Genomic DNA, 69,760 nt, shown 5'->3' with positions numbered 1-69,760 from the left:
AGCAAAGTGGCTGCAAATAAGAGCTGAGGCAGGCAGATCACGAGGTCAGGAGTTCAAGACCAGCCTGGCCAACATGGTGAAACCCTGTCTCTACTAAAAATACAAAACAAAATAACTGAGTGTAGTGCCATGTGCCTGTAATCCCAGCTACTCGGGAGGCTGAGGCAGGAGAATTGCTTGAACTTAGGAGACAGAGGTTGCTGTGAGCTGAGATTACACCATTGCACTCCAGCCTGGGTGACAGAGCAAGGCTCTGTCTCAGGGGAAAAAAAAAAATCAATATACAAACATCAATTGTATTTTTATACACAGGAAACAAATGGAAATATTATTTTTGCCTAATCCCACATCAAGACTTACAATGAAATTATGGTAAGTAAAACAGTATGATATTGATGCAGTTACAGACATAATAATCAATGCAACCAGACTAGACCCCCAATTATTTGCAAACCTAATACATGAAGGGGAGATATATCAATTCCATGAGTAAAGGATATACTATGGAACTAATCTTGAGATAACTGGTTAGCCACCTGGGGTGGGGATGGGGGTGATTGAACCCTTACCTCACACCACATACAAAACCAATTTTGAGTGGATTAACAACTTAAAAGTAGGACTCAAAAATGTAAAACTTCAGAATAAAATATGAAAGAATATTTTTATGACCTAGAGATAAGGTAAGAGTTTTTTACATGACTTAAAAGAAAAACTTGGCACTTTGAGCTACATTAAAATTAACAATTTCTGTTCATCAAAAGATACCATAAAGAAAATGAAAAACAAGCCATAAATTGGGGGTATATTTGCATACACATAACCACAAATAAGTGGCAGCATATAAAGAATATAGATATGTATTAAATTTTGACAAATCAATAATAAAAAGACAACCTAGGAACAAAATGGACAAAAGATATGAGCAGACCTTTCAAAGAGAAAATGCATATGGTGGATAAACATATGGAACAATAACCAATCTCATTAGTAGCTATACTAATTTGCATTTAGCATCCAAATGAACTATACTATTTTATACCCTCTAGGTCTGCATTGTGCAGGAATTAAGAGCACAGACTCTGGAGCCAAATCCTGGCTCCTCCATGGACTTGAGAAGGTAGCAACATCTCCATACATGCCTCAGTTTTCTCTATGGAAAAAGGAACATTAACCCAGCAAAATCCGATTGGAAGTTGGCTACCATTATTCCCCCCGCTCCTGTTTCCATTCCGTCAACTTCAAAAAGTGCTACCTAATATCTTAAACAATTGGATTTTTTGGACTTCATTTATAGGATTATGGCAGGATTTGGCTGTGATAACTAATTCATAAGTATTGTATGAAAATTAACATATAATGAAACTGTGTCACAGTCATTCTCTACCCCAGTGGGCTTCAAATTTTTATTTTGCTTACATATATTTAAAAATAATCTTGAAAAATTATATACCCTCTCTGCACACTTTAAAACTTAGATTTAAAATTCCTCAGCACGGCCAGGTGTGGTGGCTCACGCCTGTAATCCCAGCACTTTGGGAGGCCAAGGCAGGTGGATCACAAGGTCAGGAGTTGGAGACCAGCCTGGCCAATATGGTGAAACCCCATCTCTACTAAAACTACAAAAAAATTAGCCAGGAGTGGTGGCAGGCACCTGTAGTCCCAGCTACTCGGGAGGCTGAGGCAAGAGAATAGCTTGAATAGGTTGCAGTGAACCGAGATCATGCCTCCAGACTAGGCGATCATTGCACTTCAGACTAGGCGAGAGAGTAAGACTCCGTCTCCAAAAAAAAAAAAAAAAAAAAAAAAAATTCCTCAGCAGAAGTTCAAATAGTTGCACAAGATACAACTTTACACCCAGCATAGTGTAAATGTTGACCTTTTAAAATAAATGATTACGTTACTCTTTTAAATGCACCCAACAGAATCTGGAAATCTGCAATTAGTTGCCCTTCCATATTCATTTAAAAAATCATATATGATGAAAAAAATCTTTTTGTTTGTTTGTTTCTTTTTTTTGAGACGAAGTCTAGCTCTGTCGCCCAGGTTGGAGTGCGGTGTCTTGATCTTGACTCACTGCAACCACTGCCTCCCGGGTTCAAGCGATTCTTCTGCCTCAGCCTCCTGAGTAGCTGGGACTACAGGCGCCCGTCACCACGCCCAGCTAATGTTTTTGTATTTTTAGTACAAACGGGGTTTCACCATGTTGATCAGCCTGGTCTCGAACTCCTGACCTCGTGGTCCGCCCGCCTCAGCCTCCCAAAGTGGTAGGATTACAGGCTTGAGCCACCGAGCCCGGCCAAAAAAAATCTTACGTTGATGACACTATTATGTGTCTCTGCAACAAAAGTATAGCTAAAAATGGAAATGGAAGGCCGCAGTGGCGCCTGCCTGAGGAGAGGAACGCCAGCCCGGTCAGACCTCGGCGGGGCCTGCAAGCTTCGCTGGATCACTCGCTCCCGCCTCCCGCCCGGTGCCCGGCCATGGCAGAGCCCTTGTCCGCTCAGCGCCCAGTGCCTCTCGCGGACTCGGGGCTGTGCTTCCTCATCGCCCGGTACCTATCGGCGGGCTCGTGTAGGAGAGCGGCCCAGGTGCTGGTGCAGGAGCTGGAGCAATGCCAGTTGCTGCGGAAGAGGTTGGACTGGGAGGGCAACGAGCACAACAGGAACCACGAGAAATTCGTCTTGTCCAGTAAGCATGTGGCTCCTGATCATCTATTGCAAATCTGCCAAGCGCATCGGTCCTATGTTGGATAAAGAAATTCCGGCTGGGTGCGGCGGCTCACGCCTGTAATCCCAGCACTTTGGGAGGCTGAGGCGGGTGGATCACCTGAAGTCGGGAGTTCGAGACCAGCCTGACCAACATGTTAAACATATTCAACATTTAGTACAACATTTTTTTGTACTAAAAATACAAAAAAATAGACGGGCGTGGTGCCACTTGCCTGTAATCCTAGCTACTCGGGAAGCTGAGACAGGAGAATCGCTTGAACCCTGGAGGAAGAGGTTGTGGTGAGCTGAGATTGAGATCCAGCCATTGCACTCCAGCCTGAGCAACGAGAGCGAAACAACGTCTCAAAAAGAAGAGGAAACAGAAAAAAAAAAAAAAAAGAAATTCCACCCCGTATTTCAAGAGTCGCTTCTTTGTTTGGTGCAGGAAGGCAGCCTTTGCTACTTACAGCAAAAGGTGACTTAATTTGAAGAACTGTTCTGCTTTGTATTAATAGCTTAATAATGATTATAATTGTGAAATAATGTAAGCATTGTGGAAAAAAGGTGATAATGTAACTATAAATCATGCAATGTACTGTAAAATTCTCTGCATTTAGCATAGAACATTGAATTTTATTACGTAAGTGTTTAACGGGCCGTTCCATAGTAAAAAGTTGACAAAGACGTAGGTGTTAAGCTAAAAAGCTTGAATTTATTCTGAGATGTGTTTGAGGTTTTATCAATGTGAGTTCTTAATTTTCCATTTTGTAGCTCACTCATAACTTCATTGAATGTAATTGTATGTGTCTAAAAAACTCTTTAAATGCTAGAAGTATTTCATTTGATAGTTGGATTCTGAAAGCCCTTTGTTATAAAGGGAAATGATTTTTCTTTTGCAAAGTTATGTGCTAGCAAAATGTTTGAAATTGCTATTCTTTTTCTGTTAGCTTGGTATATATGATTTAGACTAAGTATATGTATGTGATATAGTCTATGCGTACATGTGGCTAAACTGCTAATGGGCAAAGATCGTTGGGTCTTCTGATGCTGAGCATACATCAAGTTCACCCCATGATTATTTTTTATTACGAGTCATTGCTGACGTGATGCTACCTCTTGGATGCACCACCAATATAAAACTTAACTGAGGCCAGGCATGGTAGCTCATGCCTGTAATCCCAGCACTTTGGGAGGCCGAGACCGGCGAATCACGAGGTCAGGAAATCGAGACCATCCTGGCCAACACAGTGAAACCCCGTCTCTACTAAATATACAAAAAATTAGCTGGGCGTGGTGGCGGGCACCTGTAGTCCCAGCTACTCCGGAGGCTGAGGCAGGAGAATGGTGTGAACCCGGGAGGCGGAGCCTGCAGTGAGCCGAGCTTGTGCCACTGCACTCCAGCCTGGGGGACAGGGCGAGACTCTGTATCAAAGAAAAAAAAAAAAGCTTAACTGAGAAAGAACAACCCTTCCTCTGGTTCCATGCTAGGCTGGTTTGTTACCTTTAGTTGTTTCTTAGTGCTCTAGCCATGCCGCCCTGTGGCACTCATCAGGACACTGTTTATATTCTTCCTATTCACTTTGTAATTATTCTATTTTAGCTGGTTCTATGGTTGTAGTTATTTGGTAGCCTGTTTTCCTTTGTTTTCTGTACTTGTGTGAAGCTCCACGTCATTGTTTTGTGATGAGCAGTGATTTAGAGCTGGCAGATCTTGGAAGGGACTTCAGCAAGCTGCCCTAGGGTAGGGACCATATTCTCTATTTGTTTTGTACTAGTGCCGCAAAAGGATGCCTTGTAACTTATAGTAGCGGCAACGAATCCATTCATGTAAAATACAACATGGCTGTTAGTTTGGGGAACCCAAGGCTCAGTAGAGGTTTAGTATGATACCTTCCCTCTCTTCTCTGAGTTGTGAAGAAACTAATTTCTGGCACAGTGTGACTGCTTCAAACCTATGTTCTGCTGTTATCTCCTATAAAGGAGAGCAGACTTTTTTTGTTTTATTTTAAGTGCATTGCTGGTAGGTCAAGCGGGGTGGACTTTGAATTAGTGTCCAGACTCACAGATCCTGCATGTGTGCTGTCCAGTAGAGGATTTTCTGTGACCGGAAAATGAAGGGACAGCTGTATAATTTATCACTACTTCGTAAAGAGAGAGACTAAAGTCATGGCAGTATTGGCCAAATTAATTTTAAAACCGAACGAGCCATGAATTTTCATAGAAATCGAAGAAATTAAATTTTCCTTATCAAAGCTTCCATTTTTGAGAAGTTGGATCAGTTGTAAGACCTTTTATTTTTAACACTGTATGGTATAATTCTGCATTGAAAACATAAACACTTATGGCTGGGCGCGGTGGCTCACGCCTGTAATCCCCACACTTTGGGAGGCCAGGGTGGACAGATCATTGGAGGTCGGGAGTTCGAGACCAGCCTGACCAACAAGGAGAAACCCCCATCTCTACTAAAAATACAAACTTAGCCAGGGGTGGTGGTGCATGCCTTTAATCCAGCTACTCAGAAGGCTGAGGCAGGAGAATTGCTTGAACCCAGGAGGCGGAGGTTGCGGTGAACCGAGATTGAGCCATTGCACTTCAGCCTGGGCGACAAGATCAAAACTCCATCTCAAAAAATAATAATAAAAAAATAAAAATAAATACTTACTTGGCATGGAATGGGACTTGGAGTCAAAAAATCTGGTTTTCTGGTCCATCTTTACCAATCATTTGCTGTGGATCTCTTTAAAGTTCCTGGAACCTCTGAGCCTCAGTTACCTCACTTGTAAATTGGCAAAAATACCTACCTCACAGAGTTGTTGTGAGGATCCAATGAGCTAATGTATGCTGAAAGCACTTCGTGAATTGTAAAGTGCTACATAAATGTTAGTTGTCCTTGCTGCTGTATCTGAGATGTCTTAATTTTTTTTTTCCTTCAGAAATAGTCTAATAAACCTCCAGGGCTTTTCTGTTACAGTATATTAGTCGGTAAAATGTTGACTAAACAAATTCGTTACAATATTAAAAAATGGAAATGAACAGTTTTTAATTGTCTAAGTTAAATTTTTTCTGGATTGAACTACTGCAATTTTTTTTTTTTTTTTTTTTTTGAGACAGAGTTTCACTCTTGTTGCCTAGGCTGGAGTACAATAGTGCAATCTCAGCTCACCGAAACCTCCACCTCCTGGGTTCAAGAGTTTCTCCTGCCTCAGCCTCCCGAGTAGCTGGGATTACAGGCATGCACCACCACGCCCGGCTAATTTTGTATTTTTAGTAGAGACAGGGTTTCTCCATGTTGGTCAGGCTGGTCTTGAACTCCTGACCTCAGGTGATCCGCCCGCTTTGGCCTCCCAAAGTGCTGGGATTACAGGCGTGAGCCACCAAGCCCAGTCAAACTATTATAGTATTATACAATTGATACACACTGATACAAATATTACCAATTTTAATAAATAATATCAATTTTAATAAATAACTATACTCTTATTATTTATGCTAATAAAAATAATAAAGCAAAAATAATAAAAGTAAAATCTTATTGGACATGTAGCACTTAATGAGATGAGTATCTCTCCCAATTAACTCATACCTATGGATGTCTATTACTCATTGCTAGAATAAGATAGGAGTCGATATTAATTTATTCCAATTTTAAAGTTTGTATGACTGTAAGTTTGAGGAACCATGTTCACATAAATACAAATATTGGAATAAAAGGAATGCTGTTATCTCACTTCCTTGAACTCATGAATTTATCAAAGATAAATTATTTATTAAAGATTAGGGCCGGGTGCAGTGGCTCATGCCTGTAATCCCAGCACTTTGGGAGGCCGAGGCTGGCGGATCACGAGGTCAGGAAATCGAGACCATCCTGGCTAACACGGTGAAACCTAGTCTCTACTAAAAATACAAAAAAATTAGCCGGGCGTGGTGGCGGCGCCTGTAGTTCCAGCTACTCGGGAGGCTGAGGTAGGAGAATGGCGTGAACCCAGGAGGTGGAGCTTGCAGTGAGCTGAGATCATGCCACTGCACTCTAGCCAGGGCAACAGAGCGAGCCTCCATCTCAAAATAAATAAATAAATAAAATAAATAAAAAATTTTAAAAAAGATTAGATGGTGATCAATCGTTAAATGACAAGTTAATGATGGCAATTGGATTAAATTTTCTTGGAGAGAAAAAGAATTGGAAACATTTTGGTTTGCAAAAAGACATATCTCTGAGTCATCTGAGTCATTTTCAGTTTCTGGAAAGCAAACCAAAAGGCCCAGCGGTCCCCTTTGATCCTCAGGGAATACACTTTGAGATTCTCCAGTAGATGTCTGAAACCTTGAATGAACCTCTGTACAGCCAGCTCCCCTTAGCTATGGGTTCTGCACCCATGGATTCAACCAACTGAGGATTGACACTATTTGGGCTGGGCTCGAGGTGGCTCACTCCTGTAATCCTAGCACTTTGTGGGGCTGAGAAGGGCGGATCCCTTGAGTTTAGGAGTTTGAGACCAGCCTGGCAAACATGGTGAGACCTTGTCTCTATTAAAAATACAGAAAAAAGGCCGCGTACGGTGGCTCATGCCTGTAATCCCAGCACTTTGGGAGGCTGAGGCAGGCGGATCATGATGGCAGGAGATTGAGACCATCCTGGCTAACACGGTGAAACCCCGCATCTACTAAAAATACAAAAAATTAGCCGGGTGTGGTGGTGGGTGCCTGTAGTCCCAGCTACTCGGGAGGCTGAGGCAGGAGAATGGTGTGAACCCGGGAGGTGGAGCTTGCAGTGAGCAGATATCGCACCACTGCACTCCACCCTGGGCGACAGAGCGAGACTCTGTCTCAAAAAAAAAAAAAAAAAAAAAAAGCTAAGCGTGGTAGTGTGCACTTGTGGTCCCATCGGGAGGCTGACATGGGAGAATCACTTGAACCCTCGGGGTGGAGGCTGTAGTGAGCAGAGATCGCGCCACTGCACTCCAGTCTGGGTGACAGAGCAAGACTATCTCAAAGAAAAAAAAATTTTGAAAAATAATTGCATCTGTACTGAACATGTACAGACTTTTTTCTTGTCATTATTCCTTAAGCAATATGGTATAACAACTATTTACATATCATTTACATTGTATGAGGTATTATAAGTAATCTAAAGATGATTTAAAGCACGTGAGAGAATGTGCATAGGTTATATGCAAATACTACACCATTTTATACCAGGGACTTGAGGATCCAAGGATTTTTGTATCCCTGGGGGTCCTGGAAGCAATCTCCCATGGATAGTGAGGGATAACTATATATGCTATGCTTATCCTATACATACATACATATGATAAAGTTTAATTTATAAATTAGGTGCCGTAAGAGATTGTTAGATATGAGTTCTAAATTCCTTTTCAAAAAATTAATATGTCAGTATGTTCAGTTCTTTGCCTTCTACTTTTAAACTTAACTTCCTTGTAAAGCATCCTTTTTCCATTACCTACTCCACCCTGACTCATTCTGATCACCTGCTCCACCCTAACTCACTCCAATTACCTGCTACCTGCTCGGCCCTCGCTCCCGCCAAAGCACTCACTCCGTCATTCTCTTTAAATTAGCCAATGGGAATTAGTTGAGCCTGTGCGGTCTAACCCTAGCCAATAGGGGGGTGACACAGCAGCAGGGACCATCTGCCTCAGGAATAAAAACCTTTCCCCTCGCTCGTCCGAATGTGCGCTCACCATCGTTCCATCTGTAAAGGCGCACCCTTCTATAGAGAAGTAACTTGCCTTGGTGAGAACTAAAAAGAAAATTTTATATTCGAGTGCTATTTCTTTTGCGGCACTGAATCTTTGTATATAACAATTTGAGGTCTCGCCCGGGATAGCATCCTCCTCCGAGGACGGACTCCGGTGCACCCGGCCCTATTGTGGCGGCCTCAGCGGTGAGAAATCAAGACCCACCCAGTGCGAGAAATAACCTGAGCTCTCAGCAACGTGGAAAAAAAAAAAAAAACTGGCCTGCAACCTAGTTTAAAGGATCCTCACATAGAGCAGCGACAACTCTGTGCAAAGACCAGGGAAGGAGAAGCCGCGAGAGCTGGTAAAGTATTTCCTTGGTGGTCAAATTCTGGAGGGCTGAACGTGTGTGTGCATGAATGATCACAAACGACCCTGCTTGCGGTGTTGTTCATGTGGATGGTGACAAGTCCTACTGCTGGGTGGGAGTGAGTGGATCCTCTCTGTGGTTCCGTAGCTACCTCATATGGCTTAGGGCGGATCCTGCCTTGGGCACCCCAACACTAAGAACGGCCTGATTCTTCCTTAGGGGAGCGGCCAGAGAGGACAGCACAAATGGGAACTCTGCAAAGGACCTTCAGAGGGGGAAAGGGGAGAAAGAGATCAATGCTCCAGGACAGGCAAGACACCCCCTGGTTTGAGGGGTTGAGCTGTCAGGCCTCTGAGCCCAAGTTAAGCCATCATATCCCCTGTGACCTGCGGGTATACATCCAGATGGCCTGAACAACAAAAGATTCACAAAATAAGTGAAAATAGCCTTAACTGATGACATTCCACCATTGTGATTTGTTCCTGCCCCACCCTAATATGATATATTCTCCTTACGAAGGTACTTCGTAATATTCCCCCCCCCACTTAAGAAGGTACTTTGTAATATTCTTCCCCCTCTCCTACCTTAAGAAGGTACTTTGTAACATTCTCCCCGCCCTTGAGAATATACTTTATACGCCTATCCCAAACCTATAAGAACTAATGATAATCTCACCGCCCTTTGCTGACTCCTTTTTCAGACTCAGCCCGCCTGCAACCAGGAGAAATAAACTGTCTTATTGCTCACACAAAGCCTGTTTGGTGGTCTCTTCACAAGGATGCGCGTGACATTTAGTGCAGAAGACCTGGGACAGGAGGACTCCTTCGGGAGACCAGTCCCTTGTCCTCACCCTCACTCCGTGAGGAGATCCACCTACCACCTTGGGTCCTCAGACCAACCAGCCCAAGGAACATCTCACCAATTTCAAATCGGGTAAGTGGTCTGGTCTTTTCACTCTCTTCTCCAGCCTCTCTCGCTACCCTTCAGTCTCCCTCTCTCAGTATACTTCAATCTCCCTGTCCTTCCTATTCCAGTTCTTTTTCCTCTTGAGTAGAGACAAAGGAGACACATTTTATCTGTGGACCCAAAACTCTGGCGCCGGTCACGGACTTGGGAAGACAGTCTTCCCTAAGTGTTTAATCACTGCAGGGACACCTGCCTGATTTTTCAACCACATTTCATTGGTGTCTGATCACCACGGGGATGCCTGCCTTGGTCATTCACCCACATTCCCTTGGTGGCAAGTCAATTGCAGGGACACCTGCTTTGGCTGCTCACCCACATTGCAGCCCAGCTGCTTACCACCCTCTTCTCCGTGTCTCTACCTTTCTCTTTAAACTTAACTCCTTCACTATGGGCAACCTTCCGCCCTCCATTCCCCCGTCTTCTCCCTTAGCCTGTGTTCTTAAAAACCCAAAACCCCTTCGACTCACACCTGACCTAAAACCTAAACGCCTTATTTTCTTCTGCAACACCACTTGGCCCCAATACAAACTCGACAGTAGTTCCCAGTGGCCAGAGAATGGCACTTTCCATTTGTCTATCCTACAAGACCTAGGTAATTTTTGTCGAAAAATGGGCAAATGGTCTGAGGTGCCTTACGTCCAGGCATTTTTCACACTTTGTTCCCTCCCTAGTCTCTGTTCCCAATGCGACTTCTCCCAAATCCTCCTTCTTTGCCTCCCGCCTGTCCCTTCAGTCCCAACCCCAAGCGTCGCTGAGTCTTGTGAATCTTCCTTTTCCACCGACCCATCTGACCTCTCTCCTCCTCCACAGACTGCTCGTCCTCAGGTCGCTCCCCGCCAGGCTGAATCAGGCTCCAACTCTTCTTCAGCCTCCACTCCCCCACCCTCTAACCCTTTTATTACATCCCCTCCTCACACCCGGTCTGGCTTACAGTTTTGTTCTGTGACTAGCTCTCCCCAACCTGCCCAAAAATTTCCTCTTAAACAGGTGGCTGTGGCTGGAGCTGAAGGCACAGTCAGAGTACACGTGCCTTTTTCTCTATCAGACCTTTCCCAAATCAGTCAGCATTTAGGCTCTTTCTCATCAGACCCCATTAAATATATACAGGAATTCCAGTATCTAACTCTGTCCTACAGTTTAACCTGGAGTGACTTAAATGTCATCCTGACTTCTACCCTCTCCCCAGACGAACGGGAAAGAGTTTTTTCTCTGGCCCAATCTCATGCTGGCAACCGCCAGCTTCATGAGCCAGATGTCCAGGAAGGCATTAGAGCAGTTCCCCGAGAGGACCCCAATGGAACATCAGGCCGATTCCCCAGGTATAGCGAGGCGAGATTACATGGTTTCCTGCCTAGTTGAAGGGCTTAAAAAGGCAGCGTACAAAGCTGTTAATTATGACAAGCTAAAGGAAACTACCCAAGGTAAAAAACCTAGCCCAGTTCATGGCCCGCTTAGCAGCAACCCTTAGACGCTTCACCGCCCTAGACCCAGAGGGGCCAGAAGGCTGTCTTATTCTCAATGTGCATTTTATTACCCAGTCTCCTCCCGACATTAGAAAAAGCTCCAAAAATTAGATTCTGGCCCTCCAACCCCACAACAGGACTTCATTAACTTCACCTTCAAGGTGTACAATAATAGAGTAGAGGCAACGTATTTCTGACTTGTAATTACTTGCCTCCACTGTGACAGAAACCCCAGCCACACCTCCGGCACACAAGAACTTCAAAACGCCTGAACCGCAGAGGCCAGGTGTTCCTCCAGGACCGCCTCCCCCAGGATCTTGCTTCAAGTGCTGGATATCTGGCCACTGGGCCAAGGAATGCCCACAGCCCGGGATTCCTCCTAAGCCATGTCCCATCTGTGCGGGACCCCACTGGAAATCAGACTGTCCAACTCACCTGGCAGCCACTCCCAAAGCCCCTGGAACTCTGGCCCAAGGCTCTCTAATTGACTCCTTCCCAGATCTTCTCAGCTTAGTGGCTGAAGACTGACACTGCTCAATCGCCGCAGAAGCCTATAAGACCATCACAGATGCTTTCGGTAACTTACAGTGGAGGGTAAGTCCATCCCCTTCTTAATCAATACGGAGGCTACCAACTCCACATTACCTTCTTTTCAACAGCCTGTTTCCCTTGCCCCCATAACTGTTGTGGGTATTGATGGCCAGGCTTCTAAACCTCTTAAAACCCCAACTCTGGTGCCAACTTGGACAATATTCTCTTATACACTCCTTTTTAGTTATCCCCACCGCTCAGTTCCCTTATTAAGCCAAGACATTTTAACCAAATTATCTGCTTCCCTGATTATTCCTGGACAACAGCCACATCTCATTGCCACCCTTCTTCCCAACCCAAAGCTCCTTCGCATCTTCCTCTTGTATCCCTCCACCTTAACCCATAGGTATGGGACACCTCTACTACCTCCCTGGTAACCGATCCCATGCTCCTTACTATCCCATTAAAACCTAATCACTCTTACCCCACTCAATGCCAGTATCCCATCCTACAGCACAATTTAAAAGGATTAAAGTGTGTTATCACTCGCCTGTTACAGCATGGCCTTTTAAAACCTATAAACTCTCCTTACAATTCCCCCATTTTACCTGTCCAAAAACCAGACAATCTTACAGGTTAGTTCAGGATCTGTGCCTTATCAACTAAATTGTCTTGCCTATCCACCCCATGGTGCCAAACCCATATACTCTCCTATCCCCAATACCTCCCTCCACAACCTATTATTCTGTTCTAGATAAACCTAGCTGACCCCATAAATCCTAAATCCTTTCCCCACTCCCCTTTCCATTCCTTAAAAAACAGCCCTAAAAGCTGCTCCCACACTAGCTCCCCCTAACTCATCCCAACCTTTTTCATTACACACAACCGAAGTGCAGGGTTGTGTGGTTGGAATTCTCACACAAGAGCCGGGACCGCACCCTGTAGCCTTTCTGTTCACAAAACATGACCTTACTCTTTTAGCCTAGCCGTCATGTTTGCGTGTGGCGGCTGCCACTGCTTTAATACTTTTAGAGGCCCTCAAAATCACAAACTATGCTCAACTCACTCTCTACAGTTCTCATAACTTCCCAAATCTATTTTCTTCCTCACACCTGACATACTTTCTGCCCTCCCCCTCCAGCTCCTTTGGCTATACTCACTCTTTGTTGAGTCTCCCACAGTTACCACTGTTCCTGGGCCAGACTTCAATCTGGCCTTCCACATTTTTCCTGATGCCATACCTGACCTCCATGACTGTATCTCTCTGATCCACCTGACATTCACTCCATTTCCCCATATTTCCTCCTTTCCTGTTCCTTACCCTGATCACACTTGGTTTATTGATGGCAGTTCCACCAGACCTAATCGCCACTCACCAGCAAAGGTAGGCTATGCTATAGTATCTTCCATGTGTATCATTGAGGCTACCACTCTGCCCCCTCTACTACCTCTCAGCAAGCTGAACTCATTGCCTTAACTCGGGCCCTCACTCTTGCAAAGGGACTACACATCAATATTTATACTGACTCTAAATATGCCTTCCATATCCTACACCACCATGCTGTTATATGGGCTGAAAGAAGTTTCCTTACTACTCAAGGGTCCTCCGTTATTAATGCCTCTTTCATAAAAACTCTTCTCAAGGCCACTTTACTTCCAAAGGAAGCTGGAGTTATTCCCTGCAAGGGCCATCAAAACTCATCAGATCCCATCGGTCAGGGCAATGCTTATGCTGATAAGGTAGCTAAAAAGCAGCTTAGCAGTTCCAACTTCTGTCCCTCACAGCCAGTTTTTCTCCTCATTGGTCACTCCTACCTACTCCCCTACTGAAACTTCTACCTGTCAATCTCTTCCCACACAAGGCAAATGGTTCTTGGACCAAGGAAAATATCTCCTTCCAGTCTCACAGGCCCATTCTATTCTGTCATTTCATAACCTCTTCCATGTATGTTACAAGCCGCTAGCCCACCTCTTAGAACCTCTCATTTCCTTTCCATCATGGAAATCTATCCTCAAAGAAATCACTTCTCAGTGTTGCATCTGCTATTCTACTACTCCTCAGGGATTGTTCAGGCCCCCACCCTTCCCTACACATCAAGCTCTGGGATTTGCCCCTGCCCAGGACTGGCAAATTGACTTTACTCACGTGCTCTGAGTCAGGAAACTAAAATACCTCTTTGTCTGGGTAGACACTTTCACTGGATGGATAGAGGCCTTTCCCACAGGGTCTGAGAAGGCCACCGTGGTCATTTCTTCCCTTCTGTCAGACATAATTCCTCGGTTTGGCCTTCCCATCTCTATACAGTCCAATAACAGACCAGCCTTTATTAGTCAAATCACCCAAGCAGTTTCTCAGCCTCTTGGTATTCAGTGGAAACTTCATACCCCTTACTGTCCTCAATCTTCAGGAAAAGTTAAAATGGACTAATGGTCTTTTAAAGACACACCTCACCAAGCTCAGCCTCCAGCTTAAAAAGGACTGGACAGTACTTTTACCTCTTGCCCTTCTCAGAATTAGAGCCTGTCCTCGAGATGCTACAGGGTATAGTCCATTTGAACTTTTATATGGACGCACTTTCTTGCTTGGCCCCAGTCCCATTCCAGACACCAGCCCTCTAGGTAATTATCTTCCAGTCCTCCAGCACGTTAGACAGGAAATTCGCCAGGCTGCTAATCTTCTCTTGCCTACTTCAGATTCCCAGCCACATGAAGACACCCTAGCTGGAAGATCAGTTCTTGTTAAGAATCTGATTCCTGGCTGGGCGCGGTGGCTCAAGCCTGTAATCCCAGCACTTTGGGAGGCCGAGACGGGCAGATCACGAGGTCAGGAGATCGAAACCATCCTGGCTAACACGGTGAAACCCCGTCTCTATTAAGAAATACAAAAAACTAGCCGGGCGAGGTGGCGGGCACCTGTAGTCCCAGCTACTCGGGAGGCTGAGGCCGGAGAATGGCGTGAACCCGGGAGGCGGAGCTTGCAGTGAGCTGAGATCCGGCCACTGCACTCCAGCCTGGGCGACAGAGCGAGACTCCGTCTCAAAAAAAAAAAAAAAAAAAGAATCTGATTCCTCAAACTCTACAACCTCGATGGACCAGACCCCACTTAGTTCTCTATAGTACCCCAACTGCCGTCCGCCTGCAGGATCCTCCCCACTGGGTTCACCGTTGCAAAATAAAGCTGTGTCCCTCAGACAGCCAACCTAATCTTTCCTCTTTCTCCTGGAAGTCGCAAGTACTCTCCCTACTTCCCTTAAACTCACTTGCATTTCTGAAGAACAGTAATAACCCTCATGAGCCTACTATGTCCCTTCATTCTATTAGGTCTGTTTGTCCTTGCCCTACTTTTTGCAACAGGGTTTTATGCAGTCATCCCCACTACTTGGACTGTGCCCCAAAAACTTGTCATCCCTACTAGCTTCTGTCTAGTTATACTACTATTCACCATTCTCAACTACTGATAAATGCCCTGCTCTTGTTTACACTGCCGGTTTAACTGTTTCTCCAAGCCATCACAACTGATATCTCCTGGTGCTAGCCCCAAACTGTCACTCTTAACTCCCTCTTAGAGTGGATGGTTGATCTTTGCTTGGCAGGGCACCCTCCAATACTTTCACCCGATAAAGTTCTATTCCTTAGTTTTATACTCATTTTTTTTTGAGACGGAGTCTCGCTCAGTCCTCCAGTCTGGAGTGCAGTGGCGTGATCTCGGCTCACTGCAATCTCCGCCTCCCGGGTTCATGCCATTCTCCTGCCTCAGCCTCCCAAGTAGCTGGGACTACAGGCGCCCACCGCCACGCCCAGCTAATTTTTTGCATTTTTAGTAGAGATGGGGTTTCACTGTGTTAGCCAGGATGGTCTCGATCTCCTTACCTCATGATCCACCCACCTCGGCCTCTCAAAGTGCTGGGATTACAGGTGTGAGCCACCGCGCCCGGCCATTTTATACTCACTCTTATTCTCATTCCCATTCTTAAGCTACCCTCTACCTCTCCCCAGCCACACTATCAATCTCACTCACTCTCTCCTAGCCATTTCTAGTCCTTCTTTAACAAACAATTGCTGGCTTTGCATTTCTCTTTCCTCCAAAATCACCAAGGCCCCAACTTACTGCTAAAAAAAAAAAAAAAAAAAAAAAAAGGCCGGGGAGGGGGGGGAGGACTCTGTATATTTTTAAATTAAGTTTTTATCTAAATCAATCTGGCCTGGTATATGATAACATAAAAAAACTCAAGGATAGAGCCCAAAAACTCACCAGCCAAGCAAATAATTATGCTGAACCCCCTTGGATACTCTCTAATTGGATGTCCTGGGTCCTCCCAATTCTTAGTCCTTTAATACCTATTTTTCTTCTTCTTTTATTCAGCCCTTGTGTCTTCCGTTTAGTTTCTCAGTTCATACAAAACCGCATCCAGGCCATCACCCATCATTCTATATGACAAATGTTCCTGCTAACAACCCCACAATATCACCCCTTATCCCAAAATCTTTCTTCAGTTTTATCTCTCCCACTCTAGGTTCCCATGCCACCCCTAATCCCACTTGAAGCAGCCCTGAGAAACATCGCCCATTATCTCTCCACACCACGGCCAAAAATTTTGACCGCCCAACACTTCATTTTGTTTTGTTTTTCTCATTAATATAAGAAGACAGGAGGCCGGATGCGGTGGCTTACACCTGTAATCCCAGCACTTTGGGAGGCCGAGGTGGGCGGATCATGAGGTCAGGAGATCGAGACCATCCTGGCTAACACGGTGAAACCCCGTCTTTAGTAAAAATACAAAAAAATTAGCCGGGAGTGTTGGCATGAGCCTGTAGTCCCAGCTACTCAGGAGGCTGAGGCAGGAGAATGGCGTGAACCCGGGAGGTAGAGGTTGCAGTGAGCCAAGATTACACCGCTGCACTCCAGCCTAGGCGACAGAGCGAGACTCCGTCTCAAAGAAAATCCTTAACCCAGTAACCTGTGGATGGCCCAAATGCATTCAATCTGTAGTGGCAATTGCTTCGCTAACAGAAGAAAGTAGAAAAATAACTTTTAGAGGAAACCTCATTGTGAGCAGCTCAGCAGTTAGGAACTATCCTAAGTCAAAAAGCAAAAAGGTAGTTTACTAACTCAAAAATCTTAAAATGTAGGGCTATTCTGTTAGAAAAAGATGATTTATCATTAACCACTGAAAATTCCCTTAACCCAGCAGGTTTCCTAACAGGGGATTTAAACCTTAATTATCATACAAAGGTCCAACCAGACCTAGGAGGAACCCCCTTCAGGTCAGGAAGATAGATGGTTCCTCCCGGGTGATTGAGGGGGGAAAAAAAAATGGGTATTCAGTAATTGATAGGGAAACTCTTGTAGAAGCTGTTAGGAAAATTGCCTAATAACTGGTCGGCTCAAATCTGGGAGCTGTTTGCCTTCAGCCAAGCCTTAAAGTACTTACAGAACCAGGAAAGAACCATCTATATCAATTCTAAGTTAATTTAGACTAAACAAGGTCTTATTAAGAGCAAAGGATAATTGAAATCCCAAACTTAGAAGGTTTTCAACAAAAGTAAAGTTTGCTAAAAGTTAACAGTGTAACATGTATTATCCTAACTTCTAAACTTATGGCCTTAGGCAGTCTAGTCCACAGAGGTGAAGGAAGTCTGCTTTAGAAAAGAATGGTTATCTTTAGGAAAAGAAAAAAGAAAAAAAGTCGGGGAGGAGAATTTATGTAAAAAGAGTGCTATATGGTAAATTCTTGTCCTAAAATAACTGGTTGTTAAAAAAAAAAAAAAAGGATGCTTGCGACAAGTCAGAAAGTTAAGGCATGTCGAAAAGTTATCTGTTAAAGTCATGGGAAAAAAACAGGTTATAAAAGGAAATTTATGGAAGAAATGTTGCATAATTTCAAAGTAATTAGGCCTCCTAAATGTAAAACTATTGAAGAAACAGTTTATGTGCAAGGTGTGTAAGGAAAGTAAAATATACTTTTGGTAAAAAGATGATAAAGGAGGCATCAGAATGTGAATTTTTATCTACATTATAAGGTTAAAATATATATATTTTGTTTTAAAAGTTTAAGCCAGTTTTAAAACGTTAATTGTAAAGGAAATTCTGTGTGTAAACATATTAGCTAAAGTTAAAGAGGTATCCAGTTTTTCTGTGAACTGGACATTAAATAAAAGCACAACAGGTTTTTCTTAAAGCACTAATCTACTCTTTAACAAAAATTATAAAAAGGTTAAAAAGAGTCTATAAAAATCTTACCTTATGGTCAGACATTAAAAATTGGATAAATATGTCTACAAGGTTTTATTAAAATTAAGTTTAACATTAATAACACTAATATAAAGGTGAAATTTAGCTTATGGTCAATTTCTTAAAAATTATATAGTTGGTTTATCTTCCACTTTCCTTTCCCTCCAAACTAAGTCTTTCAGCACAGGTACCACCCCTAGAATTTCCAGTAAACCAGCACCAGCCTGAAGATCACCTTCTCATCAAAGGGTGGAAAGAAAAAAACTCGAGCCAGCCTGGGAAGGACCCTACCTTGTGCTGCTAACCCCTGAGACTGCTGTTCGTACAGCAAAAAAGGGATGGACTCATCACACCCGAGTCAAAGCGCCACCCCTCTCCAAAGTCGTGGACCATAGTCCCAGGGGAAAACCCTACCAAACTGAAGATTAAAAAAAATTTAACTTTTTCACCTATTCTATTATTCTCTCTTTCCTTGCTCTATTTCTGACCATCTAGTTATTAACATAACCAAGTCAATTTCGCCTCAAACTATTGCTTTTTTTTTTTTTTTTTTGAGATGGAGTCGCGCTCTGTCGCCCAGGCTGGAGTGCAATGGCGCAATCTAGGCTCACTGCAAGCTCCGCCTCCCGGGCTCACGCCATTCTCCTGCCTCAGCCTCCTGAGCTGGGACTACAGGCGCCCACCATCATGCCTGGCTAATTTTTTGTATTTTTAGTAGAGATGGGGTTTTACTGTGTTAGCCAGGATGGTCTCACCATGTTAGCCAGGATGGTCTCGATCTCCTGACCTTGTGATCCACCTGCCTCGGCCTACCAAAGTGCTGGGATTACAGGCGTGAGCCATTGCGCCCGGCCCAAACTATTGCATTTAATGCTTGCCTTGTTATATCCTGTTGGGACTTGCAAAGTCAAAAACAGCTCTCTACTTCAGAAAAGTACCTCTGGCCCTGCTGACTCTCGTCAGACTGGGCATTAGTAAATTGGAACCATTTAATCCAAGGAGATTTCAATAAAGACCCCATTGTCAACCAGGAGTCTTGCCCCCGATGTAAAGCTTTTATGCCGTAGTTGGTCCAATGTTTTGTGGACCACTGAAGAGCAAGGATAGACTGCCCCAATCAGTTTTTGTAATTTCCTAAAACCATACATCCATTTTACTAAAGGGACAGCTCCCCCTGTCAGCTAAACCAGTGCAACCCTATACAGGCTATTTCAAGCCCCCAAAGTTCTCCCCTTTTCTAAGCCGGTTCCCTTCTTTCAGCCAGTTTTATGGCATGAGGGCTGAGTTTTCAAGAACAGACCCTGCTGGATTCTTTAAAATGCGTTTCATTGATTCCCCCACCGCCTGCACCTGCCTCCAAGCCTTCTCCCAAAATCTCTCACAACAGAACCATTGTTCCTCCTCCATCTAATGACAAGGCCAAGATAGCAATGGTAAAAGTTAAAGACTTAAAACACACTTTGGCAATTGAGACAGGATACCAAGATGTAAATGCCTGGTTGGAATGGATCAAATATTCCGTCCACACATGAAACAAAAGCAATTGTTATGCCTGTGCGCATGGCAGGCCAGAGGCCCAGATTGTCCCCTTTCCACTAAGGTGGTCCTCCAGTCGACCAGGCATAGGCTGCATGATACAGCCTGGAGTAATAAGTCATGCCAAGCTCTCTCTCTCTCTGCTATATCCTGAAATCTGGCACCCTGCGGGTCAGCCCCTGAGAGCCATCCAGCCTCCATCACCCACCACTAAGTTCACTCCGTATCTCTTACGACAGGGAGGAAGCTTAGCGTTCCTTGGGGACCTGAAAGGATGCAGGGAGCTGAAGAATCTTCAAAAGCTTATCAATCAGTCAGCCCTTGTTCATCCCCGAGCGGATGTGTGGTGATATTGTGGTGGACCTTTACCGAACACTGCCAAATAACTGGAGTGGCACTTGGGCTTTAGTCCAATTGGCTTTCCCTTTCACCCTGGCATTTCATCCACCAGAGGAAGGAAAAATAAGCATTGTAAAGCAAGAGAAGCCCCTTGTAGGTCTTTCAACTCTTACGTCTGTTTAGTCACCATTAAAGTCCCACAGGGAATACCAGATCAATTTAAAGCCCAAAATCAAATAGCTGCAGGATTTTAGTCAGTATTTTGGTGGGTAACAATTAATAAAAATGTAAATTGGATACACTACATCTATTACAACCAACAGCGATTTATTAACTACACTAGAGATGCTGTTAAAGGAATAGCTGAGCAATTGGGGGCCACTAGCCAGATGGCTTGGGAAAATAGGATAGCCTTAGACATGATATTAGCAGAAAGAGGAGGAGTTTGCATCATCATTAAAACTCAGTGTTACACGTTCATCCAAAACAACGCTACCCCTAATAAAAGTATAACAAAAGCATTGCAAGGTCTGACTGTTCTATCCAATGAGTTAGCTGACCTCTTTACAGGACGGCTAAAAAAAGGTAGCTAGTAAATGGAAAGGAATAATAGCCTCAATTCTTTTTTTTTTTTTTTTTTTTTTTTGAGACAGAGTCTCACTCTGTCGCCCAGGCTGGAGTGCAGTGGTGCGATCTCGGCTCACTGCAAGCTCCGCCTCCCAGGTTCATGCCATTCTTCTGCCTCAGCCTCCCGAGTAGCTGGGACTACAGGCACCTGCCACCACGCCTGGCTAATTTTTTGTATTTTTAGTAGAGATGGGGTTTCACCGTGTTAGCCAAGATGGTCTCGATCTCCTGACCTCATGATCTGACCACCTCGGCCTCCCAAAGTGCTGGGATTACAGGCGTGAACCACCACGCCCGGCCATAGCCTCAATTTTTACTTCCCTCGCAGCCATAATAGCTGTACTTATTCTTGTCAGGTGCTGTGTCACACCATGCATCAGTAAATAAATGCAGAGGCTCATAAAAACGGCACTCACTAAAACCTCCCTTAACTGTCCTCCACCTTATGCAGAGAATCTGCTCCTTTTAGAAAAGCAAGCGAAACAACTAAGCCAAAATGTGTTGTTAAAAACAAAAAAAAAAGTTTGAAAATAAAGCTGTAAGGAAATACAAGGGGAGGGATTGTTAGATGTGAGTTCTAAATTTCTTTTCAAAAAATTAATATGTCAGTGTGTTCAATTCTTTGCCTTCTACTTTTAAACTTTCTCATGACAGACTGGATGAAGAAAATGTGGCACATATACACCATGGAATACTATGCAGCCATAAAAAAGGATGAGTTTGTGCCCTTTGTAGGGACATGGATGCAGCTGGAAACCATCATTCTCAGCAAACTATCGCAAGAACAGAAAACCAAACACCGCATGTTCTCACTCATAGGTGGCAACTGAACAATGAGATCACTTGGACTCGGGAAGGGGGACATCACACACCGGGGCCTATTATGGGGAGGGGGTAGGGGGTAGGCATTGCATTGGGAGTTATACCTGATGTAAATGACGAGTTGATGGGTGCTGACGAGTTGATGGGTGCAGCACACCAACATGGCACAAGTATACATATGTAACAAACCTGCATGTTATGCACATGTACCCTAGAACTTAAAGTGTAATAATAAAAAAATATATTTTGGGGGCTTTGACATTTAGGATAATAAAAAATAAATAAATAAATAAACTTTCTTGTAAGGCAACTTTTTTCCATTACCTGCTCCACCCTGAATCATTCTGATCACCTGCTCCACCCTACATTCCAATCACCTGCCCCACCCTAACTCATTCCAATTGCCTGCTACCTGCTCTGCCCTGACTCCCACCAAAGCACTCGGTCCGCCATTCTCTTTAAATTTGCCAATCGGACTGGGCGCGGTGGCTCACGCCTGTAATCCCAGCACTTTGGGAGGCTGAGGTGGGTGGATCACGAGGTCAGGAGATCGAGACCATCCTGGCTAGTATGGTGAAACCCCGTCTCTACTAAAAATACAAAAAATTAGCCGGGCGTGGTGGCAGGTGCCTGTAGTCCCAGCTTGGAGGCTGGGGCAGGAGAGTGACCTGAACCCAGAAGGCAGAGCTTGTAGGGAGCCGAGATCACTCCACTGCACTCCAGCCTGAGTGCCAGAGCAAGACTCCGTCTCAAAAAAATAAAATAAAAAATTAGCCAGTCGGAATTAGTTTAGTCTGTGCAGTCTAACCCTAGCCAATAGGGGAATGACACAGCAGCAGGGGCCACGTGCGTCAGGAATAAGAACCTCTTCCCCTCCCTTGTCCCAGTGTACTCTCACCATTGTTTCATCTGTAAAGGCGCACCCTTCTATAGAGAGGTAACTTGCCTTGCTGAGAACTAAAAAGAAAATTTTATATTCGAGTGGCATTTCTTTTGCGGCACCGAAACTTTATATATAACAAGATTAACAATAATAATAAAATAGAACAATTAACATATCAGTATCACTACTCTTGTGCTTTGGGGGCAATTATTAAGTAAAATAAGGCTGGAACGCAAGCACTGCAATACCACGACTGTCAATCTGATCACCCAAGATGGCTACAAAGTGACTTAACAGGCAGGTAGCACTGACAATGTGAATATGCTGGACAAAGGGGTGACCTTTGAGTCCTGAGACTCAAAGACTTTGGTGTGCTGAGAGAAAGGCAGCACAATAACACAGGATTTCATCACGCTACTCAGAAAGGTGCACAACTTAAAACTTATGAGTTATTTCTGAAATTTTCTATTTTATATATATATATATATATATATATATATATATATTTTTTTTTTTTTTTTAAATTAAGACACAGTCTTGCTCTGTCACCCAGGCTGGAGTGCAGTGGTAATGGTGTAGCCTCTGCCTTCTGGACTCAAGGTATCCTCCCACCTCAGCCTTCGAAGTAGTTGGGACTACAAGCATGCACTACCACACCTGGCTAATTTTTTTTGTTTGTTTGTTTTGTATTTTTGGTGGAGACAGGGTTTTGCCATGTTTCTCAGGCTGGTCTGAAATGCCTGAGCTCAAGCTATGTGCCCACCTCGGCCTCCCAAAGTGCTGAGATTATAGGCTTGAGCCACTACACGCAGCCCTACATTTGATATTTTCAAACCGCAGTTGACTACAGGTAACTGAAACCTTGGAAAGCACAAGCGTGGATAAGTGGGGACCACTAAATCACCAGGACTTACTAGATGACTACACATTTACCTATTATTCTTTCACTTAGAGGTCCTTAGGTTAATTGAATATACTCAAAAAATGGTTGAGAAAATAAAGACATTTCTAATCTCAAGAGAACTTTGCCAATGCATTTAAATAAACTGATTTTATCTTATCACATGCTTTACATTTATTTTCTTTCTTTCTTTTTTTTATTTCAGATGGAGTTTTGCTTTTGTTGCCCAGGCTGGAGTGGCGTGATCTTGGCTCACTGCAATCTTTGCCTCCTGGGTTCAAGCGATTCTCCTGCCTCAGCCTCCCGAGCAGCTGGGATTACAGTCATGGACCACCACACCTGACTAATTTTGTATTTTTAGTAGAGATGGGGTTTCTCCATGTTGGTCAGGCTGGTCTTGAACTCCTGACCTCAGGTGATCCACCCGCCTTGGCCTCCCAAAGTGCTGGGATTACAGGTGTGAACCACCACCCCCAGCTTCTTTCTTTCTTTATATGTGTTTTAGAGATGGCCTCTCAGTATGTTGCCCAGGCTGGTCTCAAACTCTTGGCTTCAACCGACCCTTTGAGCCTCCCAAGTAGCTGGGATTACAGGTTTGAGTCATGATACCTAATTTACATTTATTTTTAAAAAACCCATAAAGCTGCAAACTTTACTTATTGAAGTAACGGCAAATCTCTCCCATGACACATAATTGTCAAAGCCAGTCTTTATCAAGTCATATTTTTTTCTGTCAAAAGTCTAACTTTGTTTTCAATTCAAAATAACTTGATTATTATTTGAGGCAAGGTCTCCTCTGTCACCCAGGTCAGTGCAGTGGCATGATCTCAGCTCACTGCAACCTCCCTCTCCTAGGCTGAAGCAATTCTCCCACCTCAGCCTCCTGAGTAGCTGGGACTACAGGTGTGCACTACCATGCTCGACTAATTTTGCATTTTTTGTAGAGACAGGATCTCACTATGCTGCCCAGGCTGGTCCCAAACTCCTGGGCTCAAGTGATCCTCCTGCCTCAGCCTCCCAAAGTGTTGGGATTACAGGCATGAACCACGGTGTCCAGCCCACAATAACTTATTATACACCTTCTTGAGAATTCTAACAGCATCTGAATTCTAATTCTAACATGGATACATGGATAAGGCTGGGAGCCTTGGCCACGAGCTTGTCTCCTGTTTGAAGTGGTTGCTGCAGCCTCCACGGTTTCTTGTCATTCTGCCTTTGCTTTGGTCTTTCAGGGCTCTCTCGGCAGCAACACATCTGAGTCAAGAGCCAGGCTTTGGAAGAGGTCAAGTCATAAAATTAAAATTGTCACCACTCTCACCGTCTGAATTCAGAATAACCCAGTGTGGGTCAAAATATCCCAAGTGTTTCACACTTAACAGAATATCCAGGCGTGTGGAAAAGAGAGAACAACGCTCTCCTGCTGGCGCCGTAGGGAACTCTGGTTAAGGGAGGCTGCGCATACACCGGTATTTCAAATTGTCTCTTAAATGCCCTTAGAAGGTTTTTGACATCCCTTAGGCAATGCACTATTCTAGGCTTAAGGAGGACTGAGAAGTTTGTCTTTTTTTTTGAGACGGAGTCTCACTCTGTTGCCCAGGCTGGAGTATGGTAGCACTATCTCGGCTTACTACAACCTCCACCTCCCAGGTTCAAGCGATTCTCCTGCCTCAGCTTCCCCAGCAGCTGGAATTACAGGCATGCGCCACCACACCCGGCTAATTTTGTATTTTTAGTAGAGATGGGGGTTTCAACATGTTGTTCAGGCTGGTCTCGAACTCTTAACCTCAGGTGATCCACCCACCTCGGCCTCCCAAAGTGCTGGGATTATAGGCGTGAGCTACCGCTTCTGGAATCTCTTGTTGAGGTCCCGAATCTGTTTTAATCAGTGTTCAGGAATCTAATTCAAATATTCAGAAGTTTGTCTTTGCATAGCAAAGTGGAAGAAGAAACAACGGGATAGGGAAGCAGATCTGTGTTGAAAAGAACACACATGTTAGAATTTGGAAACTGATGCCCTTTGAACTTTCCTGTGTGCGTATGTGTCGCCTGGGAGGGTCGCGCTGCCTTCCCGCTTGGAAGACTGCTGCTCTACTCCGTTGACTTTTATTTTTTCTCAGAACATTCAGCACAACCTCTCCTTACCTTTTTTATTTCTGCTCCTATCATCTGTCTCCCACACTGATTGCAAGAGGCTCAGAAACCAGGACCTGGATGTCTTGTTCCCTGCCACGTCCATGGAGTCTAGGACACGGTCTGGCACACAGCTGATATTCAATAGATAGTTGTCAAATAAAAGAATAAGTAATCGGTGTGGTAGCTCCCTGCTGTTGGTGCCAGTAATAAATGTGTGATCAGGCTCCTTGGCTCTGCTAAAGGAAACAGTTAAATATCCCCAGTAACATCTTCCAGAAACTCCCTAGTGTCTCTCGCCCATCTCCAGAAACTCTAAACAGGCTGCTCCCATGTAAGGAGAGTTCCGCCCTCTCCAATGCCCAATTCCCCCTCGCTAAAGGCAGCTTCGAGGCAAGGGCTCTGGAAATCGGATGCTAACACAAAAGTTGTTTTCTTCCAACTTTATTAACTTTTAAGCCTTTTCCTGTTTTCCTGTCATGGTCAAACCCACCTCTTGGCAGCCACTGAAGTCTGCATATTTGAATTAGATTCCTGAACAGTGATTAAAACAGATTCGGGACCTCAACAGGAGATTCCAAAATACCAACAAGATCCCGACTATTCCAAAGGGATTGCACCCATTGGAGGGAGGCAGAGTAGGGGCTCACCTGAGGGCCTCATGGCCTCCTCTCTGGAGAGGGCACCGTCTGTACCAGGAATAGAATTCCAGGCTGGGACGGCATGAGACTTGTGGCGGTGGTGGTTTGCTGTCATCACCTCAGCTGGCAGGATGAAGGGAGAAGCTGCTCTCATCAAGCCTCCAGCAGAGCGAGGCTCCTGGGTAGCTGTTACCAGGGACGCGTGGAGACCTTACCACCATCATTTTCACAAGCCCAGTTTCCACCCAGGGAAACTGAGCGAAAGAAAGGCTGGGACTGGGATCTGCGAGTCCACCACCCTTCCAGAGGGCAGGAAGGTAAATACCAGCCTCCCTCCTGCCCTCCCAGACTGTCCCTGAGTGACTTCCCCGTCTCCCACACTGAAACACACTCATTCAGACTATTTTCCAAGCAGAGTACTGAGTCTTCATAATCAAGGGCTCTCTGAACACACCAATGAAAGGAGCTTTCTGTGTGTATTGGTCTGAATTGTAAAAAACAACCTCCCCAATGCTTGTCTGTCCATTAAAACTCAGTATTAATCTTAAAAAAAAAAAACAAAAAACCTACTCCGACTGTGTGCTCCCAGCCCATTAAACACCTTGATGACCATCAGAGATACCTGACTCAAATTTGATGCATGAGTCCAGCCAATTTTTTTTTGTTTTGGATTGAGGGATGGGCACTTCGTAAATGAGCAATGTGTTGTTGTGAAGAAAAATTACCAATGGTCTGAGCGAGTTCCATTTTTGCATTTCTTTGGTGCAGCATGGAGCCCAGCATCAGATGTGGAGTAAATAAAATGGGGTGTCTCGCCTTCCCTACAAGGGTCACGTTCACCCCCTTGACCAGGTCGGTGCTCTTGGTTCTCCTGGAGCATGTGGTGCTCACTTTGTACACATGGCCATGTCCAGCAGCCAGGCCCAAGGCTTCCCCAGGATGACATACAACACAGGAGCCTGTTGATCTGCAGAGTTGAATGTTTTCCTTTCTGCTTCATGCAAAAGCCCCATGCTTTTAATAGACCAGTGGAAAACTAAACGTTGCACCTTGTTCCTTGTCCTGAGATGCCGCAGGGCCCCGCCACAGCCACAGAAGATGCAACTGGTGAAGACTCAACCTTTCCCTACCAAGTGAATGGGTAGAGCTGCCCACTGAGGGGTAAACCACATGTGACATCTGTCAGATAAGAGGACAGAGAGAGGGTGACTGGCTCAAGCCAGACTCAGGAGACATCACAGCCAGCAAATCCTGTTTGATCAAACTGAAGTATGAAATGGATGGGACAGGCGCAGTGGCCCAAGCCTGTATTCCCAGCACTCTGGGAGGCTGAGGTAGGCAGATCATGAGGTCAAGAGATCGAGACCATCCTGGCCAACATGGTGAAACCCTGTCTCTACTAAAAATACAAAAATTAGCTGGATGTGGTGGTATGTGCCTGTAGTCCCAGCTACTCGGGAGGCTGAGGCAGGAGAATCTCTTGAACCCAGAAGGTGGAGGTTGCAGTGAGCCGAGATCGCACCACTGCACTCCAGCCTGGCGACAGAGCGAGACTCCGTCTCAATAAATAAATAAATAAAAATAAAGTATGAAATGGGTAAAATGTGTCTTCAGCAGCCCCAGGCTTTCTATTTTTGTGCACTTACTCCTTGGCAGTATCCAAGAAACGAATACCCATGGTACCTCATCGAAACATCCTCCTGGGAAAGGGAGAGAACCCCATACACGTCAAGGTCTGCGAGACTGACTGTGCTAACTGTGTGTCCTTCCCAGGTGTACTGGCAGCCTAAAAGGGATCCTTAGCTATCAGTGAGTTTGCGAGGAGGAGGGGAAGTGTACTGAGATTTGGGGAGGTGCTGGCAGGGCTCTCTCAGCAGCCCCCCAAAACACAGAAGTCACTTACTTGTTTCGTCTTTGGCTGATTGTACATTACATGTCATTGACTCCATCTCCAGCCTCAGGCTGGGCTGAGGTTCTTTCATGGTGAAGGTCTTCCGGCAGGCTAAGGAAAATTACAAACTTGACTTTCACAAGTATTTACGGAGCAGTGGTAGAGGCAGAGGCCAGAGACAGAGAGAGAGATAACTCCCAAAGCGAAGCTCCTGGCTTTGGGAGCTTAGGATATCATCAAAGGGGGCAGACAGACAGCACAGCTGGGAACCTTTGGGCTCAATCCTTTAACTACAGTGGGGTGGGGTGAGACAGCCCTATTGTTGGGAAGAGATCCAGTTCCACAGGGTTACAGGGCAGGGGCCTTCAAATGTCAGATACACACAGATTTCCCCAGAAGAATGCCAGCAAGGGTGGGTTCAAGGGGGTCAATTTCCAATGCCTCAATGTTCTTAAGTTTTCTTCTATTTTACAATTTTTCTTTTTGGTAGAGACAGGGTCTTGCTTTGTTGCCCAAGCTGGTCTTGAACTCCTGGTCTCAAGCAATACTCTTGCCTTGGCCTCCCAAAATGCTGGGATTACAGGCATGAACCACTGCCCTGGCTCCTAAATTTTCTTTTCTTCTTTTTTTTTTTTTTTTTTTGAGACGGAGTTTCGCTCTTGTTGCCTGGGCTGGAGTGCAACGGCGCGCTCGGCTCACCGCAACGTCTGCCTCCCAGGTTCAAGTGATTCTCCTGCCTCAGCCTCCCTAGTAGCTGGGATTACAGGTATGTGCCACCACTCCTGGCTAATTTTGTGTTTTTAGTAGAGACGGGGTTTCTCCATGTTGGTCAGGCTGGTCTCGAACTCCCAATCTCAGGTGATCTGCCTGCCTCAGCCTCCCAAAGTGCTGGGATTACAGGCATGAGCCACCGCGCCCGGCCCTGGCTCCTAAGTTTTCTACTGAAACTTCTGGGAGAATGTAGCACCTTCCCAATGACCCATCCCCCAATTACAAACAAACAAACAAACAACAAAAAAAGCAGATTCTTATCCATCCCGTATCTTATTATGGAGCATTTCCTGGGGTGAAAAAAATCTCTTTCGTCCCAGGTTGGCAGCGTGAAACTGTGTTTTTCCTCGTGTCATCCAGAAAACCACCAGGATGGCTCATATTAGAAAGGCTAATATTAGTGGCGATGTCAGTTTACAAACGAGGAAGAGACTGTCTCTAGCTGGACCAAAGGTGCCCTCTTCAAACACAGCAGGTTGAGTTTTCTGCCTTCCAAGGCCTGTGTTCACATTTAGCAGGTTTGCAGGGAAGGCTGTCCGTTCACATCAGGGAGCCAAGTGCATGCACAATGGGTAAACATACTTGTAACTTACATCCCACGTTCACTTTGGAACGGGGTTTTAGTTAAAATGAGGTGGCATTTGGTTCTTTACATCAGAATGTGAACTATAGGACACAAAGACAGTTCGTACGCAGCCTCTCTTAACTGCTGAAACTGGCTTGAGGTGTGCAGTAGCTTATCAGGAGAGAATGTTTGTAAAGCTGGTCCTCCGTCCAGTCAGAGTTGTAGTGGTCTGGATTATAAATCAGAATTTTGTTCCCACTCAAACCCTTAAGTGTGTTCCTTTCTCCTGGGCCATAGAGCTGCCTTTGCTATCAGAGATTCAGTTGGGGATATCTCAGCTCTGGAACATTGCATATTGACTTTTAAAGTTATTATTATTATTATTATTATTATTGAGTTTATAGAGTAAGGGTCTTGCTCTGTTACCCCAGCAGGAATGCAGTGGCATGATCATAGCTTACTGCAGCCTCGACCTCCTGGGCTCAAGTGATCCTCCCAACTCAGCATCCTAAATAACTGGGATCACAAGTACGTGTCACCACACCTGGCTAATGTTAGTTTTATTTTTTATAGAAGCAGGGTCTTGCTGTGTTGCCCAGGCTGGTCTCAAACTCCTTGCCTCAAGTGATTCTCTTGCCTCTGACTCTCAAAGCACTGGGATCACAGGGGTGAACTACCACGGGTTGGGGGGCTGGTGTCCCATTGTGTGTTGAGAAGCATCTTCCCGGCCAGATCAGCCCAGGTATCTTGGACCAGCTCAGCCAGGTGTTCGCTGGACGATGCAGAGGCCTCGGGAAACACAGATAGCTTGAGGAGACCCTGACGTGTCATCTCCAGCATCCACCAGGGTGGAAGGTCCCAAACTGGCAGCTCTGGTTCAGCTCCTCATTCCACTGTGGATCCCCCCACTTTTGGGGGTCCTCTTGCTTCCTAAAAGCAATTTACAGACGTGCCCAGTCCTGTAAGGCACAGGCACAGTACTAATAAAAGGCTCAACTCCTGCTCTGCAATAGAAACGCATGACCGCACAGCTCCCACCTTGTAGGATCCCAGACAATTTGCACGGTGGCCTCTAAACCCACAGTCCTCAAAGCGCAGACCCAGGACCAGTAGTTTCAGCATCACCTGGGAACTTGTTGGAAATGCAAATTCTTGGACCCCACCCCTTACCTATTGAATCAGCACTTTGGCAGTGGAGCCCAGCAGCCTTGCCTTCCAGGCAAACAAGCCCTCCAGGTGAATCCACTCTCAACCTCACTTGTGTAGGAAATGGGTATCATGTTCCAAAGCCAAGGGTTGTTTTGGGGCTGAACGGAGGTAGTGCATGTTTCCTGGCAGGAAGGTAAAGGCCAGTTTGTAGCAGTTGCTGTTATCTCACCAGTAATGCATCATGGTTCACTGCTACGGCTTTCCGAGCTCAAGCTGTTTGCCAAGAATGGAGGCATATACTATCCTTTCCCTCTTCCCCTCAGCTGGGCGGGGTCTCATGCTTCCAGATCCCCTGTGTTTCACTTGAGCTCCTTTAGCTAACCAAGTCTCACTGCTCATATTCCTTCTGTCGTGACCTGCTCGCTCTATCTGGTATCCAGGAGGGCAACTTCTTTCTTACCTCTGGTCTTCAGGTTCCCCCTCCCAAGACCCAGCCTCTCTCCCTAGATTTTCAGACCAACAGCACCCAGACCGATCCACAAACTCCTTCATCCTGTCCCCTCTCCCCACCCTAGGACCCCCAGCTGAATGCAATTCCTTATTACCACCCACTCCTCCACCCTGATCAAAAGGTCATGTGACCAACCTTCTAGATTCTAGACACATCCAGGGGTGCGGGATAGAAGGCAGGTGCCCTTGAATCGTGACCTAGCCTCAGCATCCCTCTAAATTAGTTGCATGTAACCCAATCTCCCCCACCTAGGTTTCATTGTGTTTCAATCTTTTTTTTTTTTTTTTGAGACGGAGTGTGGCTCTGTTGCCCAGGGTGGAGTGCAGTGGCCGGATCTCAGCTCACTGCAAGCTCCGCCTCCCGGGGTCACGCCATTCTCCTGCCTCAGCCTCCCGAGTAGCTGGGACTACAGGCGCCCGCCACCTCGCCCGGCTAGTTTTTTTTGTATTTTTTTAGTAGAGACGGGGTTTCACCGTGTTAGCCAGGATGGTCTCGATCTCCTGACCTCGTGATCCGCCCATCTCGGCCTCCCAAAGTGCTGGGATTACAGGCCTGAGCCACCGCGCCCGGCCGTGTTTCAATCTTTTAAATAAAGCAGGCCATCTTTCTTTCTGAGTGTGACCTTGGAGTTACACATACGCAAAATAGATTTGCATCTATTCTTCATCTAACAGGCTCAACAGACAATGCACAGTTCCTCCTGTCAACAGACATTATTGACACTAGAGTCATAAAATGCATCTCCAAGATGGGGAAGTCAGTTCAAGAAAGATTATCTGTATCACTAGTTTTCTCCTTCCATTTCCAACCCCTTGGCTCTAGGGGTGTTGCCCCCACCCCTCATCTTCTTGGTTCAGGGGCTCAGCTCCTGTTTGTAGCCTCAGGACAAGATGTTACCAGGGAGATCTTTAGAAATGCAGAATCTCTCACTACCCCACAACGGAATTGCACCTGCATAACCAACGCCCCAGGTAGATCCGGCTGAGAAGCTATGATGAAGGGTAAGGTTTACCAAATGTTCCTGGGGACAAGTTCTCCTGCGACACTGGTTTAAACTAGGAATTCCCAAAAGGTCTGATTAATGAGTTTGGAGTAGAATCCAGGAAACTGGGTATTTAAAACAATCTCTCCTGCGATTCTTAGATAGTAAATTTATAATGGGGAGGAGTCAAAGATAAGCATCTGAAAACAATTTTCACCCAGTGTGGCGCTTCGAGACAGCGTTACGTTCTTTTGTTGAAAGGAATTTGTGGCATCTGGGAGTGGAGCAGAGACCACTTCCCAAACTCCTGTTCTTCTTATTTATTTATTTTTTTTAATTCCAACAATTCAGAAGGAATTAAAGTAAAAGACGTAAGTTCTCCGGTTGCTGATATCTGGTACCTGAGATCAAGGCAAGATTGCTTAAACCAGTAAAGTGAGGATTATGGGGGCAAACTCAGGAATAAAGAGGGTGAGCTCGGCCTGGAAGGGGACACAGGTTTGGCGACCAGATGGGTCACCAATTGGCCCGGCCTAATCCAACTGCGCACGCCGGTGGGCCACAGCATCGCAGGGCTGGATCTCCTGGTCGGGAGAGGCGGATGGAATTCAGCCTCTGTTTCAAAACTGCCAAAGCCACCCGCTCTGCCAAACTCCCCCACCAGCCAGCTCTGGGACAGCCCTCCGGAGCCCACCCGCTCCCGTCCCCGGGACAAGGGCGCAATTGACCAGCGCGGGCAGCCTCCGGCCCACCCAGATGACGGCCAACTTTTTTTTTTTTAAGCCATCAAATTCAATATTTACAGGCACAACCCCATGCTTGGTTCTAAAACTACTGGCCACTCAAGGAACAGTTTACTTCTCACTTCTGCCCATAATAAGAAAAACAGACTTGTGCCTTGCTCTTAAAAGAAAAAAAAAAAGAATAATAAATATAGGTTTTTAAAAATTTATATATAATTTTTTAAACCCCGTTTGTTGCATGTGGTCCCTTTCCCTCCTGTTGCTGAACAGAAGAAAAGCCTATTTTGCCAGGGCCCACAGTCCTGGCGGCCCCCGCAGCTGCGGCCCTGTAACTTTAAACCTGGCCTGAGATCATCGTTTTGGCGCCGGCCAAACAGAGCCCGAGGGCGGGCCTAGCGCGCCCGGACGGAGACCACCTTGCGGCCGACCCCGCTCCCCCGCCTCCTCGGGAGAGATAAATGCTGACTCCGCTCGGAAAAGTTCTCAACTGCAAAGTTTGCTGTCCGGCTGCCTGAGGTCTGGGAAGCTCGAGCACCCTCCCGCGCCGGGGCTCCTGCTTCCACCGCTCCGGCCCCCACCGTCGCGCTCCTCCAGGCTGGGCCTGTGGCCGCGGCGCTTTTTAATCTTCCCCCAGCGCAGAAACTTGCTGCTCGGCCCCTAGGAGAGCAACTCAACGGGAACGATGTGGAAGGTGTCAGCTCTGCTCTTCGTTTTGGGAAGCGCATCGCTCTGGGTCCTGGCAGAAGGAGGTAAGACCCAGCGCAAGTGGCTTCCTGCGGTCGCTGATGGGGACGAGCGAGCAGAGACTTGCTGGAATGCCCGGGCCTGGTATTATTCGAGGTTGTCCAGGGGAGCGCGGGGGAGCTGAGGGTGTGTGCGTGCCAGGCGGCTCAGCGCCGGAGGAGGAGAGGCAGCGGCTTAGCCGGTGCCAGGTCCCAAAGACGCAGCTGCGCGGGTGTGCAGGGAGGAGCCCCGGAATCCACAGGCTGCGAGGTGGGCAGCAGAGGGGGCCTCCCTCCGAGTCGGCAGCGCCAGAGAGATCGGGTGGAAGGTTCACAGTAGGCAGCCCCGCTTGCTGGCAGCAGTGCCTGGGGTTTCCTTACCTTGGGGCGGTGTGTTGGAGGAATACGCACGCCTCGGGAGAAGCTGGCCCCATAGAATCGGGAGGGACGTTCAGGAGGGCTGGGGCCAAGAGGAGGGTTCCCCTCTCTGCGGTGGCCCTGGTCCCCCTTGAGACTACCTAGTCTGGTGCCCTGCCTGTTGGACGCCCTCAGCACCCCATCACTGGACTGGAAGAGGCCTCCTTTATCCTCCTTAGAGAGGATGGTGTGTGTGGAAAGGATCCAAGTGGAGGCTTCCGAGCGGTATGAGTGCATGAAGATTGTTACACGTTATGAACGTTGAGGTTTAAGTGGGTTTGAGCCACGTGTTCATCTTGGGCAACAAGTACAGTGACTGAATGCCTGTTGCTGACTCCTTAGGCTTTAAATGTATTGGGTCCCATGTTGGGGTGGGGGCGTCCACAGCTTCTATTCTCCTTTGTCCGCTCCTGGAGCCTTACCTCTTCCTGCTGGGTTGCTGTGTTGGTGGTCTCCGTTGACATCTGTCAACATTTTGTTTCTTTTCTTGGGTTTTTATTTTTATGTTTCCTCAATAGAACACATGTTCCGAAGGACGCAGCTTACATGCAGCCTTGATTCCCCACAGCCGAAACAATGCCTGGCACATAGTAGTTGCTCACTAAATGTTGGTTGAAGGAATTGTAAGCTAATTCGTGATCTTTGGGGCTGGAAGTTGCTGAGCTGTGCTGTGAAAAGTAAACATTTTCCAAAAATTGAGGATCAACGTAGGCCTAGGCCCAGAGGAATACTTTTGGAGAGGGTGGTTTGCAGGAGGGGTGCTCCTAACCTGGGCTCCTACAGTTGTCCACACAGACAAAAATACCCAATCTCAGGGAAATGATAGAGTGTACTGCTCTGTGCTGGGCTGTCTGCTTCAAAGGGACAGAGCAACTCTTTTTATAGGGGCCATGGGTTATTCGTGGCAGTCCTATCTTTGGAACTTCTCTTTCCACTGGAATATATACAGTTCTGTATTTTCAGTTACATTTCCTTTCTGGCGAGACAATGTGCAAATGACACCGTTTTGTGCTCACCAGGGCAAAGTGAGGGAGTGCCCTCACTTCAGCATCTCAGCCCTGCTAAAGAAAAAGCGGCTGGGTAACATCCTTTGTTTTTGCCCAGGGAAGCTTTAGCTGTGATTCTCTTCAGCCAGCTCCTGAATGTCAAAGGTACTCCTAAAAGATGGCATTAAAACCGAAAAACCGTCGTTGGTGCTGGAAACTCCACTACTAAAGAAAGAAGTGGTATGGGGGGCTGGCTGAGTGAGGGTGGGTGCTGAGTTGCCTGGCTGCCAGAGGAGCAGAGGCCCAGTAGGCTTTTTGTCTGAGAATAATGAGCGAGGCGACTTGAATATGGATGAATAACATTACTGAGGGAGGCTATAGTTGGCTTTTGTTGGGGAGCTGGGCTGGGGGGTAATTACGGTGATGAATTTTATGATCCTTTTCATAAGATCCTGCGCCCTACTGGCTTTCCCTCCTCCAGCGTTATAATCTGGTTCAGTTTTATAATCTGGTCCCATGTGTCATCTCTTTGGGTGTTAGTGGATTCAAAGGAGGTCTGTTGTCCACACATCTGGCGTTTTCTTCCTTTGTCAGGCCCCACCCTCATGCTGAACTTTCATCGGGAAGGCACGTTTTCGGGGCCTCTTCGTTGGACAGTTTATTTTGTGAGATTCTGCAAGCTGCTGCTCGCTGCTAACCCACATGGGCTTTTCCGGGACCAATCCACCCAGGATTAATCATGCGGCCAACAAATTTCCCTGTGATTTCCCCGAAACGCTTGCCAGTTTGGAGGCCCTGAAATCCTCATGAGTTGTTAAGAGTTTTTGTTGCACTGAAGGCACTTAATAAAGATCAGGTCTGTTAGAGGCTTTGTGAGGGCGGTCTCTGCATTGCACTGGTGTATAAGATCCAAAATAGCATTGAATATAGAAAAGCACAATTTAAAAAGTGTGTCCAGGCATGAGAAGACTGAGTCTGGACGTGGCCGAAGGAACTAAACCCCTGACTTTCTTTGGCTTCTATAAAATGAGCAGCACCTGAGGGACTCTACACTGTAGAATTATAAGGACCCCAAGCCTTGGCGTGACAGTGGAGGGTCAGACCAAGAAAAAAGGACAAGACCATCCTTCCATTCCCATCGCCCGCCACGTGCTAGGAATGTTTCTAGCTACCTCTTTGGATCCTTGTAACACCTGTAAATTACATGCTCTTATCTTGGAATATACCAGAACTGGGTTTGAAAAATAGGTCTAACTTCAAACCTCAAGCTCTTTTTACTACACTACTCTGCCATTAAAAAAAAAAAAAAGAGAGAGAGAGAAAAGAAGAGCTGGGCACAGTGGCTCACGCCTGTAATCCTAGTACTTTAGGAGGCCGAGGCGGGCGGATCATGAAGTAAGGAGTTTGAGACCAGCCTGGCCAATATGGTGAAACCCCATCTTTACTAAAAATACAAAAATTAGCTGGGCATGGTGGTGTGCGCCTGTAGTCCCAGCTACAGGCTGAGGCAGAAGAATTGCTTGAACCCGGGAGGCAGAGGTTGCAGTGAGCGGAGGTTGCAGTGAGCCACTGCACTCCAGCCTGGCAACAGAGCAAGACTTCGTCTCAAAAAAATAAATAAATAAACAAAAAATAAAGAGGTTGAGCTTGAAATTAAAGGTTAACCTCACTTTAAGCCCCTTAAACATAAAAACAAAATTTTCTAAAGATACGAAAATTCTTTCCCATTAAATGTTCTCCATAATATCCTTTTAAGAATGAAATTGTCACAATACATTAAAATAGGATTGATTTATTCATTCTGCAAATAGTTATTAAGCGTTTCCTGAGTTCTTGGTGTGTTACTAGATGCAGAATTTGAACTACATGCACTTTTGAGAGAGGCACACCTCACATTCTAAAGTGTGCCCTGCAGTCCTCACCAGCAAGGCAATGAATGTGCACTTTTAAATTCCATCGGCTTATCTGAATATTTGTCATATTTCTGGCTTTGGAGAGCAGGCATGCCAGGTTATAACTTGTGGAAATACGACGGGGGGAGGAGGAGGGAGCAAGAACTGAACTACTCAGGATTACCCTGGTGAAATTCATTTGACGAATCTGAATCGAACCTGTAGGGCTCTTCCAGGAGGCCTTGCCACTCTTGATGCCCCAAAACCTCTCAGGGAAATACCCGGTGTGCACGTTTTATTGAAGAGAATCAACTGATGGAGGGTGCTGGACACTTCCAAGTAGACAGTTATTGTGATGAGTCTTAGGATTCTCATTTGCTGGGCAAGAGATAAAGCTCCGTGATTAGGCATTTTATACAGGGGCTGTGAGCTGGAGCCCCGGTAGGGAATAACTGGAATTCTGCCAGTTCCATCCAAGGCAGGAAAACAAGGTGACCGTTTCCTTCCCACATGTCTAACCACAGCGCCCGTCCACCAGCCTGTTGGCAGCCAGCCAGTTGATGGCAGGCTCCCCTGAGTGTCGGCCGAAAGAGGTAGGAGGGCTCACCCTCCTTTTCATCTGGCTGAGTGTCTTTGCCTTGAGAATTGCTCAAAGATGGATTTGTCCTTTGAGGGGAATCAAGCTAAGTCCAGGGGGAAGTACGCAGGTATGGCCAACTCGTTCATGTAGTTTTTTGAGGAGCTGAAAGCTGACATTGTGAGGCAATGCTAAATTTAATGAACCAGTTCCCCCCCTCCCCACCAAACACACACACACATCCGGAAAAAGATGTGCTCTTGACCCCTGTCCAGAGGGGCCGGGCCACAAAGTGTCCCAGGCAGTAGAGGGAGACCAACCCTGAGCCACTGGGGTAATAATCACCATTGTTAATATTTGCACATGTACAAATGCCAGTCATGCAGAGTGTAAATGGGAAGCAGGAAAGGGGCATGCGAGAATATTTTTAACATGTTGATGAGAACAGGGCACTTCCCACAGTTCATCAGGGTGTCTCCATCCAGGAGAACACAACACAACTTGTATTTAAAAAGCTGCGATACAGCAAATATTGTCCTGCCCAAAAGAGAAGGGAATCCATTTGCCTTAGAAGAGGAGAAGAAAGAGAATTTGCTGATGTTTAAACCTTCCCTGCCCAAAGAATTAACTGATTTAACAAATATTTATTATTATATCTATAATTATATATACATTCACATGTAAATATATAATATATAAATATACAATTATATAAATTCATATACGTAAATGTATATAATTATGTAAAAATTCATATGTAAATACATATATAATTATATATAAATTCACATATAAATATATATCAATTCATATATAAAAATATATATGTATATGTATATTTTTGAGACAGGGTCTCACTCTGTCACCCAGGCTGGAGTCCAGTAGCACTATCTTGGCTCACTGCAGCATTGACCTCCCGGGCTCAAGCGATCTTCCCACCTCAGCCTCCTGAGTAGCTGGGACCACAGGTGTGCACCACCACACCCGACTGTTTTTGTATTTTTAGTAGAGATGGAGTTTCACCATGTTGCCCAGGCTGGTCTCAAACTCCTGAACCTGCCTTGGCCTCAAAGAGTGCCAGGATTACAGTTGTGAGCCACCACACCCAGCCAGCAAATATTTATTGAATAGCTACAGTGTAAATCAGGCAGTGGGGAACAAGGCAAACCCTAACCCTGCTTATAGTAGGGAAGGTGTCATGTGTGGTGTCTGGGGGTATTCTGATCTCAGTCAAGGTGGTTCTATGATGAATCAGAGATCTCTGCTTTGTCACAGTCTGGAAATTTATTCCACCTAATAGCTCCATCCTTTGCTTTTGTTGTAAATACAAAAAATAGCATCTTGGAGGTATCTGATTCCTGAGAAGGGCATGCCTTGGACAACAAATATGCATACAAAGCGTTTGAAAACAATTTCCTGTTCTAAATAAACTATTTGGTTTTCTGGCCTCTTATGAGCTTGGCTAATGGGAAAGTTTGTTCTGAGCTAAATCTCCCCATAAGATTAAATGTGAATCTGTAAAGCTAAGGGATCTAGATTCTGAATGGCTGATGTTAATAGCACTAACAATATAATAACAGCTAGCGCTTAGTGTGTGTGAACCCCTTTCTAAGCCCTGTTTCATTCAGTCCTCACAACAGACTACTCGGCTGGAGCTTCTTGTATTTTATAGAGGAATTAAGAGACTCAGTGAGGTTCAGTAGCCCACACAGAGACACGGAGCTTGTAAATGGCAGCAGTGAGATGTAAACCCAGGCTGCTCAACCCTAGAGCCCACACCCCTAACCATTTAGTTGCACAATCAGCTATGCTTGGAATAGCTTGAATCCGTGCCACTGAGGACACCCAGAAAAGTGAGAGGTTGATTCCTTCCAGTACTTACTACCTTACAGCAGCAAACCACTTGAATTGATTGAATGATTGATTGATTGATTGAGATGGAGTCTTGTTCTGTCGCCCAGGCTAGAGTTGTGATCCCAGCTCACTACAACCTCTGCCCCCCAGGTTCCAGCAATTCTCTTGCCTCAGCCTCCCTAGTAGCTGGTATTACAGGCATGTGCCACCACATCTGGCTAATTTTTGTATGTTTAGTAGAGATGGGGTTTCATCATGTTGGCCAGGCTGTCCTTGAACTCCTGACCTCAAGTGATCTACCCGCCTCAGCCTCCCAAAGTGCTGGAATTACAGGCATGAGCTACTGCGCCCGACCACCACTTGTTATTTTTACAAACATTTTTTTTCCGGCTTGTATTAACTTTGTTTGTTGCATACATAATGCTGATGATGAGTATACTCAATGCTGGGAGTACCAAATCAAGGATGCTGTCCCTCTCCCCTTAAGCATTTACAGAGCACACACATTAAGTTAGAGAGGAAGCATACACTGTGATTGCAGCTTGCAGAGAGAGGCAAGACGGGTGTGTGCTTTCTACACATGTAGAAAGAACATACAAGGCAACAGATAAAGTCGTGTCCTGCATGGCACATGATGTTGTCTGTTGCTAGGGATTTAGAGATAAGAGAGAATCTTGGAGTTGGGAGGAGCTGGAAAAAGCCTTTTGGGGAAGATGCGACTTGACTTTGGCTGTGAAAAATGGTGGGGTTGGTTGGACCAGGTGGCAGGGACAGTTGGTCTAGGCAGAAGAAACAGCTTGAGCAAATGCGTGGAAATTAGATCGGTCCGGGTTTTTTGTGGGAAGAGTCGTGGGCATTGAGGGCTGGCAAGAGTGGTGAAGGCTGGGAGTTAGGAGAGTTGAGTTGGGCAACGGCAGGAAATTGGGGAGACAGATGAGTCCATGCTGAGTGGAAGGGCGGATCTTTTTCTGTAGGCAGAAATAGAGAATGGGAGTGGCTCATGAATGCTGGTTGTCAGAAGATAATTAGTGAGGAAGGAGCCATAGGAGACTGAATCTAGTTTGTGAGACCAGTCTAGGGGCAGGTGCGATGGTGGGGGTGGGGGTCAGGAGGTAAAGAGGCAAAATGTGGCGACAACAGAAAGTGGGGATAAGACCAAATTTATTTTCTTTTCTTTTTCTTTTCCCTCCCTTCCCCTCCCCTCCCCTCCCCTCCCCTCCCCGAGATGGAGGCTCACTCTGTTGCCCAGGCTGGAATGCAATGGCACGATCTTGGCTCACTGCAACCTCTGCCTCCCAGGTTCAAGCGATTCTCCTGCCTCAGCCTCCTGAGTAGCTGGGATTACAGGTACCCGCCACCACACCAGCTAATTTTTGTATTTTTAGTAGAGACGGGGTTTCATCATATTGGTCAGGCTGGTCTCGAACTCCTGACCTCGTGATCTGCCCACTTCAGCCTCCCAAAGTGCTGGGATTACAGGCATAAGCCACCGCTCCCAGTGAGACCAAATTTCTAGGAATAAGAGCCAGCAAGACTTACAGTTCAGCATTTCCTGACTTGTTACTAGTCACCTCTTCGAGCACTCATGATTATATTCACACGTTTAAATTGATATTAATTCATATACCATAAAATTAATCCATTTAAAGCAAACAATTCAGTAGTCTTCAGTATAGTCACAGAGTTACTCAACCATCACCACTATCAATTTTAGAACATTTTCTTTTTCTTTTTCTTTCTTTCTTTTTTTTTTTTGAGAGAGTCTTGCTCTGTTGCCCAGGCTGGAGTGCTGTGGCGTAATCTTGGCTCACTGCAAGCTCCGCCTCCCAGGTTCACGCCATTCTCCTGCTTCAGCCTCCAGAGTAGCTGGGACTACAGGCGCCTGCCACCACGCCCAGCTAATTTTTCTGTACTTTTAGTAGAGATGGGGTTTCATCGTGTTGGCCAGGATGGTCTTGATCTCCTGACCTCGTGATCCGCCAGCCTCGGCCTCCCAAAGTGCTGGGATTACAGGCGTGAGCCACCGCGCCGGACCAATTTTAGAACATTTTCATCACTCCCCTTTCCCGAAAGCGCCAAACCATCAGCAGTCATTCCCATTTCCTTCTCACCCTAGACCCTGACCACCATCGATCTACTTTCTGTCTCTATGGATTTGCTTATTCTAGATATTTCTTATCACTGGAATCATGCAATATGTGACCTTTTGTGCCTGGCTTCGTTTACTTAGCATGATGCTTACAAGGTTCATCCATGTTATATAGCATGCACTAGAATTTCGTTCTTTTTAAAAATATTTTTTAGAGATGAGGTCTTGCTCTGTCACCCCGGCTGAATAGCGGTGGCACAATCATAGCTCACTACAGCCTCAGATTCCTGGGCTGAAGCCATCCTCCTGCCTCCTTCTCCCAAGTAGCTGGGACTACAGGCTCATGCCACCACACCAAGTTTGTTCAACTTTTTGAGGAACTGACATTCTGTTTTCCAAAGTGGCTGCGCTATTTACAGTTCCACCAACAATGCATGGTGTTCTGGTTTCTCCATATCCTCACCAACACTGTTTTCTTTCTCTGTGTGTGTGTTTACGTTGTAGCCATTCTACTGCATATGAAATGACATCTCGTAGTTTCAATTTGCATTTTCCTAATGATTAGTGATGCTGAGCATCTTTGTATGCACTTCTTAGCCAATTGTATATCTTTGGAGATATGTTTGTTTAAATCCTTTGCTCACTAAAGTTGGGTTGCCTTTATGTTGTCGATTGAAAGCCTCCTTTATATATTCTAGATATTAAACCCTTAAATATATGAATTGCAGACCTTTCTCCCATCCTATGGACTGGGTTCTCTTTTCAATTTCTTGATAGCGACCATTGAGTAACGTTTAAAATTTTGGTGAAGTTAAACGTGTCTGTTTTTTTGCTTGTCCTGTTGGCGGTGCGTCATCTAGGAAGGTATTGCCTAGTCCAAGCTTACAGGGGTTTGCTTTTATAGTTTTAGCTCTGATATTTGGGTCTTTGATTCATTTAGAGTTCATTTTTGTGTGGGCCATGAAGTAGAGGCCCAACTCCATTCTTTTGCATGTGGGTATTGAGTTGTCAAGGTACCATTTGTTGAAAAGATGGTATTTTTTTTCTTTTTTTTTTTCTTTGAGACAGAGTTTCGCTTCTGTTGCCTAGGCTGGAGTGCAATGGCACGGTCTCGGCTCACTGCAACCTCCACTTCCCGGGTTCAAGCGATTCTCCTGCCTCAGCCTCCAAGTAGCTGGGATTACAGGCATGCACCACCACACCTGGCTAATTTTTGTATTTTTTAGTAGAGTTGGGGTTTCTCCATGTTGGTCAGGCTAGTCTCAAACTCCCGACCTCAGGTGATCTGCCCGCCTCTGCCTCCCAAAGTGCTGGGATTACAGGCATGAGCCACCGCGCCTGGTCAAAAAGGTGATTCTTTCTTCACGGAAGAATCTTGGCACCTCTGTCAAAAATCAATTACCCACAAATGTATAGGTTTAATTCTGGATTAAATTGATCTATATGTCTATGCTTCTACCAGTAGCACCGTCTTGATTACTGCAGCTTTATAGTGAGTTTTGAAATGGAAGTATGAGTCTACTTTGTCTTTACCAAGATTGCTTTGGTGAGTCTCCTCTCTATTTTAATTATTTGTGTACATATCTTGTCCCTTAGAGAAGAGAGTGCTTAAAAGAGCACATGGTAGGTACATAGTAAACATTTGGCAGGAAGAAGAGGGAGGAAACAGGATAGACGCATAGGAATGACAGAAAGCAGATAATAGAAGCATAAAAAATCAGGAGAGATGAGAGATTAGGAACCAACTTGGTAAGGAAAAGGCATTTATATGCCTGGGTCTAGATATGGTGAGTTTGAGGTAAATAGTAAGACATCCAAATTGATGTATCTGATGAATACCTGGGAAGATAGTCATCTAAAGAGTGTCAGAGCTAAGCCCTGGAGATGAAGTTTGCTGCCTGAATTTCCCGCTACATGAGAACAAAGGGAGAAAAATGGCAAGGGAAGAACAGAAGAGATCCTCTTAGCCAAAAACAACTACTTTCTAAAAATCTACCAAAGCACACTTCAAGGTCCTAAACCAGGCTTGGGATCGAGGCCAAGGGATGCTAGTGGAAACGGCCACATTCTCTACATTCCTGCAGGCCTCGTCCTCCTGGGCTCACAGCTGGGCTGTCTGAGCTGCGTGGGGTGGACGGTGAGGTCAGATGCAAAGGGGCTTCTTGTGTCACTCTTGCAAAATCAGGGCCTGCTCAGCTGACAGCCCTGAGTGAATCAGCTCAGATTTCCATTCAGTTTCCGAGCAGACAGGCAAGTGCTTCCCAAACACACCCCATTGAGAAGCTCTGCTCCAGGACAGCACTTCTAAAGCAGGTTTTTGTCATTAGGTACTAAGTGGCCCTGCCTAGAAGGGGAATGTTCATGACACCAGCCTTAGCTGAGTTCCAGAAAAGTCTATTACAGAGCTGTGATTTCAGTCTACGAAACTGTGAACTCATTTCCTCTTGGACTGCGAATGTTCTGCTTTGGTCAAGAGAGAAACGTATCCCCAGGTTGAGTAATCTTGGTTGAAGCTGTAATCAGCAGCCTCTGATGTGAACACGGAGCAGTTCTGAGCCATGTTTGTGCTTGATGAGTGTGTTGATTTCACTCCCATGAACTCTGAAAACGATGAATGTCATTCATCCATTCATTCAGGCAGCGGAGACTGTGCTAGTGGCTGGGCCGTAAACTTACAGCAGGGTGGGGCCTGGCCCTCAAGGAACTTGCAGATGCTGTTAGGGAGAAGGTAGTAAATGCCAAAATGTTATCAAATTCTACGCTAGTTTAGAGGAAATTACTTCCTCCTGGCAACGTGGAAGAGCTCTGAAGGGAAGGGGGTTTTACCTGGGCAGTGAACGAGAGGTGGGGTTTGGAAGGGCACTGATAGAGCTAAAAGATGAACCTGCAGGTGCCCTTGGCAGCCCCTCCTCAGTAATCTACAGAAGCCACCATCTAGGGCAGCTCAGTCTACTCCAGACCTTTCTTTAGGAGTAGAGAGGAATATAACTGGGAGCTTGTCAAGAGTAATTGGTGCCTGTGAAGACACAGTGGTTGGGAGCATGGGTTTGAGAGTCTGAATAGACGGTAATGTCTAATCCATGCATTGACACTTGCTCATTTCATGGGCAGTTGACTTAACCTCTCAGCCTCACCATTGTCAGCTAAAAAATGAGATGATACTAGTTTGCGAGGCTTCTGTAAAGAACAAGAGAGCGGCCGGGCGCGGTGGCTCACGCCTGTAATCCCAGCACTTTGGGAGGCCGAGGTGGGTGTCAAGACCACCCTGGCTAACACAGTGAAACCCCCGTCTCTACTAAAAATAATAAAAAAAAAAATTAGCCGGGCGTGGTGGCGGGCGCCTGTAGTCCCAGCTACTCAGGAGGCTGAGGCTGGAGAATGGTGTGAACCCGGGAGGCGGAGCTTGCAGTGAGCCGAGATCACGCCACTGCACTCCAGCCTGGGCGACAGAGCGAGACTCCGTCTCAAAAAAAAAAAAAAAAAAAGTTCAAGAGAGCATGCACCTGACACCACAGTTTGCACAGTCTCCTGTACATCCAACAAATAGCACTCGTTATTAAAACACCTTGTGGATTGCCTTAGAGGTTAAATGCAAAGATCTGTGAAAGATACACATGAGATTTAAGTTCCTTTCCCTCTTGAAAGGGGAGAGAGGATAGATCTGACTGAGAGAGAATGTCATACCTGTATTATGTCGTAAGGATCTTATATCCTGTCCGTTCTTGATGGTGTGGCTGTGAGCAAAACATCAATATTCAATTTGCCTAGTGACTTTATGTGACTCCTTGCTATTGAAAGGAAAATGGAGTCCCTCTCACTGGCCCCTCTTCTTCATTGCCCAGTTCAGCTGCAGAAACCCTGAAAATGCTGCCCTCAACTTTGGGAGGTGACCCAGAGGGGACACCCCCCAGCCCAACAAGAGCCCAAAGCAAACTCTAGGGCATAGGGTACTGTGCAGACTGCCTCCCAGCTTGAACTCAGGGAACGTGGTTTCACATCTTCACGTGCTGGGTTTCTCCTGATTTCTCCAGAGGAACTAGTGACACGCATCTGATCTCCTCAGCTTTGACATGCTTCTCTTACATTTTACGGAAGAGTCACATGCCCCCAGTGCTGATAGCACACAGTCAGTTCTCATCTCATCATTGGCCTCAGCCTGCAGGGGCCGACAGGACCTGCCACAGTGAGTGGGCATGGTTGCTGCTCGTGTGAAATCAAACGGCAGCGCAGCCAAGTTCCCCTTCGCAGGTGCTGTGCTATCTTCAGCTACGCCATCTCTTTCATTATGGGGGAAGGTGTTTAACAACTCGGGGGTGAAGCCTGGTGGACAGTGGCAGGGACATAAATACAGAAGATAATTTTAAAGAAGTGTTCCGGCCAGGTGCAGTGGCTCAGACCTGTAATCCCAGGACTTTGGGAGGCTGAGGCGGGCAGATCACCTGAGGTCAGGAGTTCGAGAGCAGCCTGGTCGTCATGATGTAATCCCATCTCTACTAAAAATAAAAAAAAAATAACCTGGTGTGGTGGCAGGTGCCTGTAATCCCAGCTACTTGAGAGGCTGAGGCAGGAGAATCGCTTGAACCCAGGAGGTGGAGGTTGCAGTGAGCCAAGATTGCGCCACTGCATTCCAGCCTGGGTGACAGAGTGAGACCCTGTCTCAGAAAAAAATGTTCTACCTGAATGTATAAATGTACTTATGCTGTCACTCAACAGGCATCTACTAAATACCTACCATGGTGCCAGACTAGCAATCTATGGGGCAGTGTGGACTTTAGTTAGCGCTATGTATGCCTGGAGGAAAATTCAGTGAGGGGACATGTCTGTGGGTACAGAGTGGCAGGCAGGCCAAAGCCTAGATTAATTCACAGTTCTCTAGATTTTCCAGGGCCAAACTTTTGGTCCAGTAAGCAATTTACCAGGCTCCATGGAAGGGGTGAAGGGGGAAGAACGTTCACTGGCCGCATCAGTGATTATGCCGATCACACCCAGTGGCCACTGGAAGTTGAGGGCCCACAGCTCTGGGTTAGGGAGTGGCTTTCTTTGTGTAAAGAAGCTTTGGGACTTCAAAAGTTAGTGGTTGCATCAGTAGTCCAGACGAGGTCAGGCGTGTTCAGGGTGGTGTGGCTGTAAGCAAAACATCAATATTCCAAAAGAAGGCTTCAACACTAGGTCAGGAGATGGGCCAGGCTATGGGACACAAGGGGCAACTCAAAAGGTGTGGTTGAGGCCGGGCGCGGTGGCTCACGCCTGTAATCCCAGCACTTTAGGAGGCCGAAACGGGCTGATCACGAGGTCAGGAGATTGAGAACATCCTGGCTAACATGGTGAAACCCCGTCTCTACTAAAAATACAAAAAAAATTAGCCGGGCGTGGTGGCGGGTGCCTGTAGTCCCAGCTGCTCAGGAGGCTGAGGCAGGAGAATGGCGTGAACTCCAGGGTTCACGCCATTCTCCTGCCTCAGCCTCCCGAGTGGCTGGGACTACAGACACCCGCCACCACGCCCAGCTAATTTTTTGTATATTTAGTAGAGATGGGGTTTCACCGTGTTGGCCAGGATGGTCTCGATCTCCTGACCTGGTGATCCGCCCGCCTCAGCCTCCCAAGTGCTGGGATTACAGGCGTGAGCCACCGCGCCCGGCCCCTTTGTGCATTTAGACACTAGGGCGGCCCAAGATGCTAGAAAACACTGAGCAACATGAAAGACTCCTTTAATCTGTTGACTAATACCCTAGGTTTCCTTTGAAAATCCCAAGGGTAACTCAGCTTGTAAATTGTTTACTTTAAAAATCAGTGTCACCAGTTCAGGATAAAATGCTGTAGAAACTGCTCCAGCAGTCAGATTAGGGAGCTGCAGGTCCGCAGAAATAGGAGTGGAAGAAACTTTTCCCTCACATCAAGATGGAAACGGCACAGGAGCTCCTTAGCTAAATTTTATGTAGACGACTTAACAAGATGAAGTCCCCATCTAAAGACTCAGCATCGCAAGGGGAGAGCCTTACTTTGTTCAGTAGATCTGTTTCTACCCTAAATGTTGTTTGTCAGTAGAGCTGTGACAGGTGGTAAAATGAATTCCCACTTTGGGAGGCCAAGGCGGAAGGATTGCTTGAGCCCAGCAGTTTGAGACCAGCCTGGACAACATAGTGAGACCCCATGGTCTACAAAAAATAAACCAAATTAGCCAGGCATGGTGGTACACACTTATAGTCTCAGCTACTTGGGAGGCTAAGGTGGGAGGATCACTTGAGCCTGGAAAAATTGAGGCTGCAGTGAGCCAAGATCGTGCCACTGCACTGTAGCCTGGGTGACAGAGGGAGACCCTGCCTCAAAAAAAAATTCTACTGGATTTGCATTTGTTTATTTCTTTTCTTTCTTTTTTTTTTGTTTGGTTTTTGAGACAGTCTTACTCTGTTACCCAGGCTGGAATGTGTGGCAGGCACTATCTCCGCTCACTGCAATCTCTGCCTCCCAGGTTCAGGTGATTCTCGTGTCTCAGCCTCCCAAGTAGCTGGGATTACAGGCACAAGCCACCACGCCCAGCTAATTTTTTGTATTTTTAGTAGAGAAAGCGTTTTGCCATGTTGGCCAGACTGGTCTCGAACCCCTGACCTCAGGTGATCTGTCCTCCTCGGCCTCCCTAAAAACTGGGATTACGGGTATGAGCCACCGCGCCTGTCCCACATTTATTTCTGATTGTCAGTGGGTGATGACTTCAAATACTTCCCAGCCATCACCTGCCCAGTTCTTTCCCTCCTCACTGCCACTGTCCTGTGTAAGCACCAACCCCTCTCCCTTGTCTTGACAACAGAAAGAATCTAAGCTTCTGTCTGCTTCAGCCTGATCCTGGCACCTTCCCTGATACACACAGTCCACTCACTCACTTGAGTTAGAGTGGCCTCTGGGACTCAACTGAGGTCACCCTGCCTCAATATCTCCTGGCTTCTCTTCACACTCCAAACGCAACTGAAACCCCGTCCTTACACACTTCTACAGAATCACCGCTCCACACCTCTCAGCCCCATCTCTGTCCTCCTCAGCCCCTCCACCCGGCCACACTGACCACCCACCCTCCCGTGCAGCGCCCCATGCTCGTTCTGGGCTTCGGGGTTAGTTAGCACCGGCTGTTCCCCTGTCTAGAACTCACCCATTCACTCAGCAGCTGCTTTCTGAGTGCCTGGTATGTGCCAGGGATTTCAGGCATTGTGGACATTGAGATGAAGCAGCCTTTATCGAGCTTATATTCCAGTAGGACGGACAAGTAGTGAGTAGGTAGCAGGGTGCGGATAAGCACTCAGGTATATGTGCTGTGGAAGAGGGGAGGGGTACTCGCTTAAATGGACAGTCCAAGAAAGTGCCCCTGCTCCTTTTTTTTTTTTTTTTGAGATGGAGTCTCCGTCTGTCACTAGCCTGGATTGCAGTACCGCAATCTCAGGCTCACTGCAACCTCCGCCTCCAGGGTTCAGGTGATTCTTGTGCCTTAGCCTCCAGGGATTCCCCTGCCTCAGCCTCCTGAGTAGCTGGGACTACGGGTGTGCGGGACTATGGGTGCGCGGGACTATGGGTGCGCACCACCACACCTGGCTAATTTTTTGTATTTTAGTAGAGACGAGGTTTCACTGTGTTAGCCAGGATGGTCTCGATCTCCTGACCTTGTGATTGCTGGTCTCAGCCTCCCAAAGTGCTAGTAGGATTACAGGCATAAGCCGCGGTGCCTGGTCAGAAAGTGCCCTTTGAACAGAGATCTGAAGGCATGAGGGAAGCTATCTTATGCGTTCAAGGAGCTATCTTTTTTTTTTTTTCTTTTTTTCAGGCAGAGTCTTGCTCTGTCACCCAGGCTGAAGTGCAGTGGCGCAGTCTCAGCTCACTGCAACCTCCACCTCCTGGGTTCAAGCGATTCTTGTGCCTCAGCCTCCTGAGTAGCTGGGATTACAGGCATGCAGCAGCACACCTGGCTAATTTTTGTATTTTTAGTAGAGACGGGGTTTCACCATGTTGGCCAGGCTGGGTTCGAACTCCTGACCTCAAGTGATCTGTCCACCTGAGCCTCCTAAAGTGCTAGGATTAATAGCTTATTTGATGTGTTGCTTATTTGTTTATGGTGACCCCACTCCACTCCAGGAGTACTCAAGTCCTTGAGAGTGGAGACCTTAGCTGTTCACGTCTGTCTCTAGTGCTGAGAACGTGGCCCAATGCATAGCAGGTGCTTGGTAAACATTTGTGGAAGGAATACAAGTGCTGGGAGCTGAGGCTGTAGAGGTGAACTCACGAAGGCTTCAGTCTTGATTTTTGCTGCTGCCTTGACTTGCACAGTTCAGAGGAGAGAGGGCTGCTGCTGCTCAAAGAAACACCTCCTTTTAGAGCAAGTCACACCTTCCTTCTAACCTGCTGTTGCTGAAAGTTTAGATTCATCCAGATTTCTCCTGGGAAGGGGACACACTGGAGGAAGTCAAGACTGTGGTCATTAAATAAGACTGGAAGATTCTAACAAGATGGGATTTCATAAGAGGCAGTGAGGTGCCAGGGGAAGCGATGGTTCCTGACTACCAGGAATTTGATTTCTGGGAAGATGAGGATGGCACGTGGGCAGAAGGGGAAGGATCTCAAAACCCAGGGAGGGAGGGAGCAGGCATTTTAGCCCAAAGCTGCCAGAGGAGCACATCACGAAAATGCACAGCTGCTTTTTCGTTGTATGTGTGAGTCCAGGGATGCGGTCATAACATTGGGCTTTGTGTCCGCTAATGAATCCCGTGAACTTGGCACATCACTGAACTTTTTTTTTTTTTTGAGACACAGTTTCGCTCTTGTCAACCAGGTTGGAGTGCAATGGCACGATCTCAGCTCACTCTGCCTCAGTTCAAGCAATTCTCCTGCCTTAGCCTCCCGAGTAGCTGGGACTACAGGCCTGTGCCACGATGCCCAGCTAATTTTTGTAATTTTAGTAGAATACAATGTTTCACCATGTTGGCCAGGCTGGTCTCCAACTCCTAACTTTAGGTCATCCACCTGCCTTGGCCTCCCAAAGTGCTGGGATTATAGGCATAAGCCACCGCGTTTGGCCACATCACTTAACTTCCAACCTTGTTAAAGAAACAATAATTCTGACACTTGTTAAAACTGTAAGGAAGGCCGGGCGCGGTGGCTCAAGCCTGTAATCCCAGCACTTTGGGAGGCCGAGACGGGCGGATCACGAGGTCAGGAGATCGAGACCATCCTGGCTAACACGGTGAAACCTCGTCTCTACTAAAAAATACAAAAAACTAGCCGGGCGAGGTGGCGGGCGCCTGTAGTCCCAGCTACTCGGGAGACTGAGGCAGGAGAATGGCGTAAACCTGGGAGGCGGAGCTTGCAGTGAGCTGAGATCCGGCCACTGTACTCCAGCCTGGGCGACAGAGCGAGACTCCGTCTCAAAAAAAAAAAAAAAAAAAAAAAAACAACTGTAAGGAAGACTTTAGTCAAGACGACTGTAATAAGGGCCATTGCAGTAGGGAAGAGAGCTCAGTTTCACTTCTGAGTAAAAGGAAAAGTGGTGGGTTTGTAGCCCATAAGCAGAATGAGGGGGTCAGTGGGTGGAAAATTCCTAAGAGATGTCCGGGTTGGGGGGATTCTTGCTAAACTGGCCTAACAGGATTCTTTCTGAAGGCAGGCCAAGGGCCTAGCCACCACAGCACTGCTGTGAAATCAAGTCAGTTGGGAGACACCATGTAAACCCTACATTGTGAGTAGTAAATGTGGGTGAGAGGGTGTTAGGACAATGAGGTATCTTCCACGTTAAGTGGAATTTCCAATGCTGTGTCAGTGCCAGATCTTGAACAACCCCAAATGCACCTGTTTGAATACTTACTTTTCCTCCTTGCCCTAGACACTGAGTTTTATTCTAGCTACTCCCTGGTCACTGATTTAACTCAGCAGCTGTCAGCTGATGTGAGGAGGAATTGGGAGCTCACAGTGAAGAGAGCACGGATTTAGAAACAGGTTCTGGAGAGTCTGCAGACAGAGGGCCACGTGGAGAGGGGACAGTTGGCAGTGTCCAGGCCACTTAACCACTTAAGCTGGGCCTTGTGCTGAGAAGTTTCTCCTGTAACTATGACATACTATTTGTTTGTTTCTTTGTTTTGAGACCATGTCTCGCTCTGTCGCCCAGGCTGGAGTGCAGTGGCACGATCTTGGCTCATTGCAACCTCCGCCTCCTGGGTTCAAAGGATTCTCCTGCCTCAGCCTCCTGAGTAACTGGGACTACAGGCATGTGCTACCATGCCTGGCTAATTTTTGTATTTTTAATAGGCACAGCATTTTGCCATGTTTTTTAGGATGGTCTCAAACTCCTGGCCTCAAGTGATCTGCCCACCTTGGCCTACGAAAGTGCTGGGATTACAGGCCTGAGCCGCTGCACCCAGCCATGACATAGTATTAGAAAGAAAAGATTTGTCTCATTGAGAGCTGGTTTTGAAGCAAAGGGGAAAAGAGAATTTATCGGGGTGATTGGCCAATCTTTTGGGGGGGAAATTATATTTCTCTTTTATTATACTTCAAAATAAATGTAAGACAAATAGAAATATTAAACATAAGAACAATACCGTAAGGAAAATATAGGTGAATATTTATGTGGTCTTGAGGAAGGGTTTGTGAGTGTGACGTCAAAGAGAAGACAAGTTTAAGAAGTTTGACTACTGATATAGCTTGGTCATTTGCAAAAGAAAGATGTAGATGCCAAGTAGGGGAAAAAAATGCCAGCAGCATTTAGGCCAAAGAGTAAATTCTTAAGGTACGAAGAGTGCTTACAAGAGGGAATGCCGTGCAGAGAAAAAACTGTCACAAAAGAAGACAAATGGATGAAACGACTCGCTCCACAAATCAAAGAAGTGTAAATAAAAACAGAAGACTGAAAACACGTATTTAAAAGATTTTTATTAAGAATTTGGACTATTACAATACAATTACAATAACAGCCTGATTGAATGTTCCATCTAAACTCTAAAGTACTTTTTTTTTTGTCTCCCAGGCGGGAGTGCAATGGCTCGATTTCGGCTCACTGCAACCTCTGCCTCCTGGGTTCAAGCGATTCTCCCGCCTCAGCCTCCCGTGTACCTAGGATTACAGGTGCGCACCACCATGCCCGGCTAATTTTTGTATTTTTAGTAGAGATGGAGTTTCATCATGTTGGCCAGGCTGGTCTTGAACTCCTGACTCAGGTGATCCACCCACCTCAGCCTCCCAAAGTGCTGGGATTATAGGCGTGAGCCACCACGCCCAGCCAACTCTGAAGTATTTTTAAAGAAATGGCAAGCCGGGCACAGTGGCTCATGCCTGTGATCCCAGCACTTTGTGAGGCTGAGGTGGGAGGACTGCTTGAACCAGGAGTTCAGGAGCAGCCTGGGCAAGGTAGTGAGACTTCTTCTTTACAAATATATATATATAAATATATATATAAATAAAATGAGACCTCATCTCTATAAATACAAAGGAAAGAAAGAGAGAGAGAGAAGAAAAGGAAGGAAGGAAAGGAAGGGAAGGGAAGGGGGAAGGGGGAAGGAAGGAAGGAGAAAGGAAGAAAGAAAGAGAAAGAAGAAGGAAAGAAAAGAAATTCTGTTTGAAAAAGAAATGCCCACTTTGGGAGGCCGAGGCAGGCGGATCACCTGAGGTCAGGAGTTGGAGACTAGCCTGGCCAACATGATGAAATGCCATCTCTACTAAAAATATAAAAATTAGCTGGGCATGGTGGTGTACACCTGTAATCCCAGCTACTTGGGAGGCTGAGGCAGGAGAATCCCTTGAACCCAGGAGGTAGAGGCTGTCATGAGCCGAAATTGTACCATTGCACTCCAGCCTGGGTGACAAGAGTGAAACTCCATCTCAAAAAAAGAAATGCCATCCTGTAATATGTGCGATCTAAAGAGTTATTAGACATGAATGCAAAGATAAAACGTATTCATGGTCAGTGATTTCATATAAATAAGCATTGCTTAAGTTTATTTTTTCTCAAAATTAAGAACCCCAAGAGACAGATGATTTATCAAATTATCTTCTCCTGGGAAATAGAAACTTCATCCTAGCTTTTTTTTTTTTTGAGACAGAGTCTCACTTTGCCGCCCAGGCTGGAGTGCAGTGGCATGATCTCAGCTCACTGCAACCTCCGCCCCCCCGGGTTCAAGTGATTCTCCTGCCTCAGCCTCCCAAGTAGTTGGGGTTACAGGTACCTGCCACTGTGCCCAGCTACTTTTTGTATTTTTAATAGAGATGGGTTTCACCATCTTGGCCAGGCTGGTCTTGAACTCCTGACCTCATGATCCACCTATCTCCACCTCCCAAAGTGCTGGGATTATAGGCGTGAGCCACCGCACCCAGCCCAGCCTAGCTTTTTAAAAGAATCACAACAACGACAAATTTCAAAATAAGTGGATCGGTTGGTTGCTGCTGCATTTGGAAACTTCCACTGAGCCGTGTTCAGCTGAGGCTGGGTGTGGCAGGAAAGGGTGTTTATATGAGCATGCGGGTACACCACTCCAGAACTGAACTTGTAAGCCAGGCTGTGGGTGCTGGTTTATGATGGCAAATTCGTCACTCTACGCTTGTAGAAACAATTGTGTGTGTGCACATATGTGCATCCTTGTATGTGTGTGTGTGCGTATGTATGCCTATGCACACATGTGTCTTGGGGAAAAGTGGATTGGAAAGTGAAGGCATCAGCACATGATCTGAATTTCACAAGGACGGGGAAAAGAACATCAGATGCTGGCTGGAAACACCCAGCTGACCTAGTAGGAACTCTTCACCCAGGGAAGCCTTCAGCCAAGATAATAAGAGGGACAACTGGGGATCTCTTGTTAAAGTTCAACTTTCCCATGGAGCAAAAAGAATGCCAGGGTGGTAAGACAAAAGACATGCATCTTAATCCTGACTGTCATTCATAAAACACCTTTTGTCCATTCAGAGTGATTTTAGTACTCCGCTCTGGGGGCCAAGAGTAGAAAAGAGCAAGAAGGAATTTTTATCAAGTTACGCTTTCAATGAACTGAGCTTTCTATGAAAGAATTCAAACTAACTTCATTGAGCACTTGATTTTTTTTAAAGCAAGGATTGTTTTAAGTTAGATACACCAAATAAGTAAGTGATTGTACTGAACAGCTCCAGAAAACATGTTTAAAATTGATGATTTGTTAACTAAGTTCAAACCAGGGGAGGGAGAAAATAAAATGGGAAGCTCTATACGTTTTGTAATAAGGACTACTTGTCTGGCAAAGGGATATTTGCCATTGAGCTCAATATAAATACACTAAATGTTTGCTTATACCGCAAGTCATGCATTTTTGTAGGAACCAATCACCAAGCCTTACCTCTACACCTACTCCTGCAAAAGGCCACAAAGAGAGGCAAACCATTTGCGTGCATGGAAATATTCAGTTATTGCTAACTAGTAAACCCCCTGCCGTATACCCCAGATTAAAAAAAAATGTTTAAAATCTTTAGATAGCTCATCCAAAGCTATCTGTACTGGATTAGGACTCTAGAATCAAAGAGCAGGCTCATAGAACAAGTGAACTTACTTCAGAGGCTTCCTCCCTCTAGGCATCAAAGAAGCTATAATCAAATATTTATTAGCTGTGCCTCTGGCTGGGCCGTCTAAGCAGTGGGGAGAATAAGGTATCTTAAGGCAAGGAATGGATTGCTAATGTAAGTGCTGCCTAGAGACAAACAAACATCTGCTCTTTAATTACACAAAGGAGTCTCCAAGCACCTCCCTCCCCTCGCTCCCGGGATGTGTATGCTTGTGTATTTTGCAACAGTGATTAGTCATGGAATTTCCAGAACCACTGGAGTCTAGGGAAGAAGCCCATGGCCAATGAGTCACATTTTTAATGCATGAAGAAGGTGGTTTGGTGATTTTTAGAGATGATGGTTGAGCATAGTCATGAGTGGTTTGGATCACTGCAACAGAAGTTGAAAAAGAGGATACTGTTGTTATCTGCTCTGTCTCTCGTTGTAGAATTCAACCTAGTAGTCCACTCCAATCCCCTGCTCCACCAGAAACCTTTTTTTTTTTCCTTTGAGATGGAGTCCCACTCCGTCGCCAGGCTGGAGTACAGTGGTGTGATCTGGGCTCACTGCAACCCCTGCCTCCCAGGTTCAAGTGATTCTCCTGCCTCAGCCTCCTGAGTAGCTGTGACTATAGGCGTGCACCCCCATGCCCAGCTAATTTTTGTACTTTTAGTAGAGACGGGGTTTCACCATATTAGCCAGGATGGTCTCGATCTCTTGACCTTGTGATCCGCCCGCCTTGGCCTCCCAGAGTGCTGGGATTACAGGCGTGAGCCACCACGCCTGGCCCAGAAACCTTTTTCATTGGCATGACACATCATTTGTCCAAATGTTAATGCAGAAAAGCCAGGGCCAGGGGCAGTTCATTAGTTTGGCTGTGGTTTTTTTTTTTTGAGATTGAGTTCAGGCTGGAGTGCAGTGATGCAATCTCAGCTCACTGAAACCTCTGCTTCCTGGGTTCAAGCAATTTTCCTGCCTTAGCCTCCCGAGTAGCTACGATTACAGGTGTTCACCACCACAAAGGGCTGATTTTTGTATTTTTAGTAGAGACAGGGTTTCACCATGTTGGCCAGGCTGGTCTCAAATTCCTGACCTCAAATGATCCACCCACCTTGGCCTCTCAAAGTGTTGTGATTATAGGCGTGAGCCACTGCACCCAGCTAGTTTGGCTCTTGGTGTTACTAAGTGTTCTATTGGCATCTTGGCGTCCCTAAGCAGATTACTGACCCTCCCCTGTAGACAGTAATCTCAACTGTAAAGTAAGAGGTAAAACTCCATGTAATCTATGAGGTCTGTGGTCAGAGCCTGTGGTTCTAATTGTCAAAATGAACAGCAGTCTCAAAATTAAATGGAGAGAGTTTGATTTTAAAAAGATGGAAGTTAGATGTGGTGGTGAGCACCTGTAGTCCCCACTGCTTTGGAGACTGAGGCGGGAGGATCGCTTGAGCCCAGGAGTTTGAGGTTATAGTGAGCTAGGATTGTGCCACTGCACTCCAGCCTCAGCAACGGAGGGGAGACCCTGTCTCTTAAAAAAAATTAATTTGAAAAGAAAGGGAAAAGAAGAACAAAATCAATAAAAAGATGGAGACCCGAGTTTTGCATGGAGTCTGCAAAGGGGTATGTTTAGAAATCTTTCCTGTTGACTCTAATTTAGAGTTTTTAGGTCTAGATGAATATGTTAATTCATCATATGAAATGACACCAGGAAGAATCAGGTTCCTTATTGAAAAGGAAAGATGTACGTCCCCCGTCCAGGCCACCTCGGTGGGGCCCCAGGGAGGGGCTGGCTGCTCTACCTTTTAATGCTTTCATTTTCCTTTGCTTTGCGACGGAGATAACCAGGGTGCTGATGGACCAGAAGTGCTGCAAGGAGAATGGTTTGGTTTCTGGCACCACAGTAAGCCAGAAAAAGGACCCCAAAAATAAAACAAAAATTTCCAAAAGAAATGGAAAAGAAAATAATCCGAATGTAGCCGGCAAGTTTGGTCTGCTTATGCGGTTTCCACCTTAAGCTCTGACTCAATCTTTCTTCTTCAGCCAGCACGGGCCAGCCAGAAGATGACGTTGAGACTACAGGTATGGAAGGCGGCGTTGCGATGCCAGGTGCCGAAGATGATGTGGTGACTCCAGGAACCAGCGAAGACCGCTATAAGTCTGGCTTGACAACTCCGGTCAGTGTCCTGGGAAGAGAGGAATTTTTTCTGTAGGCATGTGATCACATGCAGGGTTATGATGTATATTTTACTTTATATATAAATATATCTATCTGTAAAATCAGCATGAGCCACCATTCCAAGGAATAGTGATGTGGCTCATCAAAGAAGAATAAGTCCTCACTTAATGTTATTGATAGGTTCTTGGAAACTGTGACTTGAAGCAAAATGACTTATAAAGAAACAACATTATTTGAGGACATGCTACGTGTCGTTTTCCCTAAAGTCGCAGTTTCCAAGAATCTATCAACAACGTTAAGTGAGGACTTACGGTCCTTCCTAATTTCATCCACGTAGCTGGTGTGCTGATCACCGGTGGTTTGAAAGTAGAAGCCGAAGCTTCTCAAATTGGTAAGGAGTCAAGATTTTACATTTTCAATCCGTTACAGCCCAATTTTCAATACAGTGAAAGTTTTCTTGGCTGTTGTGGCAATGTCATTGCTATAAAGGGTTCTAAATATGTCTTCTCGGCCGGGCGTGGTGGCTCACACCTGTAATCCCAGCACTTTGGGAGGCTGAGGCAGGTGGATCACCTGAGGTCAGCAGTTCGAGACCAGCCTGACCAAGATGATGAAACCCCATCTCTACTAAAAATACAAAAATTAGCCAGGCATGGTGGCGTGTACCTGTGATCCCAGCTGCTCAGGAGGCTGAGACTGGAGAATAGCTTGAACCCAGGAGGTGGAGGTTGCAGTGAGCTGAGATTGCGCCACTGTACTCCAGCCTGGGCAACAAGAGTGAAACTCCTCCTCAAAAAATAAATAAATACATAAATAAATAAGTAAGTAAGTCTCCATTTCTTTTCTCACTATAGACTTGTAATAAACAGGACTAGAAAGTAAGTCAGTCTCAATTTCTTTTCTCACTAAGACTTGTAATAAACAGGACTAGAACCAGTCCACAGACCACATGATTACAGATTATTGAGCCTCTCAACCAACACATTCTTAACCTGATGAATTTTAATTAACTCATATGTGTTGCATACCTGCCATAGACAAGACAAGGTGCCAGGCACTGGGAGGGATTGAGGAGGTCAATGAGCCACATCTTCGACCTTTGAGGGACTCTGTGATTTCTTTGGTAACAGAACAGAGGTTCCTGCCTGCTTGTCTGACCTGTACACCAGCATCTCCTTCATTTTCTCCATTTCTGCCATCTTGGCCTTTCTGACCTTTGAACACACCAAGCTTGTTCCAACTTAGGCTTTTGTTTTCTCTGCCCAGAACACTGCCCAGATCTTTCCATGAGTGACTTTTTCTTATAATTCTCAAGTTTGATGCCATCTCAAACAGCCTAAAGTAATCTCACCTCCACATCTGTTGGAAGTAAAGCTCAGAGTCATAGAGAAAACGAACACTTAAAAGATTTTTCACCAAGGCAAATTTATTTCTGTAGAAGGGTGTTTCTCGCAGGACTGGTTGTCACAAGAGCACACCAAACAAAGGAGGGAAAGGGTTTTTTTATTCTTAATGCAGTTTGTCCCTACTACTATGTTCATTGGCTGGAGTTGGGGACAGCACAATTTAAACTGAACCCAACTGGCTAACTTGAAAGACAGTTTTGGCGGGAAGAGTCGTTACAGCGGGAGGAGGGGTAAATTACAGAATGGCTGACTTTTTCTTACAATTCTTTTTTTTTTTTTTTTTTTTTTTTTTTTTTTTTTTTTTGAGACGGAGTCTCGCTCTGTCGCCGGGCTGGAGTGCAGTGGCCGGACCTCAGCTCACTGCAAGCTCCGCCTCCCGGGTTCCCGCCATTCTCCTGCCTCAGCCTCCCGAGTAGCTGGGACTACAGGCGCCCGCCACCTCGCCCGGCTAGTTTTTTGTATTTTTAGTAGAGACGGGGTTTCACCGTATTAGCCAGGATGGTCTCGATCTCCTGACCTCGTGATCCGCCCGTCTCGGCCTCCCAAAGTGCTGGGATTACAGGCTTGAGCCACCGCGCCCGGCCTTTTTTTTTTTTTTTTGAGACGAAGTCTCGCTCTGTCGCCCAGGCTGGAGTGCAGTGGCGCAATCTCAGCTCACTGCAAGCTCAGCCTCCCGGGTTCACGCCATTCTCCTGCCTCAGCCTCCCGAGTAGCTGGGACTACAGGCGCCTGCCACCACGCCCGGCTAATTTTTTGTATTTTTAGTACAGACGGGGTTTCACCATGTTAGCCAGGATGGTCTCGATCTCCTGACCTCGTGATCTGCCCATCTTGGCCTCCCAAAGTGCTGGGACTACAGGCGCCGCCACCACGCCCAGCTAATTTTTTGTATTTTTAGTAGGGACAGGGTTTCACTGTGTTAGCCAGGATGGTCTCAATCTCCTGACCTCGTGATCCGCCTGCCTCGACCTCCCAAAGTGCTGGGATTACAGGCGTGAGCCACTGCGCCGGCCTTCTTACAATTCTTAAGGTTGATGCCATCTCCAACAGCCTAAAGTAGTCTCACCACCCCCCATCAGAAGTCACCCTCTAGCCCTTAGGTCAGCAAACTACCCACCAGATTTGGCCCACCCACTGTGTTTGTAAATGAAGTTTTATTGGAACACAGCAATGCCCATTCAGTTGAGAATTGTCTGGCTGCTTTCCTACTGTAAGAGTGGAGTTGATTCGTTAGGACAGAGACTGTGTGGCCTGTACAGCTGAAATATTTACCCATCTGGCCCTTTACAGAATAAGTTTTCCAAAGGCTAGTCTAAGTCTAGTCTAGACAAGGCTAGCTTATATTTCTTTCAAAGCACTCAAAATCATATCAAACCACCCTTTGTACTTGTTTACCTACTAAGTGTTTATATTCTGCTTCCCCGTCCCAGAATGCCAGCTTCAAGAGAGCAGAGAATTTATATTATTCACATTATAATCCTGGGGCTTGGAACCATGCTGGGCCCATAGGAGGTGCTCATTAACGTATGTTTTATATTGTGGTTTAAAAAATAGCATGAAATGTATCATCTCAACCATTTTTAAGTGTACAATTCAGTAGTGTTAAGTATATTCACGTCATTAAACCGATCTCCAGAACTTTCATCCTGTAAAACGGAAACTCTACCCATGAAAGAATAACTCCTCATTCTTCCCTTCCCCCAGCTCTTGGCAGCCACTATTCTACTTTCTATCTTACGAATTTGACTCCTGTAGGCACCTCATATAAGTGGAATCATTCAGTACTTGTCTTTTGTGAGTGGTTTATTTCACTTAGCATAATGTCCTCAAGGTTCATCCATGCTATGGCATGTGTCAGAATGTTTGTCCTTTTTAAAGTTGAATAGACCAGGCATGGTGGCTCACGCCTGTAATCCCAGCACTTTGGGAGGCCGAGGTGGGCAGATCACGTGAGGTCAGGAGTTCGAGACCAGCCTGACCAACATGGAGAAACCCCATCTCTACTAAATATACAAAATTAGCCAGGTGTGGTGGCGCATGCCTGTAATCCCAGCTACTCAGGAGGCTGAGGCAGGAGAATTGCATGAACCTGGGAGGTGGAGTTTGCGGTGAGCCAAGATTGCACCATAGCTCTCCAGCCTGGGCAATGAGCGAAACTACATCTTAAAAAAAATAAAAATTAAAAATAAAAAAATAAAGCTGAATCATGTTCTGTTGCATATATAGACCATATTGTAGACACTTGGGTTGCTACCACTTTCTGGCTATTGTGAGTAATACTGCTATGAACATGTGTGTACAACTGTCTCTTCAAGACCTAATTGTTTCTGTTCATGTTCTTGTTTCTACTTGCAATTCATGCCATCATACGTTCTATATTTTTATGCCACCTTAACTCCTTTTATCTTATAAGGCGGGCGGTATATTTTAAGACAGCAGGCTTTATTTCCTGTTTTTTCTCATTTACACCTACAATAGGTAGCAACAAGTGTCAACAGTGTAACAGACATTCACATCGAGGATCTGCCAACCCCAGAAAGCACAGTCCACGCCCAAGAACAAAGTCCGAGCACCACAGCCTCAAATGTGGCAACCAGTCACTCCACAGGTAAGAAAACCAGCCACCTCCACAGGGGCTGATCTACTTTTACATAATCGGTGCATTCCAAAGTCCACCAGCAAATATAATAATCAACAGGGGACATACTGGTCTGCAAGAATGACTTCTGAACCAAGTTTTATATGGTAGGTTCAGAATTCGATTTGAGTCGATACATTTGGTTTAGTGCGTTGCTGAACATATCTCTTTACCTGGAATAACTAGTGATAACACCTGCACAGGGTGAGTTAAGTAACTACTGAGGTTGCACGGCGGACCCCAAGCTGATAGAATGTGACGCGAAGAACTTTGTGTTGACGCCCAAGGGCACGACACTCAGCCACCCTCTGTAAATCTTCATAGATTCTCTAGGAAGACTTACCACCTTACATTGAGTTCATGTCTGTATGCGTGGTGCAAGAATCTGTTCCCAACCCGTCTTGCCAGGATTTGGGTTGTACTTGTGGCTCACAGTTGGCACCTGCAGCCCCGTGACTGGAACACCTTGGAGAAAAATGGAGGAGTTTTCTGAGTCTTTGCTATTATTCTATCTAGACCGTCACTGATGAGAAGGAGGAAAAATGATTGTCCATTTAAGAAATAGAAAGAGATCACTTCCTATTTCTAGAGATTTCTTGAGAAATTCAGTGGTTTGGGGTTTTAAAAAAATGCCTTATTTTATAGTGGATAAGGGTGGGAGAGAAAATGAATGAATCCTGTGAAAACCTCAGTGAGTGCTGGCTAACTTGAGAAATTTTACGTGAATCATTTAATCTAGATAGGTCTTACATAGAAAGATGACGTCTAAACCAGTGGTTTCCCAAACTAGTCGCAATTCAGAACACCTAGAAAGCTCTTCTTTACTGTCCCTTTTACATTTCCAGGATCAATCACCAATCTGGTTTTAAAAACTATGGTTCTTTTTAGGATTTAAAAAAATGCTTAATTTTTGTACCCCCATGTTTACAGCGGCATTATTCACAATAGCTAAAATATAGAAACAACTCAAGTGGCCATGGGTAGTTGGATAGATAAGCAAAATGTGGTGTATATGATAGTGTATTATTCAGCCTTGAAAAGGAAAATGCAGACACATAATACAACGTGGAGGAACCTTAAGGACATTATGCAAAGTGAAATAAACCAGTACAAAAAAAATACTGTATGTCTCTACTTATATGAGACCCCTTGAGTAGTCAAATTCATGGAGACATAAAGTAGAGTGGTGGTTGCCAGGGGCTGGGGGAAGAGGAGAATGAGGAGCTACTGTTTAGTGGGTAGAGTTCCAGTTTTGCCAGATGAAAGGGGTTCAGGAGGTAGATGGTGATGATGATTGCACAACAGTATGAATATACTTAATACCACTGAACTGTACATTTAAAAATGGTTAATTTAGTACATTTTATGCTGTATGTGTTATACCACAGTGTGTGGGGAAGGGGGGAAAAGCCTTATAAAAGGCTTTGAGATAAAACCTGAAACTCACTCCAAGCTGTTAAAGAAATGATTAACATTTAAACACTAGAGAAAGCCAAGTAGAGCTAAGCAAAGAAAGGATAATCAATATAAACGATCATTGGAAAACTTTTCAAAATTTTGGAGAACTGCTTATCTGTAATATGGGTTGACAGCTATATATTAGCAGCAGAAAATTGTGCCATCCATGTTGAATATTCTATCATACTTCATACCCCTCTTCTATTCCTTTAAAAAAAAATTCTCAGTTGCCTGGGAAAGAACTCATGTTACTGTTTCTTCCTGTCCCCTGCCCCACCCTGTCACAAAATTGCCCCTCCCTGTCACAAAAAATTGTGACTTAGGGCACATTCCTACTTAATACATCATTATCCCAAGGCATTTTCACAAGTGAGCCAAAATGTCATTATAAGCATGCAGTTTTGAAGGGGTAATTTTATTAGGGCAGCAGATGTTCAGTTTTGCTGCGAAACACCCGCATAGGATGATGTGCACACGTGTGATGCATGCTCATGATCACAGTCAGTGCCATTGGGAGGGAGATGGGAAAGATGGCACTAATAAGCTCTAATTTAATAACAACAAATCGTCCACAAACTTTAGTAATATATTTTTTAACCAGTGGTGTCTTTGATAATGGTACATTAAGAGCTGGGAATCAGCAGCCACATGGTAGGCAAATGACAAGCAGATGATTGACTTATCTCTCCAGGCAGTTGACTTCTAGCGTGACATTTGGGGAGTTGATTTGATGCCGTCTTTGTTCTGGGAAAGCTCAAACCCAGCCGTGTTCTCTATAGTGGGGGTAGCACAGTCAGCACAAGCTCTTACGTACTCTACACCCATGGGCTCAGCTTGTGCAGGGAGTGCCGGCTTCTGGGACCTGTACCCTGGGAGCATCTTGAAGGAGGCACCTTGTGCTGAGGAGAGCCTTGGTACAAAAGGGATGGTTTTCAAACCCAACCATTAGAAAAAGTAGGCATCTTTTACATGATAGTTGGCTAGTTTTACCACTGATTAGGGAAGCTTCTGGATATCTGGGGTATTTTGCAAGCTGCGAACTAAGATTTTAGGGCAGGGCCTGATTGATGATTAACTTCTCCAATTTCTTATAAAATCAAGGTATCTTGACTTTTTCTCCATCTGCAAACTAGTCAATAGCCACCTCCCAGAGGAGTAAAGGACTCGTTATATAAAGAGGTCAAGAAGAAAAATGAAACGTTTTTATTTTTAAATAAGTTATTGCATAAAATTATTCAAAATAAACTCACAATGACAATTATTCACATTGTAACTATTAGACTAGGTTTGACTGCAGATAGAAACCCTAAAATAACAGTGGCACAAACACAAAGGGTGTATTCGCTCATGAAACTTAGCTGGGCCTGTTGTTGCCTTGTAAAAATCTGGATTTTGCCACCAAAGCAGCAGCAGGAAATAGATATTGAGACTAATCAGTCTTGGTCACATCTTCCCAAACTAGAGTATTATCTCACAATGAGTAATACCTCTTCACAGTCTGTCCCTTCTCTGTGATCTTGACATTGGACTAAGAATCCACAGCTCTGAATTCTTCTGCTACCTTAACCTCTGATACTTCTTGATCATTTATTTAAGATCTGTGTGGCTCAGTTACCTTTACTCTGCTTTCTAAATTAGATGAGACAAAATTAATACATGGAAAAGTGCTATGAACCCATTGGTGTGAATAAGGGTTCATAAATTAGATAATAATAGTTACAACGTGTCATATCGGGGCTTGCTTAAAAATCCCCTGATCCAATTTATTTAAGAAACCATCCTGTTGGTTTATGTTCTGCTACTTTCCACTTGGGTAAGTTCACCTTTTGCCAATTGTTAAATTATAGTTATTAAGCCCTAATAATTCTACATTATTATATCTTTCTCTTTCCAGACAAAGTGGATGGAGACACACAGACAGCAATTGAGAAAGGTAGGCTAGATTTTGGCATCAAAATACTCCTACTGGAGCTTTTAAAAAATTTCTTTGAAGCTAATTGTTGAGACGAATTGCATTCTTTTCTGGATTGCAGTCAATGCGAGCAGAATAGAAAACCTTCGAGAACAGATTCCAAGCTTTTTTTTTAAGAGAGAAAAGGGAATTCCTTGTATTTGAAAATAAGCAAACCCCAGATGAGTCTATTCCCTTAATGTCAGAGATGGGGAATGGTATCATATCACAGTTTGTCGTTACTAAGGATGAAAATAGGGGCTAGCTTAATAGCCATACGTAAACACTACCCAAAAATGAACACTTAAGCCAATGTGAGTGTTTTGTTGATAGATCCTCAGACCCAGAAATCTTCCCATTCGTAAAATAGGATTAGGCTAGCCCAGATTTTCTACTTTTGGAAGAAATGCTCTGTGCTTAAACAACATAGATCATTATTTGCTATGTACAGTAGGGCAGTGGCTTTGTTTATATATTACATATTTTATCACCGATGTGTTTTTTATCTGGGGCTCATGCTTTTTTTCTCTCTCTCATTCAGATGGTTTGGCGACAGTGACCCTAGTTGGAATCATCGTCGGGGTCTTACTAGCCATTGGCTTCATTGGTGGGATCATCGTTGTGGTGATGCGAAAAATGTCAGGAAGGTACTCGTAAGTAAATAACTTATACCCATGTGATAGGTAAATGAAGGCTATCATGTCTAGAACTCAAATCTTTGGACAGATAGAAATCTGTAATGTAAGCTGGGTGTGGTGGCTCATGCCTGTAGTCTCAGCTGCTGGGATCACCTGTAGATCAGCCTGGACAACACAGTAAAACCCTGTCTCAAAAAAATAATCTGTGGTATAATGGTCCTGTTCCAAAGTTCCTTACTTGGGGCTTTGAGTGCAGTGGCTTACACTTGGAATCCCGGGGCTTTGAGAGGCTGAGGCAGGAGGTTCAGTTGTGCCCAGGAGTTGGAGGCTGCAGTGAGTTATTATGCCACTGCACTCCAGCCTGGGTGACAGAGCAAGACTCTGTCTCTTAAAAATGAGAAAAAGCCCCTTAATCTTGAGAAAGGCTACATCTGAAGTTTCCTCAGAAGAACAAATGTCTACTTAAGCCTTATAAATTTCCAAAAGAAGAGAGTGAGAGCCAGAGAGGGCTCGTAAGCTCACTTCTGCTGAGATCTGACCACGTCTGATCTCTTGTCTTAATTTTCCAACTAACTGAACTTGGAAGAAAATCCAAACCAAGTTTTAACCTGATGCCTAATCAGCCTGCCTCCAGCCATCAGAGATAGGTGGCTTCTAGAAAACCACCTGTCACAGAATTAGCAGCCCATTCTGATGAGGAGTTCCACTGAAGGAGGGGGTCTTTTTCATTGAGATCTCCTACTCTTGCCCTGCATGCACCCACACACGTGGTCATGGACTCCTAGCTTTGACTATTGATGAAGGGAAGGAGTTTTTTCTCCTTATTAAACTTCCTTAAGAATTCAGAAAATCTACACTCATGGCCAGAGGAAACCTTTTTCTTTTTCTTTCTTTTCTTTTTTTTTTTTTTTTTTGGAGACAGTCTTGCTCTGTCACCAGGCTGGACGGCTCACTGCAACCTCTGCCTCCTGGGCTCAAGCGATTCCCCTGCCTCAGCCTCTCAAGTAGCTGGGACTACAGGCATGCACCACCACACCTGGCTAATTTTTTGTATTTTTTAGTAAGAGACAGGATTTCACCATGTTGGCCAGGATGGTCTCGATCTCCTGACCTCATGAGCCACCCGCCTCAGCCTCCCAAAGTGCTGGGATGACAGGTGTGAGCCACCGCACCTGGCCAAAAACGTTTTTCTTATATGTGTTGGGGGATGATATATGATGGAGGGGAGGGGAGAGGACAAGTGATAACACACCTGGAGGGTTGAGGGATACCGGTGACAACACAGTTGTGGACTCAGCATGTTTGGAAAAGCCAGGGAGTCTGACCCTGCTGTGTGAGGATGAAGGGATGGAGGAGGAATGTCAGGAACAAGAGATCACCAGGTGTCAGAACTGGGAGGATTTACAGCAAAGGACGGTAGGAACAAGGGCTCGCGGGGTTACTAGTCACAATGCCAGTAAGAGACACAACTGTCACCTTTCTCTATTCTCACAGGCCCTAAAGAGCTGAAGGGTTACGCCCTGCTGCCAACATGCTTAAAGGAGACCGTTTCTGACTCTGCGCCCTGTCCCTGAGCTCGTGGGAGAAGATGACCCGTGGAACACTTGCCCGGCCCACTTGGAATCCACGGTGACCTCTCCGCTTGCCAAAGTAACTGAAGGAAAGACTGTTCACCAGACTTGGCTCCTCTAAACATTTGCCTTTCAAACATGTTTTTGAATATACATTCTCTAAAAGATGATTTGAAAGACAAAATTCGTAGAAAATGGAGCAAAACTGTATAAGCTGATTTGTAACTAAGACTGGACCGTTGGATCGATGTTAGATGCTGTAACCATGTGTCTCCGTCTGACCGTTCTTGTTATTGTTAAAATGCAGAGGAATCTGGAAATATATCCACGGAGTCCTTGGATCCAGTGCCACGTCAGTAAATAGCACCAGCGTTTTGCAATTGCTGATCTGCTGACATGTACCACACATTCTGGTCTAGTTTGTTCTATCTTTTAAAGCCTGATCTGGTGTGAATAATCAAGTAGAAAATCTAAACTTGGATAACACGTGATGAGCAACTGCCTTTAGCTGGTCCAGATTAATCATTTCAAAGACATCCATTTTAGATCACAAGCAGGAAGTCTATAGTCTCAAAGGCACTTTGTATCTCCCGAGTACGCCACCAGGCAGCCCCTAGAGTTGCTTTACCCAAATCCTTCTCCAGCCATGACTTGGTGACTCCAAGCTTGCTCCCACCTGCCCCCTCCACTTCCCTCAGATGATGGGGAGCCAGGGCTAAGGGGGCAGCCTTCTCTCTTCCCAATGATGCATATCCTTCGGATTGGCTGCTTTGTTCTGGAATATGGATATCTCAGCCTGGATGCCGAGGAAGCTGCCGGATGCCTCATGGTGCTAGTGGCTCAAGTGTTTTTGAAACTAAGAGCCACGTTGGCCCCCGTGCAGAAAGAAATCCTATGTGAGCCTCTCGTATGAGAAACAAAATCTGCCAGTTTTATAACAACATTACTTTCTGCCTCTGAGGAAAGACACAGGGAACAAAAATCATTTTGTACAATCTTAATTTTAAAAGCAGCTGGACTTAAATACCTGGTTTAAAAATAGAAGATATCCCCGGGCCTCATGACATACCACAAATATCTGTGGGGTCCTATTGAAAAAAACGAAATAAAGGAGCCCAAGGGGTCATTCTGTCTCAGCACCATCCAGCCCGGCACTTCTCTTCCCATATATCCGTTGGATTTTTTTTGTTTTTTCTAAACAAAGTTTTTATACTGAGCAGATGTTCTGCCGTGATTGCGGTTGTGCAATTCTGGTATCCTCTAAATTTGTAAGCATTCGTAAAACAGGAAAAAGTAAACTATCAGTCAGAAGCACAGCCCATTCCTCCCATTTTTTGCAATAACGTGTGGATGTTATTTTAAACAGTGTGTCTATGTGTTCCCAAATCCAGCTGGCCCCACCGGCTCAGATTCCACATATATATATATCTATTTTTTGAAACGTAGTCTGCAACCTCCGCCTCCCGGCAATTGTACGTGTGTCAGGGCATCAAAAAGCAATTCTCCTGCCTCAGCCTCCCAAGTAGCTGGGACTAGAGTTGCCCGCCACCACACGCGGCTAATTTTTGTATTTTTAGTAGAGACGGGGTTTCACCGTGTTGGCGAGGATGGTCTCGATCTCTTGACCTCGTGATCTGCCCGCTTCGGCCTCCCGAAGTGTTGGGATTACAGGTGTGAGCCACTGTGCCCTTCCTCAGATCCCGTATTTGAACATCAGCTGTTTGAGAGAAGGGGGATGCGAAGAGCTGGATGAGTTTAAATAACTTTCACTTTCGTTGTTCAGATTCCTGAACAGGAGTTGGGATAATGGCCATCTTCTCTTTCCTATCCTTTCTTCCCCCCTCACTGTGAAAAATAACAGTCCACCCCAAGTCATACACTGGACCCAGTGCCTGCGGGGACAGGACTGTGGGTTTCTTGGTCACACCTGTGTTGGTGCTCAATGCAGTGTAGACATGTTTTCAAATAAAACAGATGATTGTGTACAACAATGAGTCAGACCTTTGTTGGAAAACAGACAAGTCTGGGCCACACTTGGGAACATCTCCAGATAAGATTACAACTTAGGTAAACGCCTGCCTGTTGCCTTGCTTGAGAGTGGATTATAGATGGCCAGAGGAAAGAATTCCACAGGAAAAAAACACACCTACACCTTTCAGCTAGGTCTGCCAAAGTAGGTCAAGCAGAAGCATGGGCAGGGGAGACACATGGCACCTGCGGGCTTTCGCCCTCTCTGGTCCCAAAGGGTTAATGAGGTTTTGCCTGATTTTTTTTTTTTTTTTTTTTTTTTTTGAGACGGAGTCTCTCTGTTTCCCAGGCTGGAGTGCAGTGGTGCGATCTCGGCTTACTGCAACCTCTGCCTCCTGAGTAGCTGGGACTATCCACCATGCCCACCTAATTTTTGTATTTTTAATAGAGATGGGGTCTCACCACATTGGCCAGGATGGTCTTGATCTCCCTGCCTCGGCCCTCCCAAAGTGCTGGGACTAGAGGTGTGAGCCACTGAGCCTGGCCGCCTGATTCTTAATTTCTCAGCACTGGAGAGTAAAAGCAGGTGAGGGAGCAATTTCATTTTGCCACTGCTAGTCCTCCCTAGACACCTGACCTCAGGAGAGGTGAATCCCTGTTGCTGTGGGACGCCCCACAGTTCCTTGCTCACCCTGACCCTGGCTGGAGATTGCTGTGGCCAGCTCCTGCGTGGATGCTGCAGATCTGCTCCTCCTGACCCCACCTCACCACTCCATTTGGATTTCATCCTTCTGATGTGTGTCCCCTCCCTGCCAACTCCATCCCCACTTGTAAGGGTCAGGTGCTAGGAGCAGGAGAGCAGTTAGCCCCATGACTTCCTCAAAATAAATATTCACTTTTGTTAAATCAGGATTGTTGAATTTGTCCGTTGTCAGCAATCTTGGGTGCCCATTTGAGTTCCAAACGAGGAACCATATTGTATGTCTGTAGTCCCAGCTATTCAGTAGGCTGAGGTGGGAGGATCATTTGAGCCCAGGAGTACAAGGCCAGTCTGGACAACAAAGTGAGAGCCCCATCTCTTAAAAAACGGACCAGAGTTCTAGTCCCGTTCTGCTCCTCTACACCTGTAACCCTTCAGGGAAGTCATTTAACTTCTTTGGGCTGCAGTTTCTAATAAGAACTTTCATGAGATTGTCAGAAAGCATCCCTTTTCTAGCAGAAAACTAACCATGTCTACCTAGTTCAACAGATTGAAAGAGAATGGACCCTCAACTATGTTACATGTAAATTTACATTCCATTACATGCCACCCCCAGGAGACGACTAGAAACTGGTGGAGGTGCCAAGGCCCTGGATGTTTAGGGAAACAACTCTTATCAGAGGTATCTGGGAGCATGGTATAAAGGCCTTGTTTTTAACCCTTATTTTTT

At 45.6% G+C, this 69,760-nt stretch overlaps 2 protein-coding genes across 5 annotated transcripts; both read left to right on the top strand.

Moving 5' to 3' along the window:
* The first annotated feature begins 2,483 nt into the window (after window positions 1-2,483).
* On the top strand, window positions 2,484-3,363 carry LOC102135746 (bromodomain and WD repeat-containing protein 1-like). The gene is made up of 2 exons (XM_045390128.3): window positions 2,484-2,740; window positions 3,095-3,363. Exons 1-2 carry the CDS (start codon window positions 2,484-2,486, stop codon window positions 3,198-3,200), a joined length of 363 nt encoding a protein of 120 aa, XP_045246063.2. The 3' UTR covers window positions 3,201-3,363.
* A 29,582-nt stretch (window positions 3,364-32,945) lies between these two features.
* Window positions 32,946-68,350, top strand: PDPN (podoplanin). 4 transcript variants are annotated; one of them, XM_074019783.1, is made up of 6 exons: window positions 32,946-33,209; window positions 56,565-56,698; window positions 60,585-60,714; window positions 64,097-64,135; window positions 64,695-64,800; window positions 66,286-68,350. In XM_074019783.1, exons 1-6 carry the CDS (start codon window positions 33,143-33,145, stop codon window positions 66,290-66,292), a joined length of 483 nt encoding a protein of 160 aa, XP_073875884.1. In that variant the 5' UTR covers window positions 32,946-33,142; the 3' UTR covers window positions 66,293-68,350. The 4 variants fall into 4 exon arrangements, with proteins under 4 accessions (XP_073875884.1, XP_005544802.2, XP_073875881.1 ...); XM_005544745.5 differs by having other exon boundaries at window positions 64,695-64,806; XM_074019780.1 differs by lacking the exon at window positions 32,946-33,209 and adding an exon at window positions 33,344-33,453.
* Window positions 68,351-69,760: the final 1,410 nt, after the last annotated feature.

This window comes from Macaca fascicularis, chromosome 1 (assembly GCF_037993035.2).
Source record: "Macaca fascicularis isolate 582-1 chromosome 1, T2T-MFA8v1.1".
Classification (NCBI taxonomy): Eukaryota; Metazoa; Chordata; class Mammalia; order Primates; family Cercopithecidae; genus Macaca; species Macaca fascicularis.
Note: the sequence above shows the minus strand (reverse complement) of the source record. Positions and strands in the feature narration are given on the sequence as shown.

Coding starts and splice junctions, on each gene's coding strand:
- LOC102135746 (XM_045390128.3), top strand. CDS start 2,484: ATGGCAGAGCCCTTGTCCGCTCAGCGCCCAGTGCCTCTCGCGGACTCG. Junction 2,741..3,094: donor CAAATCTGCCAAGCGCATCG/GTCCTATGTTGG, acceptor AAGAGGAAACAG/AAAAAAAAAAAAAAAAGAAA.
- PDPN (XM_005544745.5), top strand. CDS start 33,143: ATGTGGAAGGTGTCAGCTCTGCTCTTCGTTTTGGGAAGCGCATCGCTC. Junction 56,699..60,584: donor AGTCTGGCTTGACAACTCCG/GTCAGTGTCCTG, acceptor CACCTACAATAG/GTAGCAACAAGTGTCAACAG. Junction 60,715..64,096: donor GGCAACCAGTCACTCCACAG/GTAAGAAAACCA, acceptor TTCTCTTTCCAG/ACAAAGTGGATGGAGACACA.